The sequence below is a fragment of the Rhinichthys klamathensis genome, unplaced genomic scaffold (assembly GCF_029890125.1).
Source record: "Rhinichthys klamathensis goyatoka isolate OS25496 unplaced genomic scaffold, OSU_Roscu_1.1 h1tg000414l_1, whole genome shotgun sequence".
In the NCBI taxonomy this organism is placed as follows: Eukaryota; Metazoa; Chordata; class Actinopteri; order Cypriniformes; family Leuciscidae; genus Rhinichthys; species Rhinichthys klamathensis.
The window spans coordinates 1,288-73,376 of NW_026606914.1; the positions used below are offsets into that span (position 1 = coordinate 1,288).

The 72,089-nt window shown below is 41.2% G+C and overlaps 1 protein-coding gene across 1 annotated transcript; it reads left to right on the plus strand.

Moving 5' to 3' along the window:
* Window positions 1–5,762: 5,762 nt before the first annotated feature.
* kctd12b (potassium channel tetramerisation domain containing 12b) lies at window positions 5,763–34,289 on the plus strand. Its single transcript, XM_056235196.1, has 2 exons — window positions 5,763–7,131; window positions 33,666–34,289. The coding sequence occupies exons 1-2, from the start codon at window positions 6,288–6,290 to the stop codon at window positions 34,163–34,165; spliced, it is 1,344 nt and encodes a 447-aa protein (XP_056091171.1). The 5' UTR covers window positions 5,763–6,287; the 3' UTR covers window positions 34,166–34,289.
* The last annotated feature ends 37,800 nt before the right edge of the window (window positions 34,290–72,089 follow it).

Sequence of the window (72,089 nt, forward strand, 5' to 3'; positions counted from 1 at the left end):
ATAAAAAAATAGTGGGGCTGCGCTGAGACTGGAGCATTCAACCCAGTGCCATGACAACACCGGCCCTCCTGGCCAATAAAACAGACCGGCCCACCGGGAATTCTCCCGGTGCTCCCGATTAGCCAATCCGGGCCTGGGCGTGTGCATGTGATTGTAACGTGCGCGAGGGGTGGCATGTGCCCGATCTGTGATTGACAGTCAGATCTCACACACCCCTGCGTTGATTGGACCCGATGATCCGGGAGCTGTGGATTTTTTGCAAAACAAATAACACGCTCCAGGTGGAGTTAGAAGCTCGGGTTTTTTTCTAAAACCACTTTATGTTGGTCTGTCGGATTATAGTGTCGATTTCACTGAATATGATTAAAAAAAATTGACGACGGCAGCTTTAAGTCGTAACAGGGTGAAAGGCACTTCTGGATTCGCTTTGGTCCTATATCTGCTATAACCACGCTATGTAAGATTGCCAGACCGGGTCGCGTTTCTGTAGTTCTAATGAGACATAAGAAAACTACAAATTTGAGTTGTTTTACGTCAAGCGTTAAGCCCCGTTCACACTACACGCGACTTTGTCGTTGCAAGTCGCCAGTCGCTGGCGATGAGGTCGCTAGTGGGCGTTCCCACTACTGATTGACTATGACATCCAAAAGACAGCGAATCAGCTTCTTGCCGCTAAAAAACACAATTTCTGGAGGGAAAATACTAATTATAAATATACTCAGTACATAAAAACGTCTGTAGTGAAGCATGAAGATGAACGAGACACAGAAGTCGATTTTTCTCGTTGCGGCCGTTTATCTACGGCATAAGCGCAAACGCCCGGTCTATCTGGGTTCACGAGACCATTCGGGCTCGGAGACAGCACGGCGAGTACCACCGGCTGGTGCAGGAACTGCGGCTGGATGAAGTCCGGTTCCAGCAGTACTTCAGGCTGGACAGGACCCAGTTTGATGTGCTGCTGCGGAGGGTGGGTCCCCTGATTTGCAAGGACAATACACGGTTCTGCCGAGCCATTTCCCCCGGTGAAACGGCTGGCAATTTGTTTACGTTTTTTTTACTGTCTCTGTCAAAAAAAAAAAAGTTAATTGTACAGACTATTCAATCATTTAAACCTACTTGGAATCCCCACAATCGCCGAAACTCCTTTCCACGCATCATCCTTTTTATTTATGTCCCTGTACGTGGGCAGAGACATATCAATTAAAACTGGAAAATGGCTAACCGCAAGGATCAATTTTTCATTCCATCACTGCAGCCCAGGGGCTGAGGAGAAGGATCACGTGCGCTCCACTCCTATTGGTTGTCGCTCACGAAAATCGCTCTTCATTTGCATAAAGTAAAAAATTTCTCAACTTTGTCGCTTCGCCAGACACGCCCCATCTAGTCGCCAACGATCACTGTCGCACGTGTCGCCGGAAGTCGCCCGCTCACCATTGAAATGAATGGTATCGCGTCGCTTGGTCGCGTGTAGTGTGAACGGGGCTTTACAATAGTCATTTAGTTTTTCTTCGTTTCTGATGTATACATCATACTTTCATGAATACAAGTATATTCATGAAATACAAGTATACAAGTATACATCATACTTTCATGAAATCATGCAACATACTCTACCTTGTCTGTGGACATCGTTCATTCCAAAGCGAGCGTGCGTGCGACAGTTGGCTGTGCTAGGCTAAATTATTTACGACCGCGGTAATGGACAATTCCACTTCCAACCTGTAGGGTGACCGAAGAGGAAAAGTTACTTGGTGTTGCTTTAAGTCTGACCACTAGTGCACTTTTTGTATTCATTCTCTTCACTTATTAGGACGGAGAGTGGTTTTGGAGTGATGGAACTGTGTATGACTTTGACCACTGGTGCTCTGGAGAACCTAGCAATAGTGTTTCCGAGAACTGTTTGGAGATCAACTTTACCCGTGAGTGCACTTTTCTCTTTTTTTTTTTGTAGTATAATTTGCAATCCTATTTCATATCGTACGGTAACGTTAAATGACTCGTTTGGATTTCACCAAGTGCCTAAGTTGAGCACCACTGACTCTAACCCCACTGTAATGCTCAGAGTAACTGATTTCATTATTCCACCCTACAGCTAACCGTTGCTGGAACGACGCTCCCTGTTCAACCTCAATGAAATATATTTGTGTTTTGGACGGGCGAGGTCATCATTAGTCATCCTGCTCCATACATTTACTTTTTCTGATCTTAACAAGTTATTCTGAAATCCAATCTCTTCTGAATTTTTATTTCTCTTCAATATTTTCTCTGAAACACTCCTCAAAATTAATAAAAGCATTGAATCAAACCATGTGCATTGTGGACAATCAAATGAACTTCTATTGCATAGCAAGGTTTGAGGATTTGTTTAGAAGCTGAATTAAGGTTTGTTGATTTTTCATGTCTGCCACATATAAACAATGAGCCAAAACTAAATCATTGACTTCCAGCAAATCATATGCAACACGTTCCTACACACTAAAAAAACTCCTGGGTCGAAAATAACCCATAATGGGTTACCCAACTTCTGAGTTAAAAAAGGACCAACTCATTTCTGGGTTGTTTCAACAAATAACCCAGAAAATGGGTTGAAGAAATAACCCAGGAGTTTTTAGTGTACATGTGCTTGTGTGTTAGCATATATGGAGGATCCCTATTCCACTCTACAGATAAAGCGTTGTGGAAAATTAGGGTTCACGTACCAACCCCGAAGTGATCTAATAAAATTCTGTATCACAATTTAGAGGCAAGACGAGTAGTTTTAGGCATGGTTTGTAGGGAATTACAAACATGCGCACATATATTCAAACGCACATAAGTAGAGCCTATACAAAGTGAGATTTCAATGGTATTTTGAACATTGAACTGGGAAATATCCCTTTGACATCTGGTCACCTTGAGATCTTTAGGCCTGTTTTAATATTTAGGAAAACATAATTTATCATACCATTAAAAGTATCGGGCTGCACACATTTACTTGTAGCCATTTATCTATTTGATATAGCTATATTGTAATATGATGATCCAACCCTTAGCTGAACTGTTCTATCAAGCAAAATAGTATTTATCCGATTAAACATTAGCTATACCTTTAACCCCTTTGCTTCATTTACTTTATTACAGTTCCTCCTAGCATGTCTTTTCAAAAATACAAATATACCTTTTCAGTATAAAAATATACTTTTGTTTACTTGTGCCTTACGTCTGTCTCTAAACATACGGCAGAATCTATACTGCATTTTTCACAGAAGCTGCACTAAAATAATCCCTTTCCTTTCAAAACACAGTTCAGTCCAAAAATCAACAACAAACAAAGAATTTGATGTTAATGTGATAAGTTGGCTGCATATGCTTATCCTTGGCTGGCTTAAAGACCGAAATAATGTTTATTTGTTTCCACGAAGGAGGATTAAGTATTTCATGCTTTCTTATTGCATTCAAATACAAATCAGCACTTCTCAGAACAGGTAACAACATTTCTGTGACGCAGTTAGATGTTCAGAGGTGGGAACGTCCAATACTTTAATAAACACAAAATAAACAAACACCGAACCAAAGTAGAAACGGACGACTGCCGTGAATTACACACAAAACATAAAACGCCCTGCTTGCCACAATTTCTTTTCAATCCTCCCATCTTTCATGACATACTTCCTCGCTATAGATTTACAGTCCATTCCTCCAATAGATTTTTGGCAATGTTTAAGTGGCTCGAATGACCCCTTAAAGGCTTCTTATAGCACTTATAGAGCCACCATACATCTATGTTGGGGTTTATTTTCTTTGTGGTTTCAAGGGACACACACTCTGTATGTCTTCATGAGTGACAGATAAGAGACCGTGTCCATTTAAAGGTTTTAATGTCATAGAATGACGTTGTGAAGCAGTAATTTTCCATTGCTTTTTTTTTTTTTTTTAAGTTTGAGCATTGAAACAAAAATGAAACTTCCAGTAAGAAAAAGAAAAAAAGTCAATGGGGTCCAAAACTAAAAAGAGCTCTTATCAAAATATGCTTGCAGTGATTTTAACCAGCTCCTCTGTAAACTTTAAGTGATTGATTGCAATCACTCATTCATTTAGTGTTTCAGTGACAGTGTACTTCAATCCCCTGCAATAACCCAATAATGTTGAAGCAAAAGAACAGCAAATCACAAATATTCACAGTTAGATTATAAACTTAATCTATCATCTGTGGAAATGCTTGTTTTGTCACATCCGAAGCCTATAGAGCACAACTGTCGTCTTTTGGCTTGCCACTTTCTGTTTCAACATCGGCGTTTGTTTTGTTGACTACAAATTCAGAAATCGTTTTTAGTCTTTTAGCACACGTTTATTAGTCTCATTTTTCTTATTTTAGAGACAATGATGGAAAAGGGAGAGGAATGGGATCTGTTTTTCACCTGCATGTCTGCAAAGTCACCTCAGCTTTTCTGATAACATAGAAAATAAATCACACAATGCCCTTGTGACTTGCTTTCATTCAGTGGAACAGAATAGTCTGTTCAAGGTTAGTTTCAAGCTTCAGTAGCTTTCACCAAGAACCCTTTACAGAACAGAAACAAAAGAGTGGAAAAATGCTGACACTGAACGCATTAACTAAAGCCCGAGCATCTCGATTCTGAATGAAGCGAGGCCGTGTCAGGTTGATTTCATTTCATTTTTTTTTCATTTTTTTTTTTCATCTTTTTTGCAATATGGTAAATTAATTTCAGAACAAAAAAAATTGTTATCGTTTTACCGTTCATGTTGAAGAAGAAGATATTTGTAAAAGAGAGTGTAAAAACTGTACAAATGGTGTTAAAAGGAACTCGGTAGATTTCTGACTCCTATATGTAAAAATACTGATATTCTTAGTTGTGAGCCTCAAGTTAAATATTTTTTTTAGAAGAAAACATCGCTTTATGCAATTAGATCCTCAATCCCATACATTAAGCATTAAAACTGGTTTCTTTTCAAAATAAGTGTGTGTGTGTGTGTGTGAGAGAGAGAGAGAGAGAGAGAGAGAGAGAGAGAGAGAGAGAGAGAGAGAGAGAGTGAGAGTGAGAGAGAGAGAGAGAGAGAGAGAGAGAGAGAGAGTGAGTGAGAGTGAGAGTGTGTGTGTGTGTGAGAGAGAGAGAGAGAGAGAGAGAGAGCGAGAGAGAGAGAGAGAGAGAGAGAGAGAGAGAGAGAGAGAGAGAGAGAGAGAGAGAGAGAGAGAGAGAGAGAGAGAGAGAGAGAGTTGTGGTAAAGAAGCTCTTTTAGATTGTGATTCTGAAACATCTGGTCAGGGCTTTCTATCCACTAGATGTCAGTGTTTCATTATATTTTATTAGTGTGTGTGGTACTTTCTAAACTTAATCTGAATGTCATTTTAAAAAAACATTATTGAAAATATATGAATATGATTAACACATTTACTAATGTGAATACAATGCAGGAAAAACTTCAAAACATTAGATCAATTGCATAGTAATGTTAGTAACACTAATAATAATGTTATTAGTAGATAAATAATGTAATAAATTATAAAATATCGCATTATTATTAAATATAAGTGATAATAAACATAGAAAAATAAATCACAATTATGAAATGCCTTAAAACGTTTCATTTCTTACACTGATACGTTTAAGAGAAAAGAAATAGCAAATTAAAAGACTTCTGGTAAAGCAACGAGAGTTTTCACCTTATGTAGTGGGCTATATGCATTATTTACAATATACACGCGATTGCGGATGACGCTACAAACGCGGAGGCGGGGTTAGCGTCGATGACGTACAATATAGGGGCGTGGCCAGAGCGCGGGATTATTATGGTCCAGTTTGCAGTGCGCACAGTGCGAGAATGAGCGAGAGGGGCTCCGTTACACTCATCCTGTGAGAAATGGATCATCACAACGCTTTATTATTTACACCTATTTCTTCCACGGACATGTATTACGCAAAATCAGCCCTTTAGATGGCATTTATTTTCAACAGTGCTTGTTCAGTATGACTGACGGTAGGTGACTGTGAATTGGACGTTTGGAAAACCTTCGATTATGGACATGGATAAATGAAAGGGACATCACCTGAAAACTCTGGCAGTCTTTGACATCGGTGAGCTTTTCTGAGCCATGTATGCTAATTTACATGAATTTTGAACTCATTTTCTGAAGGATTATTATGTGTAAATTGTGTTCTGCAACTGTGATTGTGAGCTGGAGACGTATTTGTCCCATATCTCTGACCTTACAATAGCCTACTCACACTTGTTCCAGGTCGACATACTTTTTAAATCCTTCACCAAGCGTCGTCTTAGTATTCTGAAATATGGCTTTACCCGACAACGCCTCTGGCATTCCCGTAGAGGAACTAGCCTTTCCAGAAATTATCGAACTGAACGTAGGAGGTCAGGTGTATATAACCCGCTACTCGACTTTAACAAGTGTGCCAGACTCTCTCCTGTGGGAAATGTTCAGCCAGAAGAGCACCAAAAACCTGGCTCGTGACACCAAAGGTCGTTTTTTCGTCGACAGAGATGGCTTTCTGTTTCGCTACATTCTGGACTACATGCGGGACCAGCAGCTCGTCCTTCCGGATCACTTCCCGGAGCGAGGACGGCTTCAGCGGGAGGCCGAATTCTTCAACCTCCCGGATCTGGTGAAACTGTTGGCACCGAAGATCAGTAAGCAGAACTCTCTGGGCGACGAGGGCTGCCAGAGCGACCCCGAGGATCCCTCGCCCAGCGCCGAAATCCCCCGAAACCTCGCCTCCCTCGGGGCGGCCGCGTGTTCAAGCCTGGCGTCCGGCGCCGGAGACGGCAAGTGCTCCGGGTTCATCACCATCGGCTACCGGGGCTCCTACACTCTCGGCCGGGACAGTCAAACAGACGCCAAGTTTCGACGAGTGGCTCGGATTATGGTGTGCGGGAAGACTTCTCTTGCCAAGGAGGTTTTTGGGGAAACGTTAAACGAAAGCCGTGACCCTGATCGCCCCCCAGAGCGCTACACGTCACGCTATTACCTAAAGTTTACTTTCTTGGAGCAGGCGTTTGACAGGTTAGCCGACGCCGGTTTCCACATGGTGGCCTGCAACTCCACAGGGACCTGCGCCTTCGCCCATGAGCAGACTGATGACAAAATCTGGGCCAACTACACCGAATACGTATTCTACCGTGAGTGAACTTAATCCCGTGTTCCTGCGTCTCCTCCCCGCCTCCCAGACCAGAGATCACCTGCAATACACGTAGAAGCTTCTAGATCTCAAACCCCACCACCTTCACCAGACTTTCCCACGTCCGAGCCCTTAATGTCTCTCAACTAACCTTTCGAACCCCGTTGATCTCCCCCTCACCAAGAGACTGCCTTCCCCTTTCTCTGCTTTTACAGCTTGTGAGAAACACAGTGTTGTACTGTTGTCATATTTTGTTCGGAATTGATCTGCTAATCTAGGAAGCTTGAGCCATTCGAAAGGGCTTCTCTTCAGTCAGTCAAATTGTTGGACGTATTATAAAGCTTTTGAGCTGATGGCCATTTCTGATGAGAAATGGATATTATGTCATTTTAAGTCATTATTATCACGTGTAACCCCGAGGCCAAAAGGAGAGGGAATCCACTAGGCTTTAAAAAGGTTTGGTAACACTTTATTTTAAGGTGACGTAGTTACACATTACTACATGTGCATTCTGTAAATTACTACAAAATTACTAAACCAAACCCTAACCGTAACTCTATTTTTAGTACATGTAGTTAATTAATACGGTTACACTTTATTTTAAGGTGTCATTGTTACAGTGTAATTATGTATTTAAGTACTGAGAATTATTAAGCAACTACATGTACTTACTATAAGGGTTAGGGTAGGATTAGGGTTTGGTTAAAGCGTTCATGTACATGTAAAGTACATGTAACATATATGACGCTGTAAAATAAAGTGTTACCCCTAATACTTATTTGAGTCAGTACAATGTAAAATATGTAAAATAAAGTGTAACCAAATGTTATAAAACCCTCTTTACACATAGATGCAGTTACTGATATTCAAGTGTCACTGTGAGACCAAAAGAACTAATAATACAGGATATTTCAAGTGGAAAAAAAGGTGTTTTGCTTTGAGTATATTCACGTGTCACACTATTTTAATTTTTAACTAGCATTATTCATCTAGTGAACTGTGTCAAGGCAGGTTATAAAGTGGGCATTAACTGAGCAGAACGGTATAACGTCGTCACCTGAAAGTATCAGGGCTGTATTGTGTTAGACGCTTTCAGTGTTTCATTTGTGTAAGGTTAGAGGATGTGAGTTCAGAAAAGTCAAGTTTCCAGTTCAGTTGAACCATAGCCATACTGCATTTTGTTTTTTATTATCAATCAAACATTTCAGTTGCTTATCTTTCAAATTGTTCATATACTAATATTAGTGTTGTTTAATGAATTTAATGTATTTTTAAATTTATCTTATTCAAATGTAATGATAATACATGTATCAATTATATTCAGTAATTGATGTTTGGATATTTAAGCAAGAGCCTATATTTTTAATTCATGAAGATGAGATTAGGTTTTTTTGTTTGTGATTTGTGTCTTTTAGAGCTTTAAATTTCAGGTATTTCCTACAAGCACATCCGTTGTAATCTCAGGCTTGAATTATAAACTGTAACACAAAATCTTTTAGTTATGAGATGCCATTTGGGATAATAAATATCATCCAGTAATTTATTTTATGTCAATCAGAAATGAAATGAATCCCTTGCTAGCCTCAAAGTGTCTTTATGAAAGCATGAATAAAACACAATTATTCAACAAGTTTATTTGTCCTAAATATAAAACAAATGTATGTATTTAATGTATTTGAACATTATCGAAACAGGCCAAAAATGATATACTGTACAAACACATTTCCAGTTTCATCAATAAAACGAAGTCAAGTTTAAATGAAAGCAACAGTGAATGCTGTATTTAGATAAGGCAGTCTTTCGTGTCTCAATTTCTGAGCCTTATTCACCAGAGACATTTCTATATTCAATACCAATTTGCAAGCATAAAAGATTAAGCCCATGTAAAAACAGTCAGAAACAGCATGAGATTCACTGACTTAAATTTAGTTTTGTTTATTCCGTCGTATAAACCCTGGAAGCAATTTTTTGAACGGTGAATTTGGCCGATCTGCTTTGCTTAGTGAAAGTAAAAAAAAAATAGAAGCATTAGATCAGATTATTAAATCTTTGTCGCCCAAAGTCTCTTCTCCGCTGAACCCTCTGTTATCATGCCTCTTCCCAGTTTCTCTCTTTCATTTTGCTCTTGCGTTTCTCTCCGCCGAGACTTCAAAGCGTGAACATAGGCCGGAATGAAAACCAGGACAAACCTATAACCAGCTCAGTCAAAGAAGATTACCCAACCAGCCTTTGTGTTGCTGTGTCTAATCTATCTAATTAAGATTGTGCTGGAACACTGAGCAGCTCACAGTTCACTCCAGTGAGGGAACAACACGTCTTTAAAGCTCAGTTATTATAGAAGCCGTTCAAAAACTCAAACAGATGACCTGAGATCACTGACACGAGAGCTATAATGTCCAGGTGTCTGAAACACCAGCATCTCTGAGCTGGAGTATGATGAGAGAAAGTGAATCAGACAGGCCTGAAACCCCACTTCAGTACAGCCAATTGGAGTTGTGAAAATTACGGTAACGCTTCCTTTTACAGTAGAGTACTTACACTTACAGTGTACTTGCCTAGAAAGTACTGGCTAATATAAGGTAAGTACATGGGTTAGGGGTAGGTTCAAGGTTAGTACCTAGTTATTACCCAGTAATTGTAATTACTATAATAAGTACCTAGTATGTACATGGGTAACAGGACTGTAAAAGGAAGCGTTACCAAAATGACTTACTTTGGTACCAAGTAGGTACTAAAATGCGAAAATATGACGATACCAGCATTTCCCTCTAGCATTTTGAGCGCTGTTCCTTAAACATCTCTGATTGGCCATTGTGTTCACACGCTCAACATGAGTCTCTGATTGGCTACAATGATCAACAATGACATCTTTGACACTCTTCATCGAGCGCTTACACAGATACACACTGGAGCGTTTAAAAGCAGGCGTCTATCAGCGGATCGCTAATATATCCGCTTATAAACAGTCGCGTGTGTATCTGTGCAAGCGCTCGATGAAGAGTGTCAAAGACAACAAGTTTTGGAAGCGTGGATCATTGTAGCCAATCAGAGACATACTGTATATGTTGAGCGCGTGAACACAATGGCCAATCAGAGACTAAAGGTTTTGGCACTTGCTATGTTAACACACAAAAAAATGATGGACATGATCCGAAAAGGTTAAATGCTCCTGAAACAAAATAGGCACACTTGTGCTCCTCGCGGTCAAAAATATGCGCATTGGAAATGAATGGGAGACGGATTTCATCTAGTGAAAACTTTTGGTACTTTTTAAAAATCTTTTTTCACTTCAGCAATAATTTGCCAAGTGTCGTCTTTAAAAAGAGTTCAAACTTCAGTCTGTGCTTGTAAGCATTCAAGATTTACGACAGTTTAAGTTGGAAATTTAAAAAAAATGTGAATAAATGGATTACAATTACTGCGTAAATATAATGTTGCACCATAAAATCCCCTAAAAATATTAAATACAAAACATTATCAAACTAAAATATAGTATTTTAATAATTCGGTCAATTTTGGCCACCACGCGAAGAGTACCAGAGGGTTAAAAATCCATTCAACAGCGCTCAAAATGCTATAGGGAAATGCTGGTATCGTCACATTCTTAACATTTCAGTACGGACTTGCACAGATACACACGGGAGCGTTTGAAAGCGACGTCTATGAGTTTACAGGTGAAACTCGAAAAATTAGAATATCGTGCAAAAGTTAATTTATTTCAGTAATTCAACTTAAAAGGTGAAACTAATATATTATATAGACTCATTACATGCAAAGTGAGATATTTCAAGCCTTTATTTGTTATAATTGTGATGATTATGGCTTACAGATATGAAAACCCCATATTCAAAATTAGCATATTGTGAAAAGGTTTTCATATCTGTCAGCCATAATCATCACAATTATAACAAATAAAGGCTTGAAATATCTCACTTTGCATGTAATGAGTCTATATAATAGGCTATATTAGTTTCACCTTTTAAGTTGAATTACTGAAATAAATTAACTTTTGCACGATATTCAAATTTTTCGAGTTTCACCTGTATATAGGAATATAGGGCTGATAGACGGCTGCTTTCAAATCTGTGTAAGCGCTTGGTGAAGAGCGTCAAAGATGTCTATTTACAACTTGTTTTGGAAGCGATGATCATTTTAGCCAATCAGAGACATATATGCTGAGTGCGTGAACACAGTGGCCAATCAGAGGTGTTTAAAGATCCGTTCAACAGCGCTCAAAATGCTAGAGGGAAACAAGTTAAATTTCAGTACCGACTTAGTACCGAAGTCTGTACTTTTGACAACTCTACAGCCAACCATCTCAAACACATGCTGCAAACGCTCATAGACCCTGCTAATACATGTAATGATACTTAGACACTGCACAGGCTGAATCAGATGGAGCTGAAACACCATCTGGCCATGGGACAGGCTCCAGCATCCCCGCGACCCTTAAGCAATTTGGTAAATGGATGGTTAGCTGGACTTCCTTAACACTCGTTCATGGCCTTACTGTTCATCATCATTGAAGAAAAATACTGTTATGGAACACAGACTTTAAACAATCATATCACTTCCCTGTTTTAATTGGAAATATGTCTTACTAAAGAAGTAAAATAGGTTGCAAATGCCATTTCATATCGACTTTGTGTGTCGAAGATTACAGTTATTACAGTGGGTTTTAAAAGACATCTAAGCATTAAATGACAATGTGACTGTCGATCCTTCACTCCGGCCAGCGGTATAATTTGTTGCATTGTGTGCTTGTGTTATTTATAGGGTCCAGGCGCAGCTGTTAAGCCATTCGGCCTGCCTCTGAACTCCTGTGAGCCAAAGTCACAATCATAGGCATTGAGGGGGATGTATCCCCCAATAATCATAATGGGATTTTTCATTGACCGATTCTTAGACTTTTCCATTTGATTCACCCTAATAATCCACATCCTTGGAGGAAAGTGCACAGCTCTCGGTGTGTGTGTGTGTGTGTGTGTGGAGGGGGTAGTGGTGCCTCAATTGAGCAGCTTTACTAAGTACAGTCGGCAGAGACAGAGAGGGGTTTGAAACTTATCTGCTGAGTCGGAGAAAGAGAGGAAGAAACTCTCCAGCATCTGGACTGATGACCTGTGCTTTTCTTTTGCTGCGTGTCCCTTCTGTTTTAGCTGTTTGCGAGTTCCCATAGAAAAGAAAAATCTAAAATTACTTAACTTTATGGAGGGCCTTAACTTTAATGCAGTCTCCATTAATAATTAGATTGGCCAAATTGTCCCCCCCAATACTTGATATTCTTGATGCTGGTCTTCTGCACTCTGTTACACACTTCTCTGTTTAAACAAGTTTGAAAAGTTATATTTTTAGGCTGCTCTGCCTCAGCGGTCTAACGGTATCATAAATGTCAAAATGATTGAGATGGCCAATCAAATCAAAGGAAGGCGGTGCTTCACAGAAGACTAGTGCGAATTCCAACGCAACGCTTTAGTTTTACTCCTGAAAGAGTGCGGGTTAAGATACAGATAGCTAAACATTTAATATTTGACAACTGTTTTATGATAGAAATGTTTAAAGCTGACCGTAATATACTCAAACTTTATCAAGAGTTGCCCACGATTTATGTAATTCATAACTGAATGTGACGAGAAGAAATGTTTTGAGTTTTTGAGATAGTTTTGGGAACTAAGGGTACATTTACACGACAACGATTTGCTTAAAACGTTTTTCCTTTGAGTTTTCCGCGTACAGACGACACCATTGTCAAAACGATCCTCATTCACACGGATCTGCGAAAACGACTAAAAACGCTGTATTCTGCTGCTATAGACACTATAGACTGAACATATATAATACGCATGTGCATGACATCATCGTTTTCAGAGACTCTCGTTTTTGTGGTTTACATGGAGACCGTTTTTCAAAAATTTGAACTTTGAAACCCATTTTCAAATGTTTGTGTTTTCAGGCACCCTAAAACGCTGTTGTCGTGTAAAAGAACGGCCAAAACGCATAAAAAGTTTAACGTATTTAGTTAAAAAAACAGTAGCAGTAAGCAGCCCCTTAATTAGCTGCTACTTCAGAGTAGGGTCTAACCCAGCACAATAGTAACTACCAGTGACGTAAGTGCTGGTTGGTCGAGCACACGCAAAACATTAAGATAGCCTACACACACAGATTATAGCCTATATATTTACTCCACAAACTAACTCTAGGAACATGGAAAACAGTGATAGATGGACCTCTAAACTTTTACGCTAAAGTGAAAATTCAACCAAATTTTGAGAGGACCAAGAGAAACATGTATTTCTGCTCAGCTAGCAACACTGGACATCCACCACATGGCAAACGCTAACGCTTTTTTATATAATGTCTACTTTCACTGTGCATAACAGTTCTATCTAATAAGGACTGTTAAACGGATCGTAAACTAAAAACGGAGAATGGGAGCGCTGTGTGCTCAGGATCTGTCGTCAAAATAAAAGTCACATCAACAAATGTGGCTTTCATCAGTTCAGAGTTCCTCCTGGCGGTGCGAATGCAACCAGGGAAATGGCCATAGGGGGACCACCCTGGTGGCTAGTTCCTATAACTACTCTGTGCAAAAGGGGCTAATGAAGCCAAACCTTCAAAGGAGATCTCAACTATTTGTCTCAAACTGATCAGATTTGCGATAATTCAGTACAGACACTTCTCGTCAAAATCTTTCAAACCAGATGATCTGAGCAACAAGATTCCTGGAGGAATGTAAAAATTGCAATAACAATTTCTGTTATAAATCAGAAAACCATAGGGATCCTAATAGTGTCAGCTAAGAATCCAATAAGATCCTCCTCAAACTGAAATGCCTGTTTTTCAATGCAATAGTATCTAATTTGATTCGGGTGCAGTTCATGTGAACTTTGGTATGGTTCACAAGTGGAAGCAATCCTAACTTGATGATGTACTGTATAGTTTCCATTGTGCAATATGTATCTATTTATTACTATCACAGTAGTGCATTCGTCTGCATTGCTTGTCTCCAAATAAATGGCTTTCAGAGAACCTCACATTCTTTGGATCTCATGCAGTGTGTAGTTCTGGACTAATGCTTCAATAATAAAGTGATTTAGGTGTCATCTCCTGAGATAGAGTAGTAAATAATTGCAGCTATTACATACTCATAATGATGATGCAAAAATATCACAGTTCACAACCAAATAACACACAATAAAAAAGACCTGTGGGGGCAGAGGGATGTGGGTGGATTTGAACTCAGGTTCAGATTGAGTAACTAAACCATTGAAAAACCACGAAACCATTGAAAACAGCATCTTATAAGAATTTGAGGGGAAACGCACACAAAACTGTGAAACATATCGATTACATGAGTAACCCTGGCTGCCTGACTATAGATAAGACAAACAATCATCGCCCCATGCACATTAACAGCCAATCTAAAGACAAAACAATGTTTCCATGTTTCCAGCTGGGGATGCCACCAACAGTGCCTCAACCTGGAAAAGTAGATCTGCTCTGATTAGGATCTTCTAAGGTTGCTCCTTAAAAGGTGACCTAAGTGATGTCACACGTTTTTTAGGCCAAAACATTTTTTGTCACATACAGCACACATCTCCTCACTAACCGCTGGCTGCCTGTCCCCTGAACACACTGTAAAAAAACGCAGTCTCTGTAGACAGCCCAGGCTCCACAAAGGGCAACAAAAACAAACTGGGCCAACCCGCTCCACGAAACATAAAGAGTGTTCCAGCCAATCACCGTCAAGAAGGGTTTGTTGGGTTAGTGCGCGGATCTAGCTAGCCTCCGTTTTGTTTGACAATACTTCGAACGTCAACAAGAAGTGACGTTACCCAACATCGCTTAGAGCACCTTTAAGAGAGACACAGATCCGAGAACCAAAATCTGTTACAATGGAAACAACCCCATTTGTTTAAGGTGTTTCAATGTGGAGAGTCTGTCGCTGCAAGAGGGTCATGACAGACACCTTATCAGTGGGTTGGGGCACAGGGCGTGCAGAATAGAGAAAGCCTGTTACGTACGAGGCATATAGAATCGTTCTATGCTTATGTGTCACAGACCTTCTTGAACGGGTGACTGAGCAGCGGGGAAAACCCCTCCCAGTCTTAAAGGGGTCATATAATGGTACATAAACTTTTACAAGTTGATTGTACTGAAATGTGTGTTGGCAGTGCCTGTACACAACCATCATATAATGATAAAAATCCATCCAGTGTTTTTGTTTTAATCTCCTTATATGTTTTCCCCTGCCTCAAATCGAGCCGTTCGAGCCTGTGACGTCACAAGCTCGCACGCCCCTCCCACGATTGTTGATTGACAGGAGAGTTTCAACACAGACCCGCCCTCGCTCATGAGCCAGCTGTCAATCATAGTCTGCGCGGACCGGCGCGGTCATTGTTGATGTGCTGGAGCACTGTCTATGAGCAGAATGGCGTCTAAGCGATTGTGGTGTTCTGTTCTTGGGTGTAATAACGAACACAGCAGTCATTTTAATGTTCCCAAATCCGAACCGCTGAAGACGCAGTGGCTGAGTTTGTTTTCAAAGGGAATATTCCCCACGAGCAACGTCAATGCTCTCATGTTTGCGCGAATCATTTCACACACCAGACTGCTTTATAAACGAGGAGGGTCAGTATAAAGCTGGTTTTGCTATGAAGCTGCTCATGGATAAAGGATCGGTACCAGATATTCGTGTTCCTGCTGAATCTCCAGAAGAACGGAAGTGAGTGTAACGTTTTATTAAACTTTATATTTTAATATATTAATCTTTGCAAATCGCTAGCTGCACGCTTCACAATGAATGCGTCTACACTCAGGGTACATTATGGCATGTTTTCTATGTATGACGTTCTCAATATAATTCATAATCCCACGTTTATACTGAACAACGCGTTATGGTTATTGTGTTACAAACAGTGTACGCACAGAACAGAGGGGCGGGGTGAGCAAAGCTCATTATTATTTAAAGTCATATGCACTGAAACGGCGTGCTGAAAACAGAGCTGTTTTTGACCAGGTAAAATAAGTGTTTTCTTACAATACTAATGAGAATTTTTAATTAAAGTATATTACAAACTTTTAATTTAGACCCTAAAGAATCATATTAGCTTGTACAAAAATGCCATTATATGACCCCTTTAAGGCCCGTACACACCGGGACGAATATCGGCGCACGTTATTCGCCAGCGTTTTTCAACGCGTTTTTTGTGTTCACACCCAAGCGATTTTCGCTGACGATGAGCCGAGTGAACATGACAATTCATTCCCTGACATTAGATGGCGCTTAATGTAAAACAGAAATAGTCCTATTTTGTAGTCGCTGTCGTGTTTGTCATATAGTTCTTTATGTTCTGACACCAACGAGACCAGCAGCTCTACATTCATCTTGCCTCGCATCTTCCTCGTCTTATTTCTTCCCGGCAGTGTAGACGCTACTTGGCGCATCTTCTTCGCCGTTACGTATGTGTGCTCGGCAAGACCGTTTTGTGTTTGAGCGCCCCCAAGTTGTGTTTTACTGTAACTTCAGAAGCTCCAGTCACGTGAGCAAAAGCGCCATTCTCATTGGTCCGATATTTTTTGATGCGGCGCGTCAAACCAAAAAAACTAACCCGAGGCGTTTTTTTAAAAAAACGACGCTTTTACGCGTGGCGTTTTTCGCGTCGGTGTGCACACTCACATTGGCGCCCTTTGTTTAGTCACGAGGCGTTAAAGGTCGGCGAATATCGCGCACGAAATTCGTCCTGGTGTGAACAGGCCTTTAGGGATACTATCTGAAATGACATAAACGAGGCACATCTCCTGTAGGGTACAACGGGCTAAAGGCACACCTTACGAAAAATGCTTTTCACTACTCACATAGTGTATGATTGCAGAAAATTGCAAATATATGTTTGTATTGAACATTGATGGAGAAACAGATTTTGCGTGAAAATAAATCATAAAAGTGGTTTATTTTGTTTAAAAATCTTGTGAATGTATGAGGTGGCAAGGTGGGCCTTCTACCCCACACATTATTACAAATACTTTAGGTCAGTGGTTCCCAACCACATCCCTGGAGGCCCCAACACTGCACATGTTGCATGTCCTCCATCAAACACACCTGATTCAGGCCATCAGCTCATTAGCAGTGACTCAAAGATCTGAAATGGGTGTGTCACACAAAGGAGACATGCAAAATGTGCAGTGTTGGGGGCCTCCAGGAACGTGGTGTTTAATCATGTCTAAGTTAATAATTGTTTAAAACAATCACAAACAGCAAAGTTGGTACTATTTTCTGTTTATTTTGACAAATAAAAGAATTAATTTGTGTTCAATAAATATACTGTCATTAAAATATTTTAATATCAAAATATATTTTTAAAATACAGAAACAAAATTATTTTAAAAAGTAAAGATTCCGAAAGCATTGAAGGAGATCCCAGTATAATTTCATATAGATTTACAGTAGTAACAATAAATTATATGTTATTATATAATATGATTAATATCATATTTTTAAATATGGTTTTATTATAAATATAGTGATTATCTCTATATTTACCATCTGAATCTAACCATGTCATGTCAACAAATGTTAAAGTCAGCCAGCTGTGTATTATCATGTTAATTATTGTGTCTTTTACCCCAAATACCATACTTTTACATATTCTTCCGTTTGAAAAACTTTTGCTTTAATTACCTTGGACAAAACTGAAAATCATTAACAAGACCTTTGTCTCAAAATATATTCAATAATTTTAGCGATTCTTATTTGTTACCTAAATCTACAACATTTAAAAAAAACAATAAATATTAGATCAAATTAGCGCAGAATCAACTTTGCGTTGCTGTCCGCGATCGGACAAATTTCCACGTGCATCTTGAAAAGCGGATGTTTTGGAAAGTACTGCGGCAAGTTTTTGTGCCATCTAGTGAAAAGGAAAATAAAAGGAAAATAAAATCAAAGGCACCTTTTACCCCGGTGCGCCTTTAGCCCCGTTGTACCCTACTCTCCAGCCCGTTCTCATCCCAAGGCGTCATCTAACTGACGCTTTTGACCATGCGTCAACATGCCGACGCACATGGTACCCCTTAAGCGTCAATATGAGACGAGCCTCCTAGTGGTCTAACCCTAACCCTACCCCAGACCTAAACCTACCCATAACGGAAGCATCATCTAACTGACGCTAAAGGGTGCCATGTGCGTCGGATTTAGACGCATGGTCAAAAGCGTCAGTTAGATGACGCCCGAGGATGAGCGTCTCATATTGACGCTTAAGGGGTACCATGTGCGTCGGCATGTTGACGCATGGTCAAAAGTGTCAGTTAGATGACGCCTTGGGATGAGAATGTGTTGTACTCTCAGTGTTGAGAAAGTTCATTTTCTACATGAACTAGTTCAAAGTTCAGTTCACAAATTTTAAAATGAACTAGTTCAGTTCATAGTTCAAAAAATGAACTAGTTCATAGTTCTTTTTTTCCATATGTTGCTGCGAGCTTTTTTTTATTTTTATTTTATTATTGCCACAGCCCATATACAACCACAGACAGCAATTATTTTATGGACGGGCAAAGTTTGCACAGAAATGTAAGATTTTTCCCATCCTTACCGACCTTGTCACACAACTCGTTTAAATGATCATACGACGCCTCTTCGCTCGCTGCTTTGTCGAATACATTCTGCTTTATGTTTTGATGACGCATGCGGCGGTGCGTGTTGCCAGATTGGGTGTTTTTTTCGCTGCACATTAACGCCTGTTTACGTGTGTTTTAGCCAGGTTTTCGCCTGGAAGGCTCTATAGAAATCTGGCACCCTATTGAACACAGTTAAACTGAGAGAGCGTGCGTTCACAGACACCAGAATGAACGCGTTCACATTAACGATCATCAGGCAATAATTTAGTACGTTCAGTTCACGTTCGCCCCAAAATATGAACGAGTTCATGAACTATCGTTCATTAAACGCATTCAGGCACAACACTGCCTACTCTGAAGGCATCATCGCATGGAGCACGACGAGAAGATTCAAGACACACAGTCTGCTGTTGCCCGAAACCCTAAAGACTCTGGGACAGAACAGAATCTAGTGGGAGGAAAGGCAAATACGTTTCTGCAGTTTGACACAATCCCCCAAAGCGGGCCAGTCCTCCATTTCTGGGCCATTTGTTCAAGAATGGTGCTCTGGACCCATAAGATGGGAAACCTTTGTTGCTAACCTCAGGTCTACATTCCTGCGAGAGAGTAACTGCACTGCAAAGTGAGTTCACAGACCTGAGTGTTTTTGAGGGGAAGTCCGGACTGCTTCACTGCGCTTCTGCTTTCTCGTGATCACTGCAGACAGCTGGAAAGGGAACGTCCTCTGGCGCCAGAGAGGCTACTTCGAGGAAAAACAAAACGCTACTCTATGTGGGTTGCAGGAAACATGATACAAACATCCAATAATGAAATAATAAACCCAGGGCTTTCAAAAAGCATTGGCAGATAAACCGTATTCCCGAAGAACAGAAATCTGAGGAGTAATGGCACGGACAGGTCCTTTTGAGGAACGGGTGAACACCTGTTAGCCATGAATAGCCATAATACAGGCTTCAGACAATCATCACACCTGGAGGATGTTCCCATAGTCAAGTGAAGCTATGAAATGAAACTGAATGAATTTGAAACTGCTTCTACTGCTAAGCAAACTAGAAGCAAGTATGTAGAGAATATAAGAAAAATGATGAGGACGTTGAAGATCTCAAAAAAGTTTATTGCAGCATAGCAGTGACAAAGTACATGAAGCACCTTGGGTTCACCGGTGTCAGAATTTTTGACCTGTTACAGTTTACCAATCTTATTGAAAATGAAGTTGCTCCTGTTGTAACAGCTGTGCTCTGTGTTGTAAATGATTAGTTCACTTCAGAATTTAAATTTCCTGATAATTTACTCACCCTCCGTAATCCAAGATATTCAAGTCTTTCTTTCTTCAGTCGAAAAGAAATTGAAGGTCCAAATTGAAGTTTCAATGCAGCTTCAAAGGCTCTACACTATCCCAGCCGATGAATAAGGGTCTTATTTAAAAAAAAAAAATATTTGAATCACAAATGCTCATCTTCCACTAGCTCTGCGACGCGCCACATGCCGTAGGAGGAAGTAGCGACCTAGTATTTACTAAGCAAACTTGCAAAGACTAAGTCAAACGCCATTTACAAAAAAGAATTATAAATAAAAGGTAAAACAACGATGTCAGACGATTTTGAAGTTGGAGGAGAAAATGAGATTTAGCCCTTTCCTACAATTTTTTAACCGGAACACTCGTGACTTTTCCAACGTGATTACGTAATGTGTGAAGTTGTAGACGTGCAAGACGAGCATTTGTTGTTAAAAAGTGTGTATATATATATATATATATATATATATATATATATACAGTCTTGGTCAGAATTAATGGCACCCCTGGTAAATATGATCAAAGAATGGCTGTAAAAAATTAATCTGCATTGTTTATCCTTTTGATCTTTCATTTAAAAAAATTCTGTGAAAATCTAACCTTTCATTGAAGAAAAAGAATTGAAAGTGCGGGGGAAATCAAATTATGAAATAAATGTTTTTTTTCCAAAACACGTTGGCCACAAATATTGGCACCCTTTTATTAAATACTTTTTCCAATCTCCTTTTGCCAAGACAACAGCTCTGAGTCTTCCCCTATAATGCCGGATGAGTTTGGAGAACACCTGACCAGAGATCAGAGACCATTCCTCCATACAGAATCTCTCCAGATCCTTCAGATTCCCAGATCCATGTTGGTGCTTCTCCTCCTCAGTTCTGCACTCATCAGGTCAGGGGACTGGGACGATCATGGCAGAAGCTTCATTTTGTGCTCAGTGACACATTTTTATGTTGATTTTGAGTTTGTTTTGGATTGCTGTCCTGATGGAAGATCCAACCACGGCCCATTATATGATTTCTAGCAGAAGCCGTCAAGGTTTTGATTTTTTATCTGTTGATATTTTATAGAATCCCTGATGCCATGTATCTGAACAAGAAGTCAAGGACCTCCAGCAGAAAAATATGCCCACAACATTAAAGATCCAACGGTTTATTATATTATAGCTGGATGACGCCTTGTATGGCTGACACCGCCGTCGGTGTATGAATGAGTGTATGAATGGGTGTATGAATGGGTGAATGTGAGGCAAATTGTAAAGCGCTTTGGTGGCCATTGGGTCTGTGAAAGCGCTATATAAATGCAGTCCATTTACCATTTACCATTTATTAAATTGTACACATGGGGTACTTGTTATCCTTGTGTGCACCAAACCCATCTAGCGTGTTTGCTGCCAAAAATATATTTTGTTAGTTTCATCTTCTGACCACAGAACCCTGTGCCGTTTGAAGATCCAGTCGTGTCTGACAACTGAATTTGCTGGAGTTTGTTTTTGGATGAGCGAGGAGGATTTTTCTTGAAACCCTCCCAAAAAACATGTGGGGATGTAGGGGTTGTTTTATCTGTGATCCTTGGAGAGTCTTTGGCCACTCAAACTCTCATCCTCACCGTCCATTAAGACAATATAGACACACGTCCTCTTCCTGTCAGACTCCTAACATCTTTAGTTGATTGGAACTTCTTAATTATTGCCCTGATGGTCAAAATGGGGATTTTCAATTCTTTAGCTATTTTCTTACAGCCACTCTCTATTTTGTGATGCTCAACAATCTTTTGATGCACATCAGAACTATGTTATTTGGTTTTTACTCGTTGTGTTTGATGATTAAGGGAATTTGGCATTTGTGTTTCCTCATATTTAAACTCCTGGGAAACAAGAAGTCATAGCTAGACAATTTCATGTTCCTAGTCACCCTGGTGTGCTAAAAAAAGGTAAATATTAATGGGAATCTACTTCAGAGATATTTTATTCGTAAAAAAATCTAGGGGTGCCAATAATTGTGGCCAACTTTCAATTCTTTTACTTCAATGAAAGGTTAGATTTTTCCCAATTTTTCGAATGAAATATCAAAAGGAGAAACAATGCAGATTTATTTTTTACAGTCATTTTTGATCATATTTACCAGGGATTCCATTAATTCTGACCACAACTGTATATATATATATATATATATATTTTTTTTTTTTTTTGAAAATGAGCGATTGGTTTGGCTAGATAAGACCCTTATTCCTTGGCTGGGATCGTGAAGAGACTTTGAAGCTGCACTAAAAACTGCAATTTGGACCTTCAAACTGTTGATTTCCATTGAAGTCACTATATGGAGAAAAATCTTGGAATGTTTTCCTCAAAAATCTTACTTTCATTTCGACTGAAGAAAGAAAGACATGAGCATCTTGGATGATGTGGGGGTGAGTAAATTATCAGGAAATTTTAATTCTGAAGTGAACTATGAAACTACAGAAACAATGTAACTTGACTTTTTTCTTCTCTTTGATAATCAAGCCATTTTGGGGACGATCCTTCTTAAATATACTTCAGAGTAGAATCTGAGTTGGTGGCAAACTATAATTTCTTACAGGAATCACCTCAACCATCTGGACTCTTGAGCCTTTAATCTGCCCTCTAATAGTCAATAATCTCAAGAAGCTCTATCCTCAGTCGCCTGACCCAAGAAGATTTACAAGGATGGGTGTTTACCTCTTTAAATGCTTTGTGAGACTTTTGCAACTTCACAGCTTTATACAGGGCAGTCGTACACTACAGCGTTACTTGCCAACATGCAGACTGCCAATGTAGGATTTTAGCTAGATTACAGTTTATTTTCATCTTTCTATTTAGATCGATTCATTTCTATTGCTTACATTCACACGCACACCGTGAGTCAGATTGAGACTGGCGTGTGCGTAATGCGTTAAGGATCCGTCAGGGTAAAGGCAGCTGTCGATGCAGATAAACAAGAGACTCTGGGAGGACGTTCAAAGAGAATCTAAAGACAAATATTGACACAGTGGGATTAATTAAAGCCTACGTCTGCATTGTTCAGGAACACTTGAGGGAACGGAGATGAGAATCGCACAGATGGAGGAACATGTACAGCGATGCAACGATAGTGTTGCAGTTTTTCTCTATTGTCTGTTTTATCTGCACTGTCCATCAAAAAGGGGGAAAAAAAAGTCTTAAGCCGAGAGACCCACTGTAGCAACATTGAACAATACTTGTTCAAACTAATTACACAAATTTCTTTCTCAAACTTGTGTTAAAGCACTGCCCAAGAGGCTTTCAGCTTCGACACATCGGCTATCAGAAGCGGCATGTGTTTTGTTAGTTTGTTTGTTCGTTTCACACAACACACCGTGATTGACATCATAGGATTGAAATTTGACTAACATTTTGTATTGTTAGTTGTCTGCTATCTCAAGGCCGGCTGTGCAGTTCTCTCTCCCTGTGGTCACGGCCATCACTTTATGCCAAGGCATTTATCCTCAGTCTGTGTTTGGAAGCTCTAGGTCATTGCAGTTTCTTTCATCCAGCGTGCCTGAACAATTTTCCATTGATATTCATTCTGTTTGGACCGATGAATTGCAGATGCAAGACTTGGTTATATTGTTTGGTTGTTAAAATGTACTTTTATGTTCATACTTTGTAGTTGACACGGCTAGTAATGTTATATCAACATGGCGGCACCCGTGAGGAGATTTATTTTCTTCTAATAAGATCTGCATGTGTATAATTTGCTTTGAATGATTTTATTAATTGTGTTTCAGCATTGTGTTTATTTAAAATGATATCTTAAATAGATATAAAGGTGGGAGGGAGGGTAGTCCTCGTAGGGTTGGTAAATATGCTTTTAGGTTAGGAGATCAATTGTATTTGTATATGGTGAACAAATATTGAGATTAAGCCATTAAAGTGCCCTCTGGGGGAGACGTGACTACATCATAAAGCCATTATGAGCCGTAACCATAGAGACGATATGCATCGGTCTCTTTGAAAAGCATCTCACAGCCCACTCAAGGCCAGATCACATGCAGGCTCTTAACCAGCACTGGGTGAACGCAAGATAGCAAATATTCAAGACACAGATTTTATTTTTCTTGTCGGTCAGTAACGTTTACAGTTTGCATATGGAAGTCTTTATGAAATGTTCTTCCATTGTGTCATTTATGGGATTCCTATTGTAAAAACCAATTTGAAAAAGGTGTGTGTAATCATTTGCACAATTAATTTGCAAAGGAGATATTTTCATGTTTGAGTTTACTGACTAAAACTGACTTTAAAAAAACCCTGATTCATTGCATTCATACATCCATAGTGTTTTTTGTGGAAATATGAATGGTGTGGTGATATTGACTGAATATATCAAAAATAAGGGTAAGCATTATTTATATTTACATAAAATTTGTAAAAGAAAATTGTTTGTATAGAAATGTATAGAAATGCTGTGTGGACTTTTAAAAATTGTCCCTTTCCAGTTTCGTTGTGCTTTTTGTTCAAATATTACCGGGGGTGCACTTGAGAGGGACAAATCATTTTCTGCATTAATTGACAGTATGTTACAGCCGCTGCGTATAGAAATGAGCATTCTTTTAAATATTAAATAACTTCTTGAACTGAGCATGACTGTGATGATAATTTTTTCCCATTCATTGCTGTGCATACACATACATAAGCGCACACCGAGCCGTGTTCTTATAACACATTCAAGTTGATGATAGTGCCACAGACAGCAGATGGACTGCCTGGAAAAGAGTTGAGGAAAATATATTTAAACCCGCTTATAGACCTTACCAAATCAACATCGAAAGGCAGTTTGCTTTCATGGGTTCACTTGACACTGCATCAATAGCTGATACGATGGGAACTAGGTGTGAAGATCATCTGGTGATGATTGTCTGAAGCCTAAATAGAAACACACCAATTAATTGGCTGCTGGTACTAATACCGCCATAGGTTAGAAGTCAAAGTGCCTTAAAAAGGACATCCTCATGGCATCACTCCTCAGATTTCCTCTGATAAGATCTGTATTATTTGCTTTGAATGATTAGATTCATTGTGTTTCAGCATTATTATTCTTCAGCAGCATTATTTCGGAAGTGTTTATCTCTCCTGGCGAGTGAGGACATGCAACCTCGACACGAGTGTGTGTAATTCTTGTGCGTTCGGCATGCGCAAGCAGTGCTTGAATGGATTGGTTAAACTACCTGCACTTTGATATTTTTAAAATAAAAGTGCTTCACTGGGGGCTTGTCTTCTTTACGAGCCATTGTTCTAGTTCTGAGTTTTAATGATCCGATGTTGAGCTTGAGGTTTTGAAGAGCGAGCAGACAAGTCTCTACTTATCTCTTGCTCTCTGCGGACTGTGCAACACTGTGAAGCAAACGGCTGTTGCTTTCAAACTTTCAACTTGTATACGTCTCTGGAATTTTGCAGTGACTGATTTATAACTTTCTGCTTCACGCTACAGCAGCCATATCACCCTGTAGCCCAAGACTGGTTCCCCGCTGAAGCTGAACAGGGCTGAGTTTGGTCAGTACCTGGATGGGAGACTCCTGGGAAAGCTATGTTGCTGCTGGAAGAGGTGTTAGTGAGGCCAGTAGGGGGCGCTGCTGACCCTGTGCTCTGTGTGGGTCCTAATGCCCCAGTATAGTGATGGGGACACTATACTGTCAAAAAGCACCGTCCCTCAGATTAGACGTTAAACTGAGGTCCTGACTCTCTGTGGGTCATTAAAAATCCCAGGATGTCCTTCGAAAGAGAGTCAGGGTGTAACCCCGGGATCCTGGCCAAATTTGCCCAGTTGCCTCTGTCCATCATCATGGCCTCCTTATCATCCCCATATATTCTGATTGGCTTCAGAATGTAATTGTCTTCTCTCCACCAATAAGCTAGTGTGTGGTGGTTGTTCTGGCGCAATATGGCTGCCGTCGCATCATCCTGGTGGTGCTGCACATTGGTGGTGGTTGAGGAGATTCCCCCTTTCCATTTGTAAAGTGCTTTGAATGTCGAGAAATGTAGTATACTATATAAATAACAAATTATTATTATTATTACCAGTTCTGCTCATGAGATTGGTCACTCCATGACTGATTTTGCTTTGTCAGGTCCACCATGTGCCATGTTTCAGATAACAACAGTTCAAATATGAATTTTGGATACAATACTTTCTTGTATGGAAGCGGCGACCACATTGTCGCGACTACTACAGGCACATATTGGGCGCCTTACTGTATATTGAGTTAGGCTGTACATTCTCCCATTTTGGCCCTGCTTATCTTCCTTTCTCTTCACTTTGTCAATTCTGCCGCATTCTTTATTTCAGACAGAAATTGATTAACTGAGTTTTGAATGATAATTGTCTTGCTCGTGAGAGCAAGGAGTTATGAACATCACGTTCTACATCAGTTTAGCATTTTGTGACAATAATTTTTTTGCTCACGCTCCTCACAACAATGACCTTGGAGCACAGGAGTTACTGTAGTTTACATGATCATAAGGTCCATAATGGTCATGGTTACAACATTGAGTCACATCTGCTGCATTCTGCGTTTCAACTGTGCGCTTTGAACGGCAGTTTTCTTGCTCCTGCTTTGCAAAACGATGCATTTGGAGCACAGAAATTGTGCCCCAACTTGCATGTCTAAGCTGTTGGACCCAGGCATGTTTCATAAGATTCCTAAATTGGCCATTTGCTGCATTTTAACCTTTCAGAAAATAATGTCACTACTATTGAAACACCAATGTATAACACTACCACCCCCCACCAGACACGTGCCCATTAAGTGACTCTGAAAAGTGGTATTTAAAAAAAAAGATGTTGAGTAAAAGCAGTGGCTCTATATTTGTTCATCCATTAAGGGATTCAAAGAAGCACATGAGCTGCTTACATATTTTCTCTACCACTCTTCGAAATCTCACAAAAAACACACCATCCCACATTCTATGGACACCCATTTCTGCACACACTCATTTGTAGAGCAGACAGAAAGCAACCAGCGCTGGAATTATCAGGTTTTCTGTGAGACAGTAGTTTTTCAGTTATGTAAGCAGTACCAGTGCCGATGAGCCTGTGGCTGAATGAGGGTGTTTATGTATGTGATTAGAAGCAGATGAAATAATGCCAGAGCTTGAACACAAGTGAAAGCCAGGAAAATTGTCTCAAAGTTGTGCTCAGCTGATCGTGTTCTCACACTTTGTGCCACTGATATAACAAACAAACATCAGGGGACACAACGATTTGGCAGCATTTTGTCTTGGAACTCTTCCCAGCAAATCCCAATGCTGTCTGTATCCTCTTTTACATATAAAAATCACCCAGCCTGGATCAGCTGTAATCCACCTGTATGCATGTGATCTGTGCTCACTCCATCACTTTGCCTTGATACATATCAGGCATAAAGTTGCCCCAAATGTAATTTGACACTTATATCACACTTGTTTATTTCTGAATGCGGTATTTTTTCACCCAAACCAGTTAATTGCAAGCCCAGCACCATAACCACAGATGTGTAAAGATTACCTGAAAAACATTCTTGAATAAAAACAGAGATACCATAAGAGCCAAAATTACAAGTTACAAGTCACCAATTCCCAAACCAATTGGGTAAATGTCTTACCCTCGGATTCACAGACAAGACTTAAGCTAGTTCCAGACTAAAATGTTTGAGCTGTTTTACCTGAAAGCAACTTGCACTGACATAATCTTAAAATATGTCAGTGCCATTGTTTTGTCTCAAGATGTCCCCAATTGAACTGAGGCCTAATCCTGGCTTATTATTAGCCCTTTCTATGAAACCAGGCTTTATGCTTAGGTGGTTTCTATCCCAGCCAAGGATATGGGGGAGTATTCTGGGATCGGGCCACATTTACTCTTATTTGCCCTCCCCTGGATCTGATTATTTGTAAGTGTGAACTCGTGAAGAGGCATGCCAGGGGAAAACGGAGTGGAAATAAGAATGGAACACAAAGTGTTCTGTTCTCATAATTCCTATTTACCCAGCTCATACCCTGACAACCTATTTGGGGGGAAGCATTTGCCTTACTTTAAACTCCAACTGAATGATAGGAGAGGGTGGTAAATGGGAGTGTGGCATGCAAAACTTTGCCCAAAGCGACTCTCATTCAGTAAGCTTCAAGTCAATACAGCAACCATCCACAGGGACGGGGGGCGCGCACTATCCTTTCTATTCACATGAAATTTACAGCATTGCACCTCATGGAGAAACAAGCAGCAGAGAGCGGTTCAATTTCTTCTTTTTAAAACACCTGCTATAATCCTGTGCCAATTATTGGCAACGGTTGATATAATTACCACAAGCTCGACAAGGAAGTGTAATATATTTAACCACTCCCCGCTGTTGGAGTGGAAGTGATAAAAAGATCATTACATCACATGTAGTCATTCTGTTTTCCTCTTTCTGAATGTCTCTGAGTAATCAATTCCCTGAGTTCTTGTTCACTTCTGCACTTCTGTTGGGCTTCTGCCCCTACTCATAGGAAGGGGGGCATGACCAGCTACGCTGGCCTTTTGACCCTGTCTCTGAGTTTCAGAAGGTTCAAAGGTATAGAAGAAGACGTGGAGGGTTTGTGTGATGAGTCAAACCTCAGCAGGATATTTCTGTCTCAACAGAGATGCCGAAAAGCCAAGAGGGCGAGATCGGGGCATTTCAGGATCAGGTTTTCTCCTGCTCATTGATCCCTGACAGCTTCAGGAATTGCTGATCCAATCGGTCACGAGCAATCTCCTGCTTCTCACACGCCCAGACCAGACTGAGCCTGGCCATGCCCGTGCGCGGGGCAGATGGTGGTCCACCGTCGATGGTCCACTTTAGACACTCTACTAACTGTATAACTTTGCAACTACAGGTCAACTAACTCTCAATAGAGTATTAGTAGACTGTAGCGGACTGTTAGTAGACTGTTATGTTAGCATTAGGTGTTAGTAGAATAAGTTGACATGATAAGTTACAAAATTAGTCAGTAGAGTGTCTGTTGGGGGAGCATCAAAATCAAGTGTTAGCAGATATTAAGCAGACAGTCTACTAATACTCTGATGACTGCTAGATGACAAGTAGCTGCAAAGTTACTTATAGTTAGTAGACTATATAAAAAGAACTATCAAAATAAATTGTTACTGCTCAAGCACACTTGTCAACAAAACATTTCACAATCTTGAACTAAATTGAGCTGGATGATGACACCACTTTTTTTATGCAGAGCTTCGTCGCAGGCAGCAACACAGTGTCGGCCCAGATCAGGGCCACATCTGGTACATGTGGATTCAACACGTACCAGATGTGGGCCGGATCTGGGCCGACACTGTGTTGCTGCCTGGGTTTATAGCTGATTCGACTTTGTTTCATACTTGACAAATTTTGCAACATCGACACTGTTATTGATCTGAACTGAAACAATATTGAACTGACTCAAGCTGAATAACAACATTATTGTCTTTTAGTAGAGCTGCTTATAGCTAAATTGAACTCTTTGAAATTTACACAGTCATTGAACTGAACTGAATCAACACTGAACTGATGTCAACTGAATAATGACACTATTGTCGTTTCAGAACTGCTTTACATCAGAATTCAATTCAATTCAGTTTACATTTATTTGTATAGCACTTTTAACAATACACATGGTTTCAAAGCAGCTTTAATTTGTAAGTATTCAGATAAGACAGAGGTATTATTTATTGGGCCAAAAACCTGTACACATAATCTCTTAGAATACAATTTAATTCAAGTAAGACTGTCTGACACTTGACTAACTGCTAGTGGGTCACACTAGATCTTAAGACACTGTCCTAACATAATGGCTATGCTTATGCAACTGGCCTCAGGTCTTTTGTTGTAGAGGATGAAGTAACAGTACACCCTTCTAAATGCAAATTGTATTCTAAGAGATTCTGTGTACAGGTTTTTGGTCCAATAAATAATACCTCTGTCTTATCTGCATTTAATAGAAGAAAATTAATGGTCATCCAATATTTTATATCTTTAACACACTCTGTCAACTTAGACAATTTAGAGATTTCATCTGGACGTGATGAAATATTTAACTGAGTATGAACAGCATAACAGTGAAAATTAATTCCATGTTTTTTTAATATAACCAAGGGACATGTATATTGAAAATAGCAGAGGACCTAAAACAGGCACTTGCAGCACTCCATAATTTACTGTTGTTAACTTCAATAATTCCCCATTTAAATATCAAAATTTTAACGGTCAGATATGTATGATCTAAACCACCTGTCTGTGAATACCAGTGTACTTTTGAAATCAATCGAAGAGTGTGTCATGATCTATAGTGTCGAACGCAGCAAATAAAGCTAGTGTTGAGATACAGCCTTGGCCAGAAGCTAGAAGTAATCAAAGTAGTGTCATTTTGACAAACAGTTTCTGTGATATAATGGAACCTGAATTTAGACTGATTTTTTAATTTTTATAAATGTCTTCTTTTTTTTTGCAAGAAGAAGCACAGTTGAGCAGACACCACTTTTTCTAGTATTTTAGACATAAATGGAAGATTTGAAATGGGGTTGTAATTGAGACGAGTGAATAATGTTGAGAAGTGGCTCTTCTGCTGCAGGTAACAACTCTTTCAGTAGTTTATTGATCTAATAAAAATGTTGTTGGTTTAGATGCAATGATACGTTTATTTAGCACTTTGTGTTGAGTTGTAAAGCACTGCAATTGTTCTTGAGAAGCTGAATCATAAAACGCTGTCAAAGGTTTTACATTGACAATTGCATTTCTGATGCTTTTGATTTTCTCAGTGAAGAAATTCATAAAGTCATTGCTAAACTGTGTTGGAATATTCAGTTCAAGTGACATCTGTTTATTTGTTGATCTAGCGATTGGACTAAATAAATACCTTGGATTGTTTTGGTTCTTTTCTATGAGTTTTGCGGATATGCTCGGCCCTGCAGGCTTTTAGAGCCTTTTTATAGTGGGACAAACTGTATTTCCATCTAAAGACCTCTAAATTTGTTTGTTTACATTTGCACTCTTATGCGTTTTTCTATTGAGAGCATTGAGTAATACCATGTACCTTTGTCTCTAAACCTTTTTAATTTGATGGGTGCAGCGCTTCTAATGACCTAGAGAAGATAGTGCCAAAATCTTTAAATGCATCTCCTAGTGCATAATTTGCCTCATCTATGTGAATGTTAAAATCTAAGACAATCAGCACTTTATCGACATTGACAAATAGGTTTGAGAGAAAATCTGCAAACTCTTTTAGGAAATCAGCATAGGGCCATAGAGGTCTATACACAGTAGCCAAAGCAAGAGATAGCAGTGATTTTTCTGAAAGTGTCTAAAACATTTAGCACAAGCACAAATGTATTAAACCTGTGTCTTGTTTTCTGAGTAACAATAATATCTCTATTGTTGAAACACCGCCTCGTGCTAATAACAGTAGCCTGGTGGAGTAGACTAAGACAAAGTCATTTGGTTTAAGCCAGGTTTCAGTAAGGCAGAGTACATCAAAACTATTATCTGTGATCATTTCATTCTCAATAACTGCCTTAGGTGTGAGTGATCTAATGTGTAAGGCCCCGTTTACACGAGAACGATTCTGGTTTAATCATGATTAGATTTTTTCTAGATCCTATAGTAGATACATTTTTTGACCTCACTATTCGGGGAACAAACATAGATGGACTACAGATACTTCTATCAACAGAGGCTGTGATTTGGGGTTTGACATGGAATTGAATTGAATTCTGTTTGCATCATTATTCATTATTTTCCTGGTTATAACTGTAAGTTATAAGCACAAGCTGCTTTGAAACAATCTATAAGCACTATATAAATAAAGGTGACTTAACAATAAGCGAATAAATTATATAAAATAAAATGATAAAATCAATAAATATAAACGAGACTGGTATCATGGCACATTGTTTTTGTGAAGCATTAGTGTTCATAGTTAATGTGATATGTCATAGTTAATGATCTACAGTAATCCTATGGATACTAGAACTGACTTCATGCATCCACTAAAAATCACCAAAACAGCGGTTGATTAAAAGTGATTGCAAACAATGATTCAGAGAAGTTCAGAGGAGCATTTGAGGACTAGTGGCACTAGCTTTGAAATTTTGTATCTAAAGCAATGACCTTCAGACATTTTTTAAGAGCGACATAAGTGTCCAAATGCTTTTTCAAAGCAGAGGCAAAGCTTTGAAAATGCAAACAGAAAAAAGGGATGTAATTTAATATTCTCTATGAAGTCCCTCTGGCCTCCACAGTAGTAGCTCAAAAGCAAAAACTGTTTACCCTGTCCAAAAGACCAGCGAGAATTTACGCATTGAATCACTTAGAATTAGTCTGGGAATTATTTGAGTACAGTTCGCTTTTTGTGGTCTGCTTTTTACATGCATTTAGTATACTTTTTTATCACATTGCTGTCAGGGATATGTGTGTTTTGCCATTTGTCTTCTGTGTTTTCCATTTGACCCAGTTTTAGTTAATCCCATTCACCTGTGCTTTGTCAATCACCTCGTTAAATAATAATCTTGTTTGCTCCCTTGTTTTCTCTGTATAAGCCTTCAGTTTGAGCCTTGTCTTTGTCCTGTATTAATGTTCATATCACCTGTGTTAGAGTGTGCTATCCTGTTTCCCTATATGTTCTCATGCTTTTGGATTAAAGATTATTGGAATTGAATCCTTCTTCATCGTGCGCTTCTCTTCAGCCACTTAACCATGACAATTGAATGATTACAAATATTTGTGTCTGTTTTAAAGCTAATGATTCACAATGGCATTCGGATGATGAAAATGTTTAAAGATTTCATGTTTAATGTAATGCACATTTATTGTCCATTCTTTAGTATTTTAAAACCAATACTTAATTAAAAAAGCTTCTTTTAACCACTTAAAAATTTTTTTTTTATTTTCATATAAACTGATATTTGAGAACAAAGCATCTTGTTTAAAAATTCGTTGAATTAAATGTAATATAATTGTTGAATAAAAAATAAACTGAAATGTTGTGTAATCTTATATTTTGTTATACTTGGTTCTCTTGATTACTTTTCCATTTTCCGTTTGATTACTTTTCAATTTAACTAAATAATAATAAAAAAGGAATTTTGGGTAACACTTTATTTCGATAGTCCACTTTAGACATTCTACTAACTATAAGTAACTTAGCAGCTACATGTCAACTAACTGTCATTAGAGTATTAGTAGACTGTCTGCTTAATATCTGCTAACTCTTTATTTTGTTGGTCCCCCAACAGACACTCTACTAACAATAAGTAACTTAGCAACTACAAGTCAACTTGTTCTTCTAACCCGAACCCTAACACCTAACCATAACCTACCGGTCTATGACAGTCTACTACAGTCTACTAATACTCTAATGACAGTTAGTTGACATGTTGTTGAAAAGTTACTTATAGTTAGTAGAATGTCTAAAGTGACTATCGAAATAAAGTGTAACCGAATTTTTGTATTCTCTGTTTTTATTTTATTTATTTTATATATATATACTGTATAACTCTTAAAAAAATCACAAAGCCATTATTTAGTGCTTCTGTATATTTGCTCCTCCTTTCATCATCAAACATATTTACATGTGTAATTAATATAATTTAATTTCTGTTTTATTCTATTGACAGGAGGCAAATCCTCCCTGTCGCCCTGCTTCAGTGATCCAGATATTGAGGGAGCAGTGGAGGAGACCATATATAACCCACATATATCTAAAGTCTGTAGCCTTGATGGCACACATATTGCCCTTGACCTGGACAATGAATCTCTGTCAGACCCCCTTCCACCCCTTCCCCCACCCCTTCCACCCCTGGACAGCCCTGTCCTGGCCCTGCCCCGGGACCCGAGCCCCTCTCCACTGGCCGCTATCAGTCCCGCACGCCCCACCACTTTGTCTCTGAAAACACTTCCCCGACCCACAGTCACCAACACCATGACCTCCACCACCACCTCCATTACCAGAGAGAATGGTGGGCCGATATGCAAAGACCCAGAGGAAGACGAGAAGAAGGTGATGGAGGACGAGCTGAAGCAATGCATCGAGGATTTCAGGAAAATCCGCATACCAAAACTTTTCCCTGACCGCAAGAGGCACTGGCAGAGCGATCTGCTAAAAAAATATGAGTAATATGGATAAACCACCCTGCTGAAAACACCAGCATGGTTTTGGGTTCCGGGTCGAGTTGCACCAGCTATAGGCCCGTGTAAGTTACTTTGCCTAGTTGTGGCGTAAAGGAGCACTAAGTTATATAATGTGAATAAATGACTTCAACACAAACCTGATCTAAACAGCATTGCACCTCTGTGTGGCTCACTCAGTTTTGCATGCCAAAAAACCCCCCAAACAATCTAAACAAAATAAATGTCATTTATTGTTTTTCTTGAATAAATTTTTACGTATTGCTACTTATTCATTTTATAAATAGTTTCTGAAAGTTACTTATACAAATACTTATGTTATTTTAAGATAATGGGCCTGATTTACTAACAGCTTGAGCCAGCCCAAACCCTCTTTTGGCGTTAAAAAACTATTGTCAGGATTTACCAAAGACAGCCAGTGAGAAATTAGCGCTGAAAAAGTCAATTTACTGGTTTGTTTGCGCCATTATTTACCACCCAGAAATTTGCACTGCTCTTGCTAAGTTGTGTTGGTCATTATGGAAATGATCCGACGATGTCTGTGTTCTTTAATTTTCTCATTGTCAGTAGATCACGAGCAGAGCTTTCCACTCCCATCTATGTCAGCTTATTCTAACCCTAACCCTACCAGTCTACTAATACTCTAGTGAGAGTTAGTAGAGATGTAGGTTCAATATTACTTAAAGTCAACTGAATGTGTTAAAGGGACCATCCCAAATAAAGTGAAACCAACTATTTTTATTTTTAAAATTATCCCATAAAGTAGAAAAACTTGCCAATGGCTGGTGCAACCCTCGTCCCCAGCATGGGAAGCTGGTACCACCAGGCTGCTTCATTAGCTCCACTATAGCAAGGTCTACTAGATGTACATCAAACCATCTTAGTTTTGCTGGTCAGCATCTTGGCTCTGCTGGTACATCAGCTTGACCAGACTCAAAACCATGCAAAACCGGTATCATACTGATCATACTGATTTACCACCTGTCTTTTCAGAAGGGGAACAAACAGAAATTACAATTATGAAAATGATTTCTGTAGCCTTCCTGTGGGTCAAACAGTAGAGCGTTGGTGCTTGCAACGCTAAGGTCATGGGTTCGATTCCCAGGGAAAGCAACAACTGATAAGAATGTAAATGTGTACCTTGAAATGCAATGTAAGTCGCTTTGGATAAAAGCGTCTGCCAAATGCATAAATGTAAAATGTAAACAACACAATGTCAAAGCATTTAAATGTCTTCAGTTCAAGTCCAGATTCTATGAGCAGTTTAGTAATATGTAGACTAAATTAACAAATCTTTCTTAAAACTGGGTTGCTTAAAAAGTATCAAGACATCCTGAATGAAAATGTATATATGACAGTTTATGTCCTTCATACTGGGGTTGATTTTTAAATGTATTGGTTCATTATTTTTCAAGCCTTTGATAGTTTGAGATTTTTAAACACATTTTTTACATAATAAACAATGACAATTTGTGTAGAGAGAAAACATTCTTGTATCTTAAATTATGGTTAAAAAAAAGACAATTCATTTACTAGTAATTTATGGTTACTGCAAATTTCTGTAATAGTAAATAAAGCAATAATACCTTAAAGGTGATGTGTGTAATTTCTGAGGAATTCTGTGTCAGGATACTCAAACAGTACAATAAATCTTTAGATGGAGTCACTGTGTTTACACATTTCAAAGGAATCTACCTACAAATGGCTGAGAGAGAGAGAGAGAGAGAGTTACAAAAACAACACAGTTATCTCTTAATTGCTGAGAAATTGCCAATAATGTATAGCAAAGCTGCATGTTTTATTTGTATTTTTTTATTCACAGGGCAGAGGTTAAAAACCACTTTCTATGCAACTAAATGTTTCTGTGTGTGTGGCATTTCTTAACTATAAAGTTTCCACCTCAGTTAAAAAGGTTGTGAGTTTTCGTGCGAGCGCATACAGGCACGTCTGCTTCATAATACCGCATTCAAGAGCGATCTCTGTGGGCAAAAGTGTCAAATTCGCCTTGTGGTGGCTGGGATTTCCAAAGGGAATCGGATATGTGTTTAGACGCAGGTCTGATGTCCAGATATCGGATTTTGGGGAGACCAGGGATAAAACACTTTTGTTTGAGCATCAGTAACTCATTGGTTGTTTGAGGTATATATCTCAAAATTTGATACGCTTGTATGCTACAAATAAAACTCATGTGGACGTGTACTACACATTGCAGATTATGTGAATTTATGTTAAAGGGGTCATATAATGCCATTTTTGTACAAGCTAATATGATTCTTTAGGGTCTAAATTAAAAGTTTGTAATATACTTTAATTAAAAATTCTCATTAGTATTGTAAGAAAACACTTATTTTACCTGGTCAAAAACAGCTCTGTTTTCAGCACGCCGTTTCAGTGTATATGACTTTAAATGATAATGAGCTTTGCTCACCCCGCCTCTCTGTTCTGTGCGTACACCGTTTGTAACTCAATAACACAATAACCATAACGCGTTGTTCATTATAGACGTGGGATTATGAATTATATTGAGAACGTCATACATAGAAAACATGCCGTAATGTACCCTGAGTGTAGACGCATTCATTGTAAAGCGTGCAGCTAGCGATTTGCAAAGATTAATATATTAATATAAAGTTTAATAAAACGTTACACTCACTTCCGTTCTTCTGGAGATTCAGCAGGAACACGAATATCTGGTACCGATCCTTTATCCATGAGCAGCTTCATAGCAAATCCAGCTTTATACTGATCATCGTTTATAAAGCAGTCTGGTGTGTGAAATTATTTTGCGCAAACATGAACGCATTGACGTTGCTCGTGGGGAATATTCCCTTCGAAAACAAACTCAGCCACTGCGTCTTCAGCGGTTCGGATTTAGGAACATTAAAATGACTGTGTTCGTTATTACACCCAAGAACAGAACACCACAATCGCTTAGACGCCATTCTGCTCATAGACAGTGCTCCAGCATATCAACAATGACCGCGGCGGTCCGCGCAGACTATGATTGACAGCTCCCTCATGAGCGAGGGCGGGTCTGTGTTGAAACTCTCCTGTCAATCAACAATCGCGGGAGGGTCGTTCGAGCTTGTGACGTCACAGGCTCGAACGGCTCGATTTGAGGCAGGGGAAAACATATAAGGAGATTAAAACAAAAACACTGGATGGTTTTTTTATCATTATATGATGGTTGTGTACAGGCACTGCCAACACACATTTCAGTACAATCAACTTGTAAAAGTGCATGTACCATTATATGACCCCTTTAAAGACAAAGAGTTGCGCTGTTACAACCTACCCCACTACCGGTGTGAGTTTGTAACACTAGCTGGGGATAGATGTAACAATGAGAGTTAATTTGCTGAAATAAGATCCATACTATCAAAATTTACAAAGAATAATCAGTTTTGAATAAAGTGAACAATTTAAAGGAACAAACAACACTGTGTTGTATTTGTTTAAGGACTTTAAATTTATCACAAAACAACTGCTGTGTGTGTGTACTGTATTCCTGGCACATTCAGTCACAAGCTATGTTGCCCATCCACCTATTTTTTATATGAATTTTGGAACATCACATAAAAAACTTTGGATGGAAACGCAGAGATGCGCATCAATTCTAAAAATGTGCACAAAAAAATCACATGTGCTCAAATGACGAAGGTAATGTTGTGCATAAACTATGATGGAAACATATTCACCACATAAATACTTCAATGCACAATAAAATACATGATTTTGTCTTAACAGGGGATTTGAATGATAACTAGAATCATCATAAGGGGTTGGTTGAAACATTTTGAATGAACTGTTATAACTATACACACCCCAAACAGCCTTAACATAGCTAACGTTTATAGCATGTGGGTTTGAAGTTAGCATGAATGCAAAGCATCAAATTAAACTTTAAAAAAATGGCTACTTTAGGTTATGCACGTCAAATAACTGTATCTATGCTTGATTGCTAGGCAAAAAATAATCTTGATTAAAAAAAATACTTTCCTTCATGAAAATCATTTTTTTTGGTCATAAAATGTACAATGTTGCTCTTCTCACAGTGTATGATATTGATGACATCACCACAGCTCTTTTCTGATTTGTCAAACTGACAGTGTTACAACTGACCCTGTATAACAACACTCCCGGTGATCTGATTTAAAACCACATTTGGAAGTGACTCCCCTAGTGAAAAAAACTATACCAAAATGCATTTAAAATACATTTATTTCCTAAGTATACTACAAATCCATTAACATATTTACTGACATATCGCTTGACACTTACTGATATAAATATTATAATTAAAACTTTATTTGGAGTACTTCTTTATTGCACAATGCACTATCACTATTAGTATAGTATGATCTCTGTATAATATTAGTCTTTAAATGCAAGATATTTAAAGTGTACCTGAAGTATACTTGCAATAGTTCCACTTTAGCACAATCAAATATACTTCAGTGTATCTTTAGTTGGATCTCAGCACTATTTCCGGATAACTAAAGTGCATTAAGTACAAAATTAGTTGTTCCAATTTAGCAGACTTTAAGTTTATCAATTTAGTATACTAAAAGTACAATTGCAGGGTATTTCTATTAAGCACATACATACGTAATTGTATAGTATACTTTTTGAAATACATTTTAGTATATTTATTATTCACTAGGCTCAGAACAGATGCAAAAAAATCGGATCTCTTGTGGATTTTTGTATATTGCGGTTAGCCAAGGTCACTCAACCTGCACAGCAATACCGGACAGAACTATTATTTCATCGCACCAAGATGTAAGCACGGGAGAGATGTTGGCGTCTAAAAAGATGTTTATCAAAGCGGATGTGCGACATCTGCAAATAAATATGGTTAAGAGCAGAAATAAAACACGTTATCAATAAAAACCATCTAAAAACTAGAACTACTAGGTACTAAAACAGTACCAAGTCCCCTCTTTAACAGTTGAGGCCAGAGTTTCAGTGCTAGAAGACATCATCAAGGTGTCTCAATCTCACAATAACTTCATTAATTTGGCTCCAGATCTATTGCAAATGGTCTGTTTGGCCAAAAGCTCTGAAGAAACTATGAATACAGTCTTCGAATCACTATAATAGTGCTGCACCCCTCCATTTGAAGAAAGTTAAAGAGAAATGGAAGAGCTAACAACATTTAATAACACATCAAAACTAACTACATGTTTGCTGAATCCTTTACCCACAAAGCTGCTGAAAGAAGTGTTTTCTGTAATCTCAGAACCACATTATTAACTTTTCACTTTCTTTAGGAGAAGTCCCAAAAACTTCCAGCTGGCAGTTATCAAACCCCCTTATCAATAAAGAACTGGTTAATTATAGACCGATCTCTTAGAATAAGTAGTGACGTCCCAACTATATGTTCATTTCTGCTGAGAAACGGCATGTGTGAAGAGTTTCAGTCAGGATTTAGGCCCCAGGATCACAGCACAGAGACTGTTTCAACTGACTGGCTGCATGGTTCAACTGTTTGCTTAGACACACTGTTCAAAAGGCCATCTGGTAACGTCAGCCATGGAAACCTGTGGTAACTGACATCTTGCAGGTGTACCGTGCCCTGCAACTGGTACTTCACCCTTTCAGCTCCTGTAAATGGCAGGCAAATGCACACAAGGCTTTCTATTTTACCATCTGCTCCTGTACACCCGCCAACTGAACTGACATGAATGTTCGCCAGAGGTTACACACACCTGCAACACAAAATGAAAGTACACTGATGCTAAGTCGTGTGCTCGCATCGCATCGGATAAAGTGAGGGTACAGAACCCCTTGCATATTCCTAAGGGACACAGAAAGTTTGGTTTCCAAAAGACTTGGAGTGGGAACATACGTTCTTACTCTATACATTTATTTACTAATATTTACGTAAATATTTTTTATTAGTTAAGGCTTGATTTCTTTCATGGAATCTACCTGAATAAATCATGTGAAATCCCCTAAATTATTTAGCCTATGACACAATGAATTTAATATTTTTTTGTGAAATATGCTTTTTTTATTTTAAGTTGATGCTCATAAGTGTGTGAATTATAATGAATGTATATAACGCTTTGAGTACCCATAAAAGCGATATATAAATGTAAAGAATTATTAATATTATTATTATTATTAAATAACCTGTTTATATTTGTATATAATTGGCCTGATTAACCTGCAGCAACGCCATAGCATGCATGGCCGAGGCAGCTTCCCCACAGCCCTTGTAAGCCTTGCCGGTTAGATCCGACGAGTACTTACAGGCACGGGAAGGAAGACACGGTTCTCCACGCCAAGTGGAGTTAGGGCACAGCTGCATTGCAACGGCCCGTTCCACTGGCGGGATACGTGTGTATCCCTTAGCTGCCCCGCCATCAAGGGTGGTGAGGGAGGAGGAGCCACCGGAACGGTTTCTGGCAGTGAAAGGTGCCGTCAATGTCCCTGTGAGCTCCTCATGCACCTCCGGGAAGAAGGGCACTGGAGTGGGTTGCTGAGAACCAGCGTGCAACACCCCGAGATACCAATCATCCAGCCTCGAGGGCTCGGGACAACAAGCCTGTGAACCGCTCCTGACGCGCGCTCGGTAAATCGTACTCGGTTACTAACGTAACCTCGGTTCTCTCTAGAGAGGGAACGAGTACTGCGTAAATAGCTTTACGCTATGGGGAAAACCTCTTTTCCACGAGATATTGAAGCCAAAAATTATCCTTAATTTTTTATTAATGTAAAACGCTTTGCAGCAGCAAGCAAACATAGGCGAAACAGCTCGCGCGCCTATTGGCTGCTCATGCGGCAAATGCAGCAGCCTATCGAGAGAGACTCTGTGTAACGTAATGACCAATGGGGGCAATTCGCAGGAAGCATCATTCCTTATAAAATAGCACCCAGAGGGGCTAATCATTTGACAATAAAACGCGCAGCCAGGGTGAAAGCTTTCAGCCTGATCTGTGTGGTCATACGTGTGTCACACTCGTGGGGCTGCAGTAAAATCAGTATCTGGGCCGCACAGCGGGGCAGATAGCACTGAATTCTAGACCGCCAAAAGCTTAGCTTGTAAGGCGGGTACCTCCAGGTTATAGTATTTTATAAATGTAGACGGCGAGGCCCAGCCCGCGGCCGTACAGATATCTTGCAGGGTAGCCCTGCTAGACCATGCCCACGAAGAGGCCACGCCTCTCGTGGAGTGTGCTCTGACACCCAAAGGGCACTGCAGGCCCTTTGCAGTGTAAGCGAGCGCAATGGCATCCACTATCCATCTGGATAGGCTCTGTTTTGAGGCGGCAAGTCCCTTGGAACGCCCACCAAACAAAACGAAAAGCTGCTCAGTCTGTCTGAAAACAGACGAGCGCAACACATAAGCTCTTAATGCCCTGACGGGGCAAAGGAAACTCGCGTCTTTCTCCTCATTGAGAACCGGAAGGGCAGACAGGGAAATTACCTGGGCCCTAAACGGTGTATTTCGGCACGTACCCGTGCTTAGGTTTGAGAATGACTTTCGAGTCATTAGGCCCAAACTCCATACATGACGCGCTTACTGAAAGCACCTGCAAGTCCCCTATGCGCTTCACTGAAGCGAGAGCCGTGAGAAACACTGTTTTTAAAGACAGATGTTTCATGTCCGACAGCTGGATTGGCTCGAATGGGGCGCCTTTCATGGCCTCCAGGACCGTGGAAAGGTCCCACGTCGGGACTGAAAGGGGCCTGGGAGGGTTTAGCCTCCAAGCTCCCCTAAGGAAACGCACGACTAAGACGTTCTTCCCCAGCGACTGGCCAGACACCGGTTTTGCAAACGTTGCTATGGCCGTCACGTATACTTTGAGTGTGGATGGGGTCCTGCCCTTATCCAGTAGCTCTTGAAGGAATGAAAGCACTTCCGAAACCCCGCAGTCCACAGGTGAAAAGCTCTGGGCTTGACACCACGCAGAGAACACAGACCATTTCGAGGAGTAGAGCCGCCTCGTAGACGGAGCTCTAGCCTGCGCGATCGTGTTTAACACTCCCTCTGGGAGGCTAGCGGGTACCCGTTGAGGGCCCATGCGTGCAGGGACCACAGCTCCGGGCGAGGATGCCAAATCGAGCCCTCCGCCTGAGAGAGGAGGTCTCTCCTCAATGGTACAGGCCATGGGGCAGTGCTGGTCAGCTGCATCAGGGCAGGGAACCACGTCTGGTTTGTCCAGAGCGGCGCCACGAGCAGCACTGGGCATCCGTTTTCCCTGATTCGTTCCAACACTTGAGGCAGGAGCGTGATGGGAGGAAAAGCATATAGGGGACAGCGGGGCCAAACATGAGCCAGCGCGTCCTTGCTTTTCGAGAAAAACTCCGGGCAATGAGCTGGTTCCACAGGAGGAACGGAGAGGTACCCTCTGTCCTTCGCGCCATCCACCGTGGAGAATGCATCAGAGGCAGAGGTACGCAGCCTGGCGGAGAAGGGGGCGTTCCACGACTTAGTCACTTCCTCGTGTAGTTCGGGGAGGAAGGGCGCAGGCCTTGACTTTGACAGCGCTTCGTCTTTCCCGAGAAAGCGTCCGTCCAGTCTGTTGCGCGGCGGTTGCGCGGGCGCCTCCCAGTCGAGGCCGATGCTTTCCACGGCCTGAGAGAGCAGACGCATCAGCTCAGTCTCAATGCCGGCTCTCTTCCCAGTCGAGGCCGATGCTTTCCACGGCCTGAGAGAGCAGACGCATCAGCTCAGTCTCAATGCCGGCTCTCTTCCCAGTCGAGGCCGATGCTTTCCACGGCCTGAGAGAGCAGACGCATCAGCTCAGTCTCAATGCCGGCTCTCTTCCCAGTGGATTGGCGGGAAACGTTAGCGGAGGGGAGGTCCACGGAGCTCGCCCAATCCTCGCTATCAGATGCCAGAAGAGAACACGCCTCGGTGGGTTCGTCGAACTCGTGGGCGGACACGGCGGCAGACGGCGGCCGTTGTCCGTCAGTGAGCGACTCGAGCGAAACCGGCGAAGCTGGCGGGCGAACCGGCGAGCTTTGGAGGGCTGGAGAGAGCTCGGGAGCGCGCTGGGCGCGGCGCTTCTTGCGGCGCCACGGCGGGCTGTGAAGGCTCGGAGAATGACGCCAGGCGAGTCCTCAGAGTCACCATAGACAGAAGCTCGCAATGAGGGCATCCGCCGTCTGCGAGCGCGAGAGCCGCGTGATCCTCACCCAGGCAGGACACGCAGATGACATGACGGTCCTCGTCGCTGAGTGGAGCGCGGCACGAGCCACAGGATGGCATCTTTAAAAAGACGCAGCTCTTTTTGTGATGAGAAGTGCAAGTCGCGTCACGTAAGCGAGCTAACACTCTCAGCAGAGTAAGGATACAAAAAGGATATAGAACGCCGGAAAGCGCAGCAGGTACGGCAGTTGAAGGCGGCGAGGCCAGCGACTCCAGAAGCTCGTCCCGCTGAAAGGCTTGCGTCGACGGCGCGGCTTCTCACTCCGGATCCAGCGATGCGTACCCTTCGCTGAAGAGATGAAAATCAGCTTGTACCAGCCTACCGAGCTTATTTATAGGGCGAGACCACGCCTTTTCTGGCAGTGCTCACGCAGAGTCTCTCTCGATAGGCTGCTGCATTTGCCGCATGAGCAGCCAATAGGCGCGCGAGCTGTCTCGCCCATGTTTGCTTGCTGCTGCAAAGCGTTTTACATTAATAAAAAATTAAGGATAATTTTTGCCTTCAATATCTCGTGGAAAAGAGGTTTTCCCCATAGCGTAAAGCTATTTCCGCAGTACGAGAGATACTCTCGTAAGAGAACCGCCGTTATAATAGCAATCTGCCATGCAACATGCGCACCTGCTCTTAAAGGGTATGTTGGATGACGCTCTGATTGGTTTATTTCACGTTACGCCCAAACCACACCTATGAATAATGAAGCTACTTCAGACCAACCCCTTTTAGATTTGCGCCAGGCGCAAGAGGCATTTATCCCGCCGGGAAAATAGCAACAGCGCCGGGATCCGCTCACAAAGTTACTTGCGCTTTGACACTTGCGTTTCAGATCGTTAAAATAGGGCCCCATAGTCTGTTAGTTGCAGGGGTCAGGTGACTTCTTGTTAGGGCCTCTTGTTTCACCATTTCTGAACAGATCTGTTCTTGCCAAATTATAAAACATTGACAACGTTCTTCCTTTAGTTAAACAATAAAAAGTATTTTTGGGTTGCAGAGCCTGGGGGTGATTTATGGCTCTGGGTTTGGTGATTTGAATCTGGAATGTGAAGCCTCTTTTGTGTGATTATGTATGAACAGTCACCTAAAAGCTTCAATTGTGTTTGGTTCATTCTCGTAGTCGCTACAGCAGAATAATTATCAAACTTAAGAAACAACTTAGCTTTATGGGTTAACATTACATTAAACTGTCAGGTGGTTGGTTTTGACATTGGCTGTCATGAGGCCATTATAACTGTGTCATGAATATTTTTCTTGACCTCAACTACAGTGGTACAAATTAAATTTGTCATTAGAAATGTTACAATGGCCTCATGACAGCCAATGTCAAAACCAACCACCTGACAGTTTAATGTAATGTTAACCCATAAAGCTAAGTGGTTTCTTAAGTTTGATAATTAATCTGTAATGTCATGTTCATGACATATTTATGACAGGTTGTGTTGTCTTAATAATGTAAAGTTGTCATGACAAATACACTGACAGGTTATGATGTATTGGTTTGTGTCAAGTTGTCATGACAAAGACACTGACAGGTTATGATGTATTGGTTTATTTCACGTTACGCCCAAACCACACCTATAAATAATGAAGCTACTTCAGACCAACCCCTTTTAGATTTTAGGTCCCCTTTTAGACCCCATCTCAAACAATGTCATATTTGCATTACAAATGTCATAATTAAGCAAATGACACTTAATGGCAGTTGTCATAAACATGCATAAAAACTCCTTCATATTCATGACATGTGTCATGTCATGATTATGAAGATGTCATGTCAGTCTTATGCACACCCCTTCAAGTAAAGTGTTACCATAAAATGATCCAAAGCCATACTTACTTATGCCTATTGCCATTATGGATTATATAACAATTCTGAGCTTTTTACTGAAAAGGAGTTTAGTATCTCGGCACTCATCACATCATCAGTCTTTAGTGCCTTTGGCTGATACCATTGTAAGGCTGACTTGATTTCCTGACAAGACTGAACACAAGAATTTTTTCAAGAACAGAACTCTCACCCTTCAATAAAATAGTAAACTAATCTGGAGAGTAATAAACTAATATGAAGGTTTTAATAAGTGTAAACGCTGCCAAAAAACCAAGAAAGTGGACCGAGACCCACCTTTCAAGAGAACCGAACCACAAATGTGAACACAACCTTAGATCCATCTTTGAGCATTTATTCCTGAATTGGCTTCTTTTTGTTTACTGTAAGTAATTGGCGTGATGCATTTTTAGCTGACAAATAAAATGTTACTTGCTAGATTACAGCAAGAAAATGAAAATAAATGTTTCATGTCTCATTAGTGTCTACTTTTATTTCTCCTATAAGGAAATTTAGGAGACACAAGTCTTGCTGTATACTTGTATACCAGCTATGAGCATACCTGTCAACACTCCCGTTTTTCCCGTGTTTCTCCCGTTTTTTAGGCCTATCTCCCGGACCCCTCCCGGTTTGTTATTTCTCCCGGGAAACTCCCGTAATTTGCATGGCCCAAACTCCTTTATGAATAATCGGACCAATATGTTTGTCTAATGTTGACCAGTTGCCAGATCTTGTATTAAATGCATTATATTCTCACAATTCGGGGTGTAACGGTACATGTATTCGTATTGAACCGTTTCGGTACGAGGCTACCGGTTCGGTACGCATACAAACCGAACGATTCCTTGGACCATTTTTCCTGCTGACAAAATCCGCGCTGGTGCGACGGCGCGACCACCACAACATTGCGCAACATCAAATGGCCAACATAATGAAAGCGGAACGAAACTGCGCTACTCATTATATTGTGCTTCACGGACCGTTTATCAGTTCGGACCAGCAGCATCTGTGCAGCGCGAGCCGATCTCGATCAAGCGACACTGTTACAGCACAGCGCTAAGAGATCCAGTGAAGAAAACATTTGAATTCGCCTCTGAAGTAATAACATCGCTGCGAGATCAAGTGAGAAGCATTCAAATTTCTCCATTATTAACCGTAGATCTCTATTAGATCAAACAGCGCTGACGTGGAAACCAGGAGAAACATTGTGCCGTGAATGAACTAGTTATAGGCTTTAAGTCCACAGATCAGCAACATTCACCATGGATTTAATATAGTAACACTAACTGTAACCATGGAAGTTTGGCTGTAATAGTGAAATGCTTTCAAGTAGGCCTACTTCACACATCTTTTCCCAGCACTTCAAAACTCAAATATTATCTAAATACAGTATTATATATATATACACTCACCGGCCACTTTATTAGGTACACCTGTCCAACTGCTCGTTAACACTTAATTTCTAAGCAGCCAATCACATGGCGGCAACTCAGTGCATTTAGGCATGTAGACATGGTCAAGACAATCTCCTGCAGTTCAAACCGAGCATCAGTATGGGGAAGAAAGTTGATTTGAGTGACTTTGAACGTGGCATGATTGTTGGTGCCAGAAGGGCTGGTCTGAGTATTTCAGAAACTGCTAATCTACTGGGATTTTCACACACAACCATCTCTAGGGTTTACAGAGAATGGTCCGAAAAAGAAAAAACATCCAGTGAGCGGCAGTTCTGTGGGCGGAAATGCCTTGTTGATGCCAGAGGTCAGAGGAGAATGGCCAGACTGGTTCGAGCTGATAGAAGGGCAACAGTGACTGAAATAACCACTCGTTACAACCGAGGTATGCAGCAAAGCATTTGTGAAGCCACAACACGCACAACCTTGAGGCAGATGGGCTACAACAGCAGAAGACTCCACCGGGTACCACTCATCTCCACTACAAATAGGAAAAAGAGGCTACAATTTGCAAGAGCTCACCAAAATTGAACAGTTGAAGACTGGAAAAATGTTGTCTGGTCTGATGAGTCTCGATTTCTGTTGAGACATTCAGATGTTAGAGTCAGAATTTGGCGTAAACAGAATGAGAACATGGAACCATCATGCCTTGTTACCACTGTGCAGGCTGGTGGTGGTGGTGTAATGGTGTGGGGGATGTTTTCCTGGCACACTTTAGGCCCCTTAGTGCCAATTGGGCATCGTTTAAATGCCACGGCCTACCTGAGCATTGTTTCTGACCATGTCCATCCCTTTATGGCCACCATGTACCCATCCTCTGATGGCTACTTCCACCATGTCACAAAGCTCTAATCATTTCAAATTGGTTTCTTGAACATGACAATGAGTTCACTGTACTAAAATGGCCTCCACAGTCACCAGATCTCAACCCAATAGAGCATCTTTGGGATGTGGTGGAACGGGAGATTCGCATCATGGATGTGCAGCCGACAAATCTGCGGCAACTGTGTGATGCCATCATGTCAATATGGACCAAACTCCCTGAGGAATGCTTCCAGCACCTTGTTGAATCTATGCCACGAAGAATTGAGGCAGTTCTGAAGGCAAAAGGGGGTCCAACCCGTTACTAGCATGGGGTACCTAATAAAGTGGCCGGTGAGTGTATATATATAGGCCTATATTTAAATGTTATTTTTAATGTGATGACCAAAACATTATTTGTTCATCCTTCAAAGATTACCCCCATTTATAAACCTGAAAGTTTCAAGATGTAGGAAAACTCAAACTTATTTAAAAATATTTTTTCTTTTAATAAATAGGAAATTTCTCTGGCATTTCTTTCTTTTTGCTGTATCGAAAATGTATTAAACCGTTACACCCCTACACACAATCCACACATCCCAGTTGCGCAGTCGCAACCCCCCCCCCTCTCCTGGATTTTGAAAACCAAATGTTGACAGCTATGGCTATGAGGCCTAGTCTCCAAGACATGAATGAACTTTGCATTTAAAACTTTACATGGTATGTTACTGAGATTGAAAGATGAGATTGAACCCAGGGTTAGATCAGGAATCCTGCCCACAGTCACAAAATTGTGCTGTTATCATTTTCAAATGAATTCGGGACAGCTGTGAAATAGTGCGTAATTAACTAAACATTTACTAATGTCTCTCAGCTTAGTCTGTTCCTAGACTGCCTTTTTTTGTTGACATTTAACAATTGTATCTCAAGAGCTGATGAGAATTTCCTAGATTTCCCTATCATGAGGGATCTAACAAGATGTCTAATGTTGGTTTGGAAATCAATTTATAATGAGAACTTCCATTTCTGATCTGGGCCCGTATGTATAAAACTTCTCAGAAATGCTCTTAAGAATAGTCTTAAGCTTTGACTGAAGTGTCCAAAAATTCTTAGTAAAAAGTAGGCCTTGTATAAGAGTAGGAGACTTTTATAAAGAAGCTAAAAGCAACTTTCAGCAAAGTCTGAGACTGATTCTTAAGTGCTGACTGAGGTGGCACTTAAGTGTTGTGAACTCATAGACAGTATAAGAAGTGGACAGAGCCATCTCATTGTAACTCAGTTGAGACAGTTGAAGCCCATTTTTAGCGATTTTTGAGCACTTCCGTTCCTGACGCGCAGACTCAAACCGACTCAAACTAAGCTTGATGACGTGAGCAACCTGTCTGACAGACGTAAATCTTCTAGTAGCTGTGCGTGAAAATTGCCAACGTTAATCTTGCAGAGACGGGGAACTTGAGCAAAGAGTTCTTTGGCGTGAGTGAGCAGGAGTAAGTATTCCGTTGCTTTTATGGACTCTTTATCTATGGGCTTCTCCCTTGACGGGACGTCCCCCCGATTGCCTGCGAGCTTCTCCTCCTGTCTGTACGGTAATTTCTGTACAGCGCGACAGAGAGTCGAGTGGTTATGACGCAATCGTTAGCCTATTTTTACAAAATCTGTTTCTACGGGGCCATAATGTAACATAGAAGGTAATGGAGCCCTTTATACATTGTCGTGTTTCTTTAGAAATAAATAATGGACAAATGGAGTCTTTAAACGCCTCAGATGTAAAGTTATTCGCTGTCAAAGTGACGCCAAAATGAATGGGAGTCAATGGAAATGCTAACGCAAGTGAAGTTCTGCTACAACATGGCGGCACCCAGCCGGCTTCAACTTCCGGTCGATGGATTACCCCCTTGTGTGAAATAAGGCCTACAATGATGTCAATCCAAGATGGCCGCCCTCAACCACTGAATCAGCCAATAGTGATTCTGCAAGGTTAAGGGTCACAGCAGCATGACACCAATCATTCATAATTTAATTTATAATTTAAGACATTATAATTATTTTAATATTTACATTTATTTTTGTATTTTTTGTTTATATTTATTTACATTCTTTTACAATCATTATGTGCAAAAAACATTACAGATATGTACGTTTTTTTGTTTGTTTGTGTAACCCGCATTTAGTTAAGTCTTTTATTTTGGCGGGCCGCCCACTTCCTGCAGTTTCCCCGAACTCCCAACTTCCTCAAAGTTGCGCGTCACGGAGTTCACTTTCTCTCTGTCACTTTCTCTCCACTGTGGCTGTGGCATGGTCTGTTCGGCGTCCCTAAACAAATCTACAAAGTGTCACGTTCGTATTAAGGACAGGAAGCAATAGCGAGTCAACAAGTTTAATGTAGAATTACGGACAGTACAAGTAGATGGTGATCAGGTGACGCAGGGACTCAGACGGTCAGAGCTGGTGCAGACAAACAGTGCAGGGGTGACGATGGTGAGACAAGCAATCCAGTAGACGAACACGATGACGACGATGAACCGAAACACCAGGCAGGGAGACAGAACTGGAACCAACAAGACGCACATCCAACAACAAGGATCTGACAAGGAAGATGAAACAGCAGTGAGTATATATAGAGAGGTGCAATGGACTGCAGCTGGTGATGATAATGATGATCAGCTGGAGTGGATTTGGTAATGACATACATTCACGCCCACTACACACGTGCATTCACACAACAACATAAACACGAGACTAAAAGGAAGTAGAGAATACATCTACCGTGACAGTACCCCTCCTCCTAAGAACGCCTCCTGGCATTCTCAGACTCCCTTACCTGTCGATTGTAATCATCGATAAGGGAGTGATCCAGGATGTCTCTAGCAGGTACCCAACTTCTCTCCTCCGGACCGTAACCTTCCCAGTCCACCAAGTACTGAAATCCGCGTCCCCTCCGCCTCGAGTCCAGAATACGGTTGACCGAATATGTGGTCTCCCCATCTACGAGTCGCGGTGGGGGAGGAACCGGGACTGGCGGATTAATGTGAGAATGAAACACGGGCTTAATCTTAGACACATGGAAGGCGGGATGGATCCTCCTGTACGCAGGAGGTAGTTTGAGGCGGACTGTCACCGGACTAATAATCTTGGTGACAGTAAACGGGCCAATGAATTTAGGAGCAAGTTTATTAGACACGGTGCGGAGAGGAATGTTCTTAGTAGAAAGCCACACTTTTTGACCAACGATGTATACGGGAGGCCTTGACCTGTGGCGATCGGCCTTGGCCTTGGTGCGCGCCCCCACCTGGAGTAGAGTCTCACGGGCTCTAGTCCAAGTGCGGTGACACCTCTGGACAAAGGCGTGAGCGGAGGGGACCGCAACTTCGGATTCCAGACTGGGAAAAATTGGTGGCTGGTACCCTACGCTACACTCAAACGGAGATAGGCCCGTGGCCGACACTGGCAACGAATTGTGTGCGTACTCCACCATAGAGAGTTGCTGACTCCAAGAGGAAGGATTCTTGGAAACCAAACATCGCAACACTCTTTCCAGATCTTGGTTGGCTCTCTCTGTCTGACCATTGCTCTGGGGGTGAAACCCAGAAGAAAGACTAACAGTCGCTCCCAGCAATCTACAAAATTCTCGCCAAAATTTGGACACAAACTGGGGACCCCTGTCAGAGACCACGTCTATCGGGATGTCATGTAAACGAAAGACGTGATCTACGACAGCTACCGCTGTCTCCTTAGCTGAGGGTAATTTGGGTAAGGGAATGAAATGTGCCGCCTTCGAGAATCGGTCCACTACAGTCAAAACGACTGTGTTACCCTGAGAGGGTGGGAGGGCGGTAATAAAATCTAGAGTGATATGGTACCAGGGTCTCGAAGGGACAGGCAGCGGCTGAAGTAACCCATCTGGAGGTTGATTGGAAGTCTTACCAGTGGCACAGACCGAGCAAGCCAAAACAAAATTGTGAATGTCACGAGCCATACGTGGCCACCAGAATCGTTGCTTGACTAAAAAGCTAGTGCGCTTAACTCCTGGATGGCACGCCACGTTGGAACAATGACCCCACTGGATGACGTCAGACCGTAATCCCTCCGGCACAAACAAACGACTCGGTGGGCAACCGGGCGGAGGTGTCACCCCTTCTAAGGCCTTCTTGACCTTCGATTCGACCTCCCATCTGAGAGTGGAGACCACTAATGTCTCGGGTAAAATACACTCGGGAGTGGACGGGCGTTCGGATTGGTCAAAAATACGAGATAAAGAATCGGGTTTGATGTTTTTGGAACCCGGGCGGTACGAGAGAGTAAAATCAAAACGACCGAAAAAAAGTGCCCACCGAGCCTGCCTGGAATTTAATCTTTTGGCTGTTCTAATATATTCTAAGTTCTTGCGATCGGTCCAGACGATAAAGGGAACCCCTGATCCCTCTAACCAGTGGCACCATTCCTCCAAGGCTAACTTGACTGCCAACAACTCTCTGTTACCAATGTCGTAATTGCGTTCGGCTGGGGATAAACGATGAGAGAAAAACGCGCAGGGATGCATCTTGTCATCTACAGAAGAGCGTTGGAACAACACTGCACCTACTCCCACCTCTGACGCGTCGACCTCCACCACGAACTGACGTGATGGATCAGGGGCGATGAGGATGGGGGCTGAAACAAAGCGGCCTTTCAGTTTGTTGAACACAGCTTCCGCTGTGTCCAACCACCTGAACGTCGTTCGGGGGGAGGTCAAGGCAGTCAGAGGCGTGACTAGTTGACTGAAGTTGCGAATAAAATGCCGGTAGAAATTGGCGAACCCCAGAAACCGCTGTAGGGCCTTACGGGAATCTGGACTTGGCCATTCTACCACAGCCTTAATCTTCTCAGGGTCCATTCACACTCCTTCAGACGAAATGATGTACCCGAGGAAAGGAACAGACTGTGCATGAAAATCGCATTTCTCCGCCTTGACAAAAAGCCCATTCTCTAGCAACCTCTGAAGCACTCGTCGGACGTGTTGCACATGTTCTTGGAGAGAAGAAGAAAAAATCAATATGTCGTCCAGGTAAACATACATGAATTGGTCTATCATATCTCGCAACACGTCATTGACCAGTGCCTGGAAGACTGCTGGGGAGTTGGACAGGCCAAACGGCATGACCAAGTATTCAAAGTGCCCCCTGGGGGTATTAAAAGCAGTCTTCCACTCATCCCCCTCCCTAATGCGAACCAAATGATAAGCGTTACGCAAGTCCAATTTTGTGAAGATGGACGCTCCTTGTAACCTCTCGAAGGCTGAAGACATCAACGGCAAAGGATAAGTATTCTTTACCGTGATGTTGTTCAACCCTCGGTAATCAATACAAGGTCGCAGAGATCCCTCCTTCTTCCCCACAAAAAAGAACCCCGCCCCCGCTGGAGAAGAGGAAGGCCAGATGAACTTGGTTGCTAGAGAATCAGAAATATATTTCTCCATAGCCTCCCTCTCTGGAACAGAAAGTGAATATAATTTGCCCTTAGGCGGAGACTTACCTGGCAATAAATCTATAGCACAATCATAGGGACGATGCGGAGGAAGAGAAGCAGCCCGAGACTTACTGAACACCTCCTTCAGGTCCAGATACTCCGCGGGCACGTTAGATAAATCCCCTACTTCCTCCTGAAACACAGACACAGGTACAGACGGACAAGCAGACATGAGACAAGACTTATGACATTCCTTGCTCCACTCCAGCACAGACTTCTGTTGCCAGTCTACTCGAGGGTTGTGACGGATGAGCCAAGGATGTCCAAGGACGACGGGTGCCAGGGGTGAATCCAGGATGTAAAATGACAGAGTCTCAGAGTGGTTACCGGAAGTGATGAGGGTGATGTCTTCGGTGGAAAAGGATATGGTGGGAAGTTCCTGACCGTTAAGTGCGTGAACAGCGATGTTGTGTGTGAGGGGTTTGAGAGGAATCTGAAACTTGAGTGCAAAACTGTTGTCCATAAAATTACCCTCAGCCCCGGAATCCAGAAGTGCAAGACAGTTGTGCTGGTGCATTAACCATCTGAGTCTTACCGGGAGGAGCGTGGAGGTAGATGTTAACGTAGATGAGGTCTTCCTGGCGGAGATCCCACCCGATAGTAGCCTCGTGTTTACTATCGGGCTGGGCCCCTTTACTGGACAGTTGTATGCATAGTGTTCTAATCCTCCGCAGTAGAGACAAAGGCCCTGGGACCTCCGCCTTTCCCTCTCCTCCCGGGAAAGCCGAGCTCGACCAACATGACCTGCATGGGCTCGTGATCGTAGACAGGGCTGACTACGTCCCTGCCACTGGATCGGGAACTGTCGCCTCCTCCTGGTGTGCGGGTGGACGCGCCTCGACGCTCGACCCGTGACAATCGAGCGTCCACCCGCAATGCTAGGTCGATCAGTCCCGTCAAGGTGGTAGGAAGATCCAGGCACAGATTTCCCTCTGGACATGGTCAGCCAACCCATGCAGGAACATGTCCCACTGCGCCTCCTCGTTCCATCTGCACTCCGCCGCCAAGGTTCGAAACTCAATCGAGTAATCAGAAACTGATCTTTCACCTTGCTTCAATTCCGCAAGCGCTCTAGCTGCTTCTCTCCTGGAGACGGCATGATCGAAGACTTCCTTAAGGGCGACGGAGAGAGATTGGAACGAGTTGCAGCATGAGTCTTGATTCTCCCACACCGCCGTTCCCCAAAGCGCCGCTCTCCCAGTCAGCAAAGTCAGGACAAAAGCCACCTTGGCTTGTTCAGTATTGAATGTACGTGGTTGGAGTGCAAAATGCATCAAGCAACGGGTCAAGAAAGATCTGCAGAGTGATGGTTCACCTGAATAGGCTTCGGGAACAGGTAGGCGTGGTTCTGACTGGGAGAGGTTCTCAGGTGGTGTGGGAGGAACGGCTGGTGTGGGCGGCGCAGCGGGAACACGTAGGCGTTGGATCTGCTGGGTGAGCTCAGACACCTGCGCCACCAGAGCTTGTACTGTCCTGTGTCGCTGATGTCCTTCTCCTGCGAATTCATTCTTCGTATACTGTTGTGGACAAATTCCTCCAAGGACGATGAAGCTCCGCTCGCTGCTTCCATTGTTGGTCAGATCGTTCTGTCACATTCGTATTAAGGACAGGAAGCAATAGCGAGTCAACAAGTTTAATGTAGAATTACGGACAGTACAAGTAGATGGTGATCAGGTGACGCAGGGACTCAGACGGTCAGAGCTGGTGCAGACAAACAGTGCAGGGGTGACGATGGTGAGACAAGCAATCCAGTAGACGAACACGATGACGACGATGAACCGAAACACCAGGCAGGGAGACAGAACTGGAACCAACAAGACGCACATCCAACAACAAGGATCTGACAAGGAAGATGAAACAGCAGTGAGTATATATAGAGAGGTGCAATGGACTGCAGCTGGTGATGATAATGATGATCAGCTGGAGTGGATTTGGTAATGACATACATTCACGCCCACTACACACGTGCATTCACACAACAACATAAACACGAGACTAAAAGGAAGTAGAGAATACATCTACCGTGACACAAAGTGCTTCAACTTTAGCGATTCAAGCTTTGAATACTCGTTGTTGCCGCTTCTCAACCAGAGCCCTGTCTGATTCAGCTCTGTTTAGACGTTGGGCTGCTCCTGGATTATCCCCGCGTTAATCATTCCGATTTCAAAGGTCAGGGTTTTTTTTCTGGACCAATCAATCCCCATTCTTCATTTATGGACTTTTGAATTCTCGACTGTCCCAACTCAAGGACTCCAATCGAGATGGCGAGCCAAAAGAACTCGGATCTATACGTGGTAGGATAAGCGGACTACACATCCACTGCGACTGAACCTTTCCCTACCTGGATTATTATTGCTCAACCAGTAATTAACTGATTTCTGACCGGACTCTGTCTCGGCCGTGATACACATTGCGGTTTTATTTTTATTTTCCCCTCTCCTTTCTGTTTTTTCTCCCTATTCGTCGGCAGCATATCATCCTGCCATTGAACTGAACTTTAAGTAGCATTGTGTTTTGTACGTGTCATTGACGACATTTTGTTCATGTTGTTTGTTTTTTTATTTTATACTGAATACACACACTAAAATCTATAACTCCAGTGTACTCATTCACAACCCAGGCTCTGTGACGATCCATCTTCTGTTGCCACATAGCATAATCAACTGCCTAGCATATGAGTGTTATATATATATTTTTTTTTCCATGATTTTGCACAATTTTAATTATGTTTCAACACCTTCAATGGACAAATCTGATGCTATTTACGTAATTAACCTGATCATTCTAAATTGCACTCATGGCTGTTTAAAAGAAAGACCAAAGTTGCCGACCTTTAAAAAAAATGGATTCAAAAAGAAAACCAAACTGGTTCAAAGAAAAAAGTGTTCTTCTAGTGCAGTCAGTCTTGACTGGAAGGAGGTGATAAGAGGAAAATTCAGTCTCACGTTAACAAGTAAAGACAATATCAATTCATGGCAATACATTGCAATGACTGCAAATGTAGCATTTCCTTGGACAAGACGTTCAGCAGAGGATTGTGAGAAAAGGTGGTACAATGTTTTGGCAACAGTAAGGAAATTGCAGCATACAAAGAAAGCATGTGAGACACTGGTTCATTTTATTTAGGCTTAAACCCTTTTCTCATATTAAATGATTGTTTCCGTGTGGTCAGCAGCTGAGTTTTTGTCAAATGGGTGGAAGCCCTCCATGTAATCCTCTGTCTGAGATATTGGAAATGGCCAATCCTTCCATTTGTGGCATTGCAGATGCCCCAGACCCTACACTGCTCAAATTGAGGGAGTTACAAAGATGGTTAGAAAAAAATTATACATGTAATAATGTGTTTGCTTTTTTATATATAGTTACTTTAATCTGTGGATATGAAAAAAACAACAACAACATCGGATTAAATAAACATGTTTGCACTGTTTACTATTTTCTGCATGTGAATATAGTTTGGATGGTGCTGGAGCTTGTCCATCTGACGCATCTTCTAATGTATCAAGTCAAGTCAAGTCAAGTCATCTTCATTTATATAGCGCTTTTAACAATGGAGATTGTTTCAAAGCAGCTTTACAGAGATAAACATACAATTTACGGTAACAGAGATTGTTTTGGCTTTATAGCGATTTTTGAATAATGTTATTTCCAGCTAAAGTTGGTTTTGATTGATTCACTTCCAGCAAAATTATCATTTGTTATTACATCAGGGGCCACTAAGACGACGGCGTTCTCTCTAAACAGACTTTTAACGCGAACCTGTGACCTGATGACGTTCACATGCGCATTAAAAATTGATTCTATAGTTATATTCGTTTGAATATGTGTGCGCAGGTTTGTAATTTCCCAACAAACCATGCCTAAACAAACTACGTGTCTTGCCTATAAATTTGATACAGAATTTTATTTTATCACTTCGAGGTACGCGAACCGGATTTTCAACAACGCTTTATCTGTAGAGTGGGAAAGGGATCCTCCATAGGGAGAGGATAGTTGACACTTCAGCACTGCATTGTCATCGGGTCCAGGCGAATCTCCTTCGTCAGATCTGGATACGGCCTGGATCCGGCAGGCTGCAGGAAAACCTCGGGATAAACAAAGACACCAAAGTTAGCGTAGATGCCATTCTTCTTATGATGAGTACACCTGGATTTAAGGGAAGTGTTCCCAGTTCCGGCTGACCTAATCTATGCAGCCTAACATTGAATTATCGAAGTCTATAATGTATTATGTGTATGCTAGGTCAAAGAGATGTGTTTTTAGTCTAGCTTTGAACTGACAGAGTGTGTCTGCTTCCCGGACAATGGTAGGAAGACTGTTCTAAAGTTTTGGTGCTAAATAAGAAAAGGATCTACCGCCTGCAGTCGATTTTGATATTCTAGGTATTATCAACTGGCCGGAATTTTGAGATCGCAATAGACGTGAAGGATTATAATGTTTTAAAAGTTCACTCAAGTACTGCAGAGCTAAGCCATTTAGTGCTTTGTAAGTAATCAACAATATTTTAAAATGTATATGATGTTTAATAGGCAGCCAATGCAGTGTTGACAGAACCGGGCTAATATGGTCATATTTCCTGGTTCTGGTAAGAACTCGAGCCGCTGCGTTTTGAACTAGCTGTAGTTTATTTTTTAAGCGTGCAGGGCAACCACCCAGTAGAGCATTACAATAATCTAGCCTTGATGTCATGAACGCATGAACTAATTGTTCTGCATTTGTTAATAAGATCATATGGCGTAATTTAGATATGTTTTTAAGATGGAAAAATGCGGTTTTACAGATACTAGACACATGACTTTCAAATGAGAGATTGGTATCAAAGAGCACACCCAGGTTCCTAACCGACGACGAAGACTTGACAGAGCAACCATCAAGTGTTAGACAGTATTCTAGGTTATTACGTGTGGAAGTTTTTTTCCAATAATTAGAATCTCTGTTTTTTCAGAATTTAGTAGTAGGAAATTACTAGTCATCCAATTTTTTATATCGGCTATGCATTCCGTTAATTTTGTGAATTGGTAATTTTCTTTGGGGTATGAAGAAATATACAGCTGAGTATCATCGGCATAACAGTGAAAACTAATTCCATGTTCCCTAATGATATCTCCTAATGGTAGCATGTACAGAGTGAACAGCAACGGTCCTAGTACTGAGCCTTGTGGTACGCCATACTGAACTTGTGATTGATAAGACATATCTTCATTTATTGCTACAAACTGATAACGGTCAGATAAGTATGATTTAAACCCTGCTAGTGCAACTCCACTAACGCCAACATAATTTTCGAGTCTATTTAAAAGAATGTTGTGGTCAATAGTATCAAATGCAGCACTAAGATCAAGTAACACTAATAGAGAGATACAACCACGATCGGATGATAAGAGCAAATCATTTGTGACTCTGATGAGAGCTGTCTCTGTACTATGATACGGTCTGAATCCTGACTGAAAATCCTCGCAGATTTCATTTCTTTCTAGAAAGGAGCACAGTTGTGAGGATACTGCTTTTTCTAATATCTTTGATAGAAAAGGCAGATTCGAGATTGGCCTGTAATTGACTAATTTTGTATGATCAAGTTGCGTTTTTTTAACAAGTGGTTTTATCATAGCCAGCTTAAAGGTTTTTGGTACGTATCCTAGAGACAAAGACGAATTAATGATAGTAAGAAGAGGATCTATGACCTCGGGAAGCATCTCTTTCAGTAGCTTAGTCGGTATAGGGTATAACATACATGTTGTCGATTTAGATGATTTAACGAGTTTAGAAAATTCGTCCTCTCCTATGGCAACAAATGAATCAAATTTTTCCTCATGGACACTACAATGCACTCCCTGATGCGATACTGTGGTAGACGGTTGCATAGTTATAATTTTGTCCCTGATATGATCAATCTTATAAGTAAAGAAGTTCATAAAGTCATCACTGCTGTGTTGCTTGGACACTTCTGGGGTTGAAGCTTTCTTTTTCGTTAGTTTAGCTACTGCTTCAAATAAATACCTAGGATTATGTTTATTTTCTTCTAATAGGGTTGAAAAATAAGCAGATCTAGCAGCTTTTAAAGCCTCTCTGTAACCAATCAAGCTCTCTTTCCATGAAATCCGAAATACCTCTAGTTCAGTTTTCTTCCAGTTGCGCTCCATTTTTCTGGCTGCTCTCTTAAGGGCCTGGGTGTGCTCGTTGCACCACGGTGTTGGACTATTTTCTTTAATCTTCTTTAAGCGCAATGGAGCAACTGCGTCTAAAGTGCTGGAAAAGAGAGAGTTAAAAGTTTCAGTTGCAATATCGAGTTCTTCTAAGCTATCTGGGATGCTGAGATGATGAAACTGATTAGGAAGATTATTGATAAAGCAACTTTAGTGGCAGAAGTTATGGAGTCGGCTTTGCAGCCTTGGCTAAATGTAATTTACATGAGACTAGATAATGATCTGAGATGTCATCGCTCTGCTGCAGAATTTCAACGGCATCAATATCTATTCTATGTGATAATATTAGATCTAGAGTATGATTACGACAATGAGTAGGTCCCGACACGTGTTGTCTAACTCCAATTGAGTTTACAATATCTTTAAATGCCAATCCCAATGCATCTTTTTCATTATCTACATGTATATTAAAATCACCAATAATTAGTACTTTATCTGCAGCCAATACTAATTCTGATAGAAAGTCCGCAAATTCTTTGATAAAATATTTATGGTGCCCTGGTGGCCTGTACACAGTAGCCAGCAGAATTCTCAAATGTGATTTATCGTTTACACTATATATTTTTACATTAAGAACCAACACTTCAAAAGAAGTATATTTAAAACTAGATTTCTTAGTGGTTTTGAAAATATTACTATAAATTACAGCAACACCTCCCCCTTTGCCTTTCAGACGAGGTTCATGTTAATGACTGTAATCTTGTGGGGTTGACTCATTTCAAGCAGTATAATCATTTGGTTTTAACCAGGTTTCTGTCAAACACAGCACATCTAGATTATAATCTGAAATCATATCATTAACTGTGAGTGATTTTGGAGTAAGGGATCGAATATTCAGCAACCCAAGCTTTATCATTTGCTCATCTGTATTATATTTGTTTTTTATTTGTTGAACATCAATTAAATTTTTAACCTGACGTTTTTTGGATTTCCAAATTTGGGGAACAGACACAGTCTCTATATGATGATATCTAGGTGAAAGAGGCTCTATGTGATGGGATTTATCTGACCTTGGTGACGTGAGGCCGCTAGCAGACGGTCGGTTTAGCCAGTCTGTCTGCTTCCTGACCTGAGCCCCAGATTGTCATGTTTTAGCTCTAAGACTATGAGCCAAATTACTAGAAAGAAGAGCAGCACCATCCCAGGAGGGATGAATACCATCTCTTTTCAACAGGTCAGGCTTGCCCCAAAAACTTTTCCAATTGTCTATGAATTCTACATTATTTTGCGGACACCACTCAGACAGCCAGCGATTCAGTGAGGCCAATCGGCTAACTATCTCATCACTCCTGCGAACAGGAAGGGGGGCAGAGCAAATTACAGTGCCTGACATCATACTTGCGAGTTCACACACCTCTTTAATATTAATTTTGGTGATCTCCGACTGGCGGAGTCGAACATCATTAGTGCCGACATGAATAATGATCTTAGAGAATTTACGATTAGCATTAGCCAGCACTTTTAAATTTGCTTTGATGTCAGGCGCTCTGGCTCCCGGCAAACATGTGACTATGGTGGCTGGTGTCTCTATCTTCACGTTTCGTGTGATCGAATCATCAATTACCAGGGCACAATCAACAGAATTCTCAGTGGGTGTTTCACTGAGTGGGGCAAATCGGTTTGTTATGGGAATCGGAACGGAAGAGTGGTTCTTTGATCCGCGACTAGAACGATCTCTGACAGTCACCCATCTGCCCTGCTGCACGGGCTCTACTTCACCCGGAACCGTATCATGTAAAGAGTTCACTATGCTAGGCGCATCCAAAACACTATCTAAAGATCTAGCATTCTTACCATCCTCAATTAAAGTTTGGATGCGTGTCTCTAGTTCTGAAATCTTCTCCGTCAGCCTGACTGTCTCCTTGCATTTATCACATATAAATCCTATATTGCCATCGGAGAAGGCTATACTAAACATATGACTAGAGACTTGACTTGACTTGACTTGTATGTTTCATGTAAATTAAGTGGTGTGATGACAAATCTGTGCATTGTTACTTATTGTCTACAAGTTTGCTCACCCAAAATGTAAATTGAGCTGAGACCTAGTCATAACACTTAGGAAACTTTATAAATCACACTTATTCTTAAGTCTTGGAAGAAGAGTAAAATCACATTATTCTTAGAATTTTGACACATACAGCCCCATATACAGTATTTATGACTGGCTGTTCGCAATTTTCTTTTTGCAATAGATGAAATCTGACCATTTGTACAGATTAGTCAATATAAATGACTTGACACTCAACTCATAATTTTTCTTAACTCACACGCTCCTTGTCACCTGAGTTCTAGAACTGCACTTCCCATCATTCCCCTCTGCTATCATTAGGATCCATCCCTGCCTGGTTTCCCCATTCAGTCTCATCACTTCCACCTGTTAATCATCACCTACCCTTTATCTGGACTGCTCAGTTCTTTGTTCATTGTGAAGTCTTGTTTTGCCACGCTGCATGTTGCTACGTGTTCCTTTGATGTTTCATGTCAGTGATTCCTTGTTTCATTACCTGTTTCAATAAAGTGCTGCAGATGGATTCGACTGCCTCCGCTCCGTCATTACAAGTTTATACTCTTTAGTCTTTATTATGTACATAAATTGACCATGGTGAACATTTTTAGATATATATCTAATGAAGTTAGACAAAACCAGACCGTCCCATAATTGAACAACTCCCGGGACACAGCTAGCAACAATTTGTTAATGTGACAATACAATTAGTTAGTTTCATTTTCCATATAACCAGTGGTGGAATGTAACAACATACATTTACTCTGTATTAAAGTATACATTTTAAGTAGGCCTACTTTAGATTGTTATTCAACTCCACGAGGCAAATATCTTACTTTTTTATGAAAAACTGACTTTTTACACATGTATATTAGATTTTGATATTAACTATTATGCATTATGCTGTCCTGCAGAGTTTAGCTCATAGAATGTTTTTTCATGTAAAAATAGTTTGATTGTTGAGTAAAGCCGCGTTTCCACCGCAATTACCAGGAACTATTTGTCCCAGGAACTTTTTTCATAGGAACTTTTTTGCCCCAGAACGGTTGCTCACTGCGTTTACACCGTGGACTAAAGTACCGGGAAGATTAGTCTGGTGACGTTGAACTGCGTGCGACTGCTCCTCCCAGTCTGCGCGTACTTGTTTTGAGTTTTAAGTAATGAGGAGATTCAAGCTGTACTGCTTTTGTGTGCGATCTATTGGTTTACTAACGAGGTAATTAACAAAACGGCAGAAAAGAGACGAACACTAATACCAAAGCGTATTCATTTCAGAAAGCTCGTAATGCTAGATATAAAAGTAGACAACGTTTGTTATCAGCTATAGCGGACATGACCGTGAGATGGATGGGACGAACGCGCGCCATCCGGCAGAGAGAACAAGGTAAAATAACCAATCAGCATGTTCAGCGCACAAGTCCCACCCCGAAAGTTCCTGAACTCAGAAAAAGTACTACCTCGCCAGCAGGGACTTTCTGGGGGGGAAATTTTTACCCGGAACTTCATTTAGACCCTGGTTCCTGCAGTGTAAACACACGGAGTACCAGCCCAAAGTTCCTAGTTCCTGGGGAAAGTTCCTGCGGTGGAAACGCGGCTTATGTGAGTTAATTTCCTTTAGGCCATTCTTCCCTCTTTCTGAGAACATCTCAGTGACTGGCAGCCCACGCCTGAGTCAGCCCTGCAAACCTGTTAGTGGACAGTGGAAATATGCACTGATCCCAGATGATGTCCCACTGGCAGAGGCCTTACACAGGGTCTCTATTGTACAGCCCATCCATATCCAGTAGTAGCACCAGAATCTCCTGCTCATAAAAATTATGTATACTGTTAATTACAAATTTTGTTTTGTTTTTCTTATCTTAAATGTAACTTATCTTGTAATTGTAAAAAGTTCTGTAAGTTTTTTTTGTATCATGTACAAATTAATTGACATGACAAAAATAAATGTACAGAATAATTTATTTATTGCATTTACAAGTTATAACTTGCATTACAAAAATAAACAATGGACATAAATTATTTTTGTTTCATTTACAAATTATAACTTACATTAAAAATAATGTATACGATTATTTCATTCACAAATTTGAATTCACATAACCAAAAGTTTATTTCTCTACCAATCTGTCCATTCTGTCCATTCCAGAAGGCCGCCATCTACAGAACAACACACACATTATGTGGAAGGAAATCCAAGCTATTACAAATTATAAAAGGAGCACCAACGTCAATGAGGTTAGAGATGATACCCTGCCGGACTGCCTTAACAACTTTTACTGCAGATTCGACAGGATGAACTCAGACACACCTTCCAAACTCCCCCATAACGCTGAGGACACCGCTTTACAGGTGACACACACACAGGTGCTAAAGGCTCTGAAGCAGGTCAACCCCCGCAAGGCTGTGGGACCTGACGGCGTGTCACCCAGAGTCCTGAAGGCCTGTGCTGAGCAACTAGCAGGTGTGTACACAGACAATTTTAACCAGTCCCTGTTACAAGAGGTAGTTCCACATTTGTTCAAGTCCAGCATTGTGATACCAGTTCCGAAGAAACCTGACACTGCCACCCTGAATGACTTCAGGCCTGTGGCCCTAACTCCAGTTGCCATGAAGTGCCTTGAAAAGCTGATATTAACTCATATAAATTCCTACATCCCAGACACTTTAGATCCAGTACAGTTTGCCTATCGCCCGAATAGATCAGTGGAGGATGCAGTGGCCTTTGTTTTACACCACATACTTCAACATCTGGACTATAATACAACATATGTCAGGATGCTATTCCTAGACTATAGCTCCGCCTTTAACACCATCCGCCCTGCAAAACTCATTGTGAAGTTAACAGACCTCGGACTGCTGGCCTCTATTTGTAATTGGATTTTGGACTTTCTTTTGAACAGACCGCAGGTGGTAAAGATGGGAGGGTTAACATCAGGTAATATTACAATTAGCACAGGCACCCCCCAAGGCTGTTGCCTCAGCCCAAAGCTCTATACACTGTACACACATGACTGCGTCTCCATTCAGGACAGCTCACTCTTCATCAAATATGCAGATGACACAACCATCTTGGGCCTTATTAAGGGTGGGGACGAGACAGGGTACAGGGAGCTGGTCAATGACATAATTGACTATGGAGAGGAAAATGACCTGTTCCTCAACATAGACAAGACCAGGGAACTCGTCATAGATTTTAGGAAGAAAACCCCTCCTCTGCAGCCTCTCACCATCAAGGGTACTGTGGTGGAGAGGGCCGATAGCCATAAATTCCTTGGCCTGCATTTGACATCTGACTTGAGCTGGACTACAAACACTGCTACCACAGTGAAGAAAGCTCAAAAACGCCTTTATTTTATCAGGCTTTTAAAGAAGGCTGGGCTTGGGGTGTGCTCTCTTACTCATGCCTATAGAGGACTCATAGAGAGTGTCTTGACATATGGCATCATCGTGTGGTTTGGAAATGCTACATAGGCAGAGAAGAAGTCTCTCCAAAGAACTATAAAGACTGCAGAGAGAATCGTTGGGACTAACCTTCCACCCATAACAACACTGTATATAGAGCGCTGTAAGAAGAAAGCTCAGTCCATACTTAGTGACATTCATCATCCAGCGCATTCACTATTGAGGCCCAGATACAAATCCTATAGCCTGAGACATATAAGAGCGGACAGTATCAACACACACAGAACCCGTTTTTATAACAGCTTTTATCCAGCAGCAGTGAGACTAATGGCAAATTCACATAAATAGGGGATATTTAGTATAAATGGCTAGTAAGCACTGGTGCACTTTCTTTCTTGACTTTAAGGGTGATGCAGTACAATTCCTATGTATGTGTACAAATTCTTTTGTGCCTTACAAATGGCAAATAAAACTTTGACTTGACATCAAATCTTCATATCCCGTCCAACCTCCATTCCCAGTGGTTGTTTCTTCGCCCTCTATTAATAGTAAACCACTTACTATCACTGTAACTCTTACTGCCTATAATGTAATATCCACAGTCACTGCCCTCCTCGACTCAGGGTGAGGCGGCAATTTCATCTCGGCTCTAGGTTCAAAAGGAACCCTGCTTGTCTGAATACTTCATCCAAACAATAATTGGAAAACCACTGGGGATAGACATAATCAAGCACTGTGTTGGACCCTTGCAACTTCTAGTTAGCAGTCAACATGTTGAAACCATCACGCTACTGGTTCTGAAGTGCTCAACAGTTGACATAATCCTAGGGTGCCCATGGCTTGTCCAGCACAATCCAGTAATATCTTGGAGTCCGGGCAACATCCTGAAGTGGGGCCTCCACCTGTCGTTCTACCTGCTTTCTATTCCTCCCTGTGATAAAATTTCTACATCAACCTGTGTTGAAGATACACTCAACCTCCATCGAAAGTCCTCCAGATCAACAATCAGTGGATATTCCTGCATGTTATGCCCACTTTCCGGATGTCTTCTGTACAAACCGAGCCTCTCAGTTACCATCACACAGACCATGGGACTGTGCTATTAACATGATTCCTGGTGAACCAGTGCCCAGATGTAAAACATTATTATAAAACATATCTCTTATCTCTCCCAGAACAGTGGCTGAGGCTCTCAAGCAGTGCTACATCAGACCGTCCACTTCCTCTACTGCTTCCAGCTTCTTCTTTGTGGTCAAGAAGGACGGAGGCTTGCAGCCCTGCATTGACCACCGTTCACTCAATAAAAAATCGCAGTCAAGTTCCAATACTCTCTTCCCTTTTCCCCTTGGAGCAGTGGTTCTAAAACCTGTCCTGGAGGACCACCAACACTGCACATTTTCTATGTCTCCCTAATCAAACACACCTGATTCAACTCATCAGATCATTAACCCATGTGATAATGAGCTGATGAGTTGAATCAGGTGTGTTTGATTAGGGAGACAAAGAAAACATGCAGTGTTGGTGGTCCTCCAGGACAGGTTTGAGAACCACTGCCTTAGAGAAACCCTTTTCAGCAAGCTTGCCCTGCACAGCGCCTACAACCTGATCCGGGTCTGAAATGGGGACAAACAGAAGACCGGTTTTGTGACACTTTCTGGCCACTATGAATACCAAGTCATGCTCTACAGCATGCTCATGTGCCCCTTCTCTTCCAGGGATTATAAATGAGGTGTTCCAGAAGTAACTTCAACGTTTAATCCTGATCTACATTGATGATATCCTGGTATATCCCGTAACAAGGCCCAATATTGCCACCACGTTCAGCTAGGGGAATAACATTTCTCCCTCAAGGCTGAGAAGTATTAATTCCATCAAAGCTCCACCCAGTTCCTTAATTACATCATAAGTGCAGAGGGCATCAAGACGGATAAGGGGAAGGTGGAAGCCATCAAAGCCTGGCCAAAACCCACCACCACCAAAGAACTTCGGCACTTCCTTAGGTTTGCAAAGTTTTACCGACACTTTATACAAAATTAAAGCAAAGTCACAGCTCCTCTGACCTCCCTCCTCAAGTCTCTGTCCTGGCCACCTGAGGCCACCCACACATTGAGCTTGTTAATGTCTGAGAGATGCCAAAAGACTGATCCCTGGCAAGCTCAATGTGCCCTCTTCTTTATCCAGTTTTATGGAGGAAAACATTAGGACAAGAAGAAGAGGATGGTGACTGTGACGGTCACGGATTGACCGCACATGTAACTTGGACTATAGTTGAATGCACACACACACACTCACACTCACACACTCACAGACTGACATGAGAGTTTGGAGTTGTAATTTGTTTATTAGAATTATCAGTTGTACAGTGAAAGGAATGAAATACCTGTTGTATTTGTGCAGTATTGTCGGTCCAATAGCCTGAAAAGTCTGATGGGGAAACTGTGCTGGGAATTATTTGTTCCCCTAAGTTTGGGAATAAACCATTGTTAATAGGGAATGGGTGTTTCAGGGACAACATGGCCGAGTTGCCTCTGATTGACGTATTTCCTGTTCAATGCAATGTAAATTATATCTTTTATTGCATAAGAGTCGATTGTTTATTCTGAACGCCATGACCAAATGTTTCTTCTAGACATGATATTTATGGGAAAATATGTTAAATGTTGTATGTGAGTTTGTCCATCCCCATGGGGTAATGTTGCTGTCATAAATGTGCATGTCTGTTTAATTGAGCTTGAAACCGTGCACTCACACAAAGACAAGACAATACAGGAGCGTCAGGTCTCTGTCACAAAACCAAGAATAAACTACACTAAAGTGAAATAACCCTGAGAGGGCTGTAGATATTTTGTATTTTGTTGATTTCCTTTTCTCCTTTTTTCTTTCTTTCTTTGGTATTTAGTTTGTATTTTACATTATTGCTTTGAACCTAATTTGGATGTTTGTTTTTTTATAAGATTTTTTCCTAGTTTTTTGTTCTCTTATTTTTCCATTAATGTTATATTTTTAGGTTATGATTATTCATGTTTTTCAAGTTTGAATAAATATTCATTTATACTTTTCACATTCACTCTGCCTCTGTTTAATTTTGATATACCTTTTTTGGTGCCCATTATTGGGTTACCATAATCAAGCGTATGGTCAGTTCTGGCAGGTCAAGTTAGTCAAGCTCGCATCAGCTGACTCTCAGCTGATCCACGTCTACCTATAGGAATACAACGCCTATCACTGTATACATATATAAGCTTCAGTATTATCAGCAGCTATCGCATTTCTCAGGAGCTCATTACCCTCCTGCATCCCCAGCTCCTCCTCTCGTCAGTCAGGATTTGGCATTCTGATTCCCCATTGAATCAGAAAACAATTCTTCAATCATGTTGTACTTTAAAATCTTGAATTAATGATATTGTTGGTTCTGTTCTGTTTACCCCAGGGGGGCTGATCTCCCTGCTCTTAACCATCCTAGGCTGCATGGATGCGCAGGGAGTTTTTGCCCAGAACAGAACCATACTGCCAATCCAAACTGTATGCTAATTGTCAATCGTATTCGACGATAGTGATCCTGACAGAAATAAAGCCCAGCAGTGTTGGGCAGTAGAGTCGCTACAAGTAGTGACACTACTAGTTTAACTACATTTCTCAGTAGCGTGGTGGTAGCTTCGCTGTTTTCTGAATCAAATAGCTTTTCAGTAGCGAAGTTGATCAAGTAGTGTGGTAGCATCCACACAAGCTACATTTTCCCAACCATTTCTGAAGCTCAAGCTCAAATTGAAAATACAACTGCTAAGGATCACTGATCGTGGATCAGTAAGTGTTAAAGTGTTTAAAAACTTGAGTGTAAGTGTTAACACAGTGTAAGTGTTTATCAGCGCCATACACAAACCTGTGTAGCCGACAGAATACTTGTGTATGACAGCGACGACTTCTTCGTGTTTTACGACATTTGGCAGCCAGCTTTTTGGTGCATTACCGCCACCTTGTGCTCCAGATGGTGACATCACATACCAAGCCTTGGGCTGACAGGTTTGGATACATTTTTCAAGATGCAAGGTTGCTCATAGCCCTGCAGCTCATCCTATGTTCAGATTGGCATACATCCCCAGTGGAAAGAAGGCTGATGTGTCAAACCTGAAAGCAGAAGTAAACCTGCTTCAAACTCAATGTTGTTGTGAACTTTTTCTTCTCAAGTGTAGGACACTTAGAAGCGAAAACCAGGAGACGTTGAGATATCTTTCAAGCAGAAGTTATTCTTTATTGAGGACTTTGCTGTGCGTCGCTGTAGTCATCCCAGTATAGTCTGACTAAGGGAAACGTTCCCTTGCAATTTCTATACATTTAGGGGCAGGGCTTAACATTGTGATGAACAAAGCATGTAAATGATGTGTACAGGTTTAGGAACCTGCCCTAGACTGAGAGTGTTACCAATCCTAATCCAATCAGCATAACCATTCAAACACTGAGACGCAAGAACAAGAATGGCAGGACTCTCTTGCTGAGACAGGAGCTCTAAGAGTCATTAAGAGTTTCAGTAATCTGACCAATACACAAAGCAGGACTGGCCAGTTTCACAGCTGGAAACTCTGCATTTATACCTCAAATGCTAAATTCAGTTTATATAACCTAACTAAACATTTAATAAAATTTGTAACACTACAATATCAAGATGATCACATGCAGACAGATGGAGAGGACCCAACTGATGATGGCGAAGAAGTAACTGGATTCTTCCCATCACTCAGAACAAGAACAGTTCTGAATGAACTGGACAGCTACTTCCAATCTACCAAACCAACCTTGTCAATGCATACCAAAACCTGCCGATGATCATCTTCCTGAAGTACAACACAGGAGTCCCTGCTAGTGCAGCTTGTGAACGACTCTTTAGTGTAGGAAAATACATTTTCCGACCAAAGAGAAACCGTCTTTCCGATGCAAATTTTGAAAAGCTTCTATTGTGTCGCGTGAATAAACACCTCTTGTTAAAAGGATCGGGGTCCAGCATTGCCACCTCTTGATATGTGGTGGCAGAAAATTGTTTCCATGGAGAGAGATAGATCTCTTTCTCACACACATCAAATGTTATTTAGACTAGAGGACATGTTTTTTTGCCATGTTGAAAGCATGTCTTAATTATTTTGCTACTGTGGTTTGAGCGGAGTTTTAAAATAACTCAGTTTGTCCTGCAAATGTGCCCAAGTCTAAGTTGAGCATACCCATGCAAAAATATTTTTGTTGCCAAATTGGTTTGGAACAGTTGTTCAATAAACAATTGAACAGAACAATTATGCCTGCCTATCTGTTTGACTGACAGTTTTATTGATTACCGAGATAACATTGTCTTGGAATGAAGTTGGTTCAATATAAAAATGAAATTTTGAAAAATAGCTTAGATGTGTCACAGTCTACTAAAGGACGAGAATACGGAAGTAGAATATACACTGTTTATTTGACACGTAAAGCAAGCTCCAAGACAACAGAAGACACAAGATCCAATCAGAGGTACTCAGCACACTGGATATACTTTACTGGAACAGTCCTGGGTACAGATTAATCACCAGATGATTCGCGAAGTTACCAGATCAAAGGAAGCACTGGTGAATCAAGCTGGGTGATTCAAGGGCAATCTCCACAATCTCCAAGGGCAATCTCCACGTTGAAGCTGTTCAGGAGACACAGATAGGTTGTTATGAGACTGACAATACTTTGCAAAAGGAGTCTTTCTATAACCAGACAAAGATGGTTTGAAACCAGAGGGTCGTGGGTATCGTATAGACGAGACCGGACGCTGAGTGGAAAGTGACAGGGCTTTTTAAGCAGTGAGCGATAGAGGTGAGTGAAGCCCCGTACACACCGGGACGAATATCGGCGCGCGTTATTCGTCAGCGTTTTTCAACGCGTTTTTTGTGTTCACACCCAAGCGATTTTCGCTGACGATGAGCCGAGTGAACATGCAAATTCATTCCCTGACATTAGATGGCGCTTAATGTAAAACAGAAATAGTCCTATTTTGTAGTCGCTGTCACATTTGTCATATAGTTCTCTATGTTCCGACACCAACGAGACCAGCAGCTCTACATTCATCTTGCCTCGCATCTTCCTCGTCTTATTTCTTCCCGGCAGTGTAGACCATAGATATCCATAATAAAGGCCATATTTGGCCAGCAGCGCGGACGAGACATCTAGCCTTTATTATGGATATCTATGGTGTGTAGACGCTACTTGGCGCATCTTCTTCGCCGTTACGTATGTGTGCTCAGCAAGACCGTTTTGTGTTTGAGCGCCCCCAAGTTTAGCCTGGTAATACCAGACTCTGCTACTTCACTTTGCTTCGTACACAGAGTCTGGGATAGCATAATAGAGAAGTGTTTTCTCTCTCGCTAGGGGGCGCGTACTGAAGTTTAAAATCATTGGTTACCCGTAAGCCAATCAGATAAGTTTGTTTATGACGTATGTTATGCGCCGACACAGCCATCGAACCACAGACATCATGCATCGAACTCAAATCTATGATCGAACTTCCACTGTAAACACTTGATGATGCGAGCGAAATACCCGAGTGAACATGGCTGTAAACGACTTTTTTGATCTGTGAGTGATGTAATAGAATGACTGCTGCGCTTGACAGGGCACAAACGAGCAGAGAGAGAGAGAGAGAGAGAGAGAGAGAGAGAGAGAGAGAGAGAGAGAGAGAGAGAGAGCCCCGGCCGCGCGCGCGCACTCCCACGTCTACAAACAACACGAGCGCTGTCTTGCTCTCTCTCCCTCGCGCATATTCATAAAAATCAATCGACAAGATAGTAAGAGGTCGGAAGACCGCGGTTTCACGTGGAGCATTTGGAGATTTTTAGAGATTATAGACTCTAGGAACAACATCTCAATGAACAACATCTCAACTATAAAGGCCTGTCTCATATAAGTTAGACGCCTATCTCAAGTACAAGCCGGTGCAGTTCGACGATTTGGGCAAATAAAAGCCCGGGCTATTATTTGAAGTTTTACGGTATTTAAGACCTGGAAAAGAAAAGAGACACTGACCTGTCAAAAGGCTCCCCAGTTTCTCGCTGACGATCGGTAATAGTTGATAAATTAAACTTTTCCCAAAGGGAGTAGGGCCACAACATCACCTCCATTCAAAATGTTTAATACACACTCTTCGTGTTCGGGCTTCAGTTTGCTAATGCCGGGAATATTCTCCACAACAGAGCGAATTGCATCCGCGTCTCCATATCAGCGGTCGTTTTCGATTTCCCTGACCTAATCTTAAACACGGCGCTTACCGACTACGTCACGGCTTTCAGCCCGCCCTCTGTTCGTTGATTGGCCAGGCTGTTTTCAGGCCGGTGGAAAACAGAAAGATAGGCTGCTATCTCAGACTGACTACAGGAGCGAAATGAAATTAGAGGAAGTGGGAAGTCTGACGTAGTCAGGCTACCCCAAGTTGTGTTTTACTGTAACCTCAGAAGCACCAGACACGTGAGCAAAAGCGCCAATCTCATTGGTCGGATAGTTTTTGACGCGGTGCGTCAAACCCAAAAAAACAAACCTGAGGCGTTTAAAAAAAAA

Bases quoted from the DNA above. Each gene is read 5' to 3' on its own strand.
- kctd12b (XM_056235196.1), top strand. From the start codon at position 6,288: ATGGCTTTACCCGACAACGCCTCTGGCATTCCCGTAGAGGAACTAGCC. The intron at 7,132-33,665 runs GTGAGTGAACTT...TTCTATTGACAG, and splicing joins CACCGAATACGTATTCTACC to GAGGCAAATCCTCCCTGTCG.